The sequence below is a fragment of the Sceloporus occidentalis genome, unplaced genomic scaffold (genome assembly GCF_023333645.1).
Source record: "Sceloporus occidentalis isolate IW3139 unplaced genomic scaffold, rSceOcc1.0.p SCAF_79, whole genome shotgun sequence".
NCBI lineage: Eukaryota > Metazoa > Chordata > Lepidosauria > Squamata > Phrynosomatidae > Sceloporus > Sceloporus occidentalis.
The window spans coordinates 2167362-2237930 of record NW_028317059.1 but is presented as its reverse complement, the minus strand read 5'-3'; the positions used below and the strand labels follow the sequence as shown (position 1 = coordinate 2237930).

The window sequence follows — 70569 nt, the reverse complement described above, 5'->3', positions numbered from 1 at the left end:
GGACGTGTAAGCATCAGGATGGATGTTTATATGTTTGTGTGTGAGCATGGATGTGTGTGAGCACGAATGTGTATGTGGTAAGTTTGTAAGCTTGGATGTGTATGTGTAAGTGTGTGTGGGAGCATGAATGTGTGTGAGTTAGGGAATAAATGTTAACATAAGTGTGTAGAGTGTCTAAGTATGTCCGTGTGCATGTCCGGCGTGAGTGTGCAAGTCTTTGCGAATGTGAGCATGTGTGTAAAAATGTGTGCCAGTGTGTATGTGAGTTACTGTGGGGACAAGGGGGGTTCCAAAATATTGGATCCAGGAGGACATGGCCAAGAAGAAGACATAGAGAAAAGCTGACAAAGAAGACAGAAGCAAGAAGGCAGAAGAATAAGAAGAGGCAACCTAAGAAACAGAGCTGCAGGAAAGGAGACAGGGACACAGAAGCAGTCGGCAGAGCAGGTAGGAAGATATTGAGAGTGTGAGTATGAGAGAGCATGAGATAGTGAATGTATTAGTCATGATATAACATAATGGATGTGGGAGTGGTTTTGGTGGTTGGGGGGGTAGGATTTCATCTTTGCTCCCAGGCAGCCGGCCCTGATGTGCATCTTAACATTCCAGAAATGAATTGATTCTCTTGGCTTAGGGTTTGAAACATAAGAACTCCAGCAGTTGTTGGAGTATAAGCTTGATTATACACATTCACCAAGTGGATATTAAAACAAAAAAATGCTAATGGGGGGCTGGGGGAGTCTATATAAAATACCTGGTAATATGCCAGTCCTGAATTCACATATGTTACTTCAATACATTTACTCACCAATGCTGTCCACAATCACACTTTCCAAACTAGCATTTGTAGAATGCTCACAGAAGGACCCCATAGCCAATCACGAAATATCTACACTACAATTATGGTTACAAGTGTAATTTAGGTAAAGTATAGAGAAAAACAAACACCACCACCAGCGTCCCAAATACCGTATTTTTTATATCTGCTATAGCCATCCGGGAATGGATTCCGTAGATAGGACAGTATGGAATGCACCAACTGGGGAGCTGGTGTTTATGGGCACCATGCATGAGGGTTGGACAGATCGCTGATCCAGGGTCAGATCTGAGTGGCTGTGAATCCAGGAATAAATTCCCATCAGAACCTCAGTTATAGGCAGAATGGACAGTGGCTTTCATTGAGTTTTTTGGAATTCTTTGAGACACGTCTTTGTTCAAATGTCTCTCATCCATCCACCATCTTCTGTAGTTTACCCGGCTTTCAATAGATTCCTATCATCACCATAAGCTTAACCTAGATAACGCAACAGCAAACTTCCCATCATCTGAAGCCCTTGCACGCCTGCCTCCATCAGATCAACATGAGCAGCCATCTAATGATAACAGTGAGGCCTACAGTATTTCTTTTCCATGTATGTTTCTGATCGAATGACAGGTAATCATATCACACATATAATATGTTACAATGCCCTATAGCAACTAGCCCAGGAGGCTGGATACTGCAGTAGTACATTCTCTTCCACATATCCCACTTTGGGACCTTAGTCCTTCTGTCCCTCCTTCTTCCTCCGAGGTCCCTCTTATTTAGAAGCTTAAAATGTTTGATGGGTGTGAGAGCATCGCAATGTTCTTCAGCCATACACATCAACTAACATCAACTATATGTATAATATGTATATTATCTAAACTCCAATACTTCCGTTACATAAATAGTTAATAGAAACACGTGGCAAAATGTGTGCACAGCTAAGGGAAATATGCCAATTTGTTGTGTTATTGTCTGTAATATAGCTTACACTGCGGTCATTTTCAGCACCAAATATGGAAAAAAAAACAGTTTTCGTTTATATCTTTATTATTTTTTATGAATGAGAACATAAAGTTACGTGCACAAATGACATCAGGGACATTTTAGCCTATAATAGATGTTAAAACGCAATAAAAAGTTAGTAAACGTTACAGATATAGTAGGAAGGTACTTTATTAAATAATTTTTATTACAAGTTCCTTTAAGTCCTTTTAAGTCATGGAGCGGCAGGATATGATGTCATTTCCTGGCATTCTGCAGTGAGTACAGCGCCTGTGGAGGGGGCAGCTGACGTAACTACATCTCTGACGCCTGTGGCAAGACAGCCATGGTTGCGGTTACCCAACTTCTACAGAGCTACCCCGTGGCTTCTTCCGTTACACTGTATCCCTTCATTATTTAGCGCGCCCAACAACACCCACCACCCTTATGCTGCTTACAATATATAAGGTTGCTTAAAGCCTCCTTATCTCAGCCAATAAAAAAATCCCCCCAAAACAAGAAAATATGGGATCTGGTTACCTGAACACAATAAAGGTAACTTCTACTAATTTTATGCAAGAGAAAACAGCTAATTTTAGCACCATGTCTTACGCAAAAGAGACAGCATTTAACCCCCCCCATGCCAAATAACATCATATATGTATATATATATATATATATATTTATATATGTATATATATATATATATATATATATATATATACTGCATATATACACATACACAGACTGGAGTTAATTTAAACAAGGTCCCATCTGTACTCACATTGACTTTATTGATTAATGATGGGTGATGGGTTTTTAATTAACTGACACAGCTCAAGGATTTGTGAAAAAGACCTTTTGTTTCTGTAAAATAATAGCACCATTTATCTGTTATCTTTGTAAGTCTATATTTAGATTGCTTTTTATTTTCCTATACTGATATTTTCTTTTATGTGCGTATATAACATATCAACATTGTTAGGAATTTGCTTCTTGGTATGTGAGATATACTTTAGTATTGTTGTTAGCATTGTTGTTAAGTACAGTTGTTGGAGCATATTTTCGGTAAAGTAAAGATGGGGTGCGGTACAGCTGGAGGCAAAGGGTAGGGAGCAAAAAATCAAATACCCCTGCTGGCACATAAAGCTAATTATATATATATATATATATATATATATAAAATTATATAAATATATAAGTTTATATATATAATTGTATGTATGTATATATATATATATATATATATATCCAAAACAAAATTACCTAGAAACAAGAAAAATAAAGAAAAACACAAACTAAAATACAGATAGCTACAGGAATAAATTGTGTGAGGTGGGAAAAATAGAATGACACAGAAAGAAGTCTGTAGCTAGACACATCAGAATATAGACCCATTGTACATCGCTATGGAATGTGATGGTGCTATATAAAACAGTAAATACCGGTAATAATAATATAGTATATATATAAGCACATAGACAAGCCTCCATAGTTCATTTGACACCTAGTTGTCATCTGTCATTAAAAGGCAGAGCGCCAAGATATGACATCATATCTCAGAGTTTAGGGGTAAGGGGAGGAGAGGGTGGCTGGTGGCACTGCCCTGACTGTGGTCTCTGATCTCCCCAATACCCCATCGGCAGCAGCACAATGAGCACCCCAATATCCTTGGGTATTGAGGACCTGGCGGCACTCAAGAAGTGAATTAATGCCAGCATTCACGGGTTTTCAAGCTGTGTCAATGTGTATGTAAACAGGAAGACAGCACGTATGACACAGCGTATGATACAGGACACATTACATCAGATGCGATACGAGTCAAACCACATGATGCCATCCTGTGACAATACAAGAGGAAGATATACCCCTAATATAGACACAGTATTCTTCACCGGCTGCCGCCATTCAGAACGGGGGCATGAAGCGGGTTTGCATTTTAAATGATCCCCTTTGCATCAAAGGATTTTGGACACATTTCATCCAAACAAAACGGGCTCTTTTATTATGTGTTTGTTCAACAATGAATCCCCTCTTTCTTATTTAATGCATTCTATATGAATTATTTGTTTTCTAGAACAGACACAACTTTCTTCAGATGCTATATCAATATACTTGAGCTATCATTTAATATGGAAAATAGAAATAATAATAAAAAATAAATCATAATAAAAAAAATAATCACAATAAATTGCACAACAATATATAGCTACAATGTGTAGAAACTACACTAATCACACTGATTTACTGTGATTTACTGGGATCAAGTATCATTTTTGTGGCGGGATGTGTTTACACTTTAATGCATATGGTGGCTTTGTGGTCCCTTTATATTTTGGTTGTGTTCCTCTAGCAAATGCGTGGGCAGATTCTGCAGAATGCTCTTATATTCATTTGCCCTGCACGTGATACTCTTACCCCAAAGTCAGCTCCAGGGCTAGCTCGGGGCAAAGCTGCAGGAAAGGTCTGTTTAGACCCCTGTGAACATATGTGGCAAGCGGTCCCACTGATTGTACACACAGTCGAGGCTGTGCGTGTGTTTGTTTTCATGCCAAACGTTGTGATACACTCATTCTCGGAGGGGAATCTGGTAAAGGGAAGTAAAACAGGAAGATTTTGCTTCAGCATGTTCGTTGAGGGTGTTGTGATGTGCCAACACAACTACTGACTTCCACTATGGTAGCACAGTTGCCAGTTGCCAGCGGTCCGAGAGATCAGACATTGCCGGGGACAGAAGTCACAACCAAACTGGGAACAACACTCTGCTACTGACCCCCAGCCAGTACAGTTACTGGGAGTTTGGTAATCTAATAATTCTATGTTAGCAATCACACTGGGTGACACACATAATCCTACTGTATGTATGAGCGGTTACGTGTAGATTGTATGATTTTAGGAGTATGTTGGACTACACCAGAGGATTATGTGGAGTGCCCTGTAACACTTCTCTGAACGAAGAAGGAATTTCCAATAGGGGTTCCTCCAACCGACAAATCCTTAGACTCTCAATCCAAAACAATGCTTTCATTGATTTCCATATTTAACTAATCCCAAATGCATCTCAAACAGTTATTCATCCTCAAAGAGATGACAATTCTGGAATAAAAAAATCACCAAGTTATATTTTGCAATGGAAAGTTTATTGAAACCCACAAGGAAATCTTTGTGTTCCCTGACATCGAGGAGGAGAGGATTACATGAATCCGGTATACATCGGGAATGGTCAGCACGCCAAGGCAGAGAGCGATAACCCTTAGATCAGGATATATCATTTTCTATTAATTTTGCCAGTTTGTGCCGTTTTGGCAGAGAACTTCCACATTTACTGATTGCCAAAAGGTACTCGGCATGTCCCAAGCTCTTCCCCACATTCATCATTTTTATACTTTGTCCCTCAACAGCCCAATAATGAGCCTCCATCAATGTATATTGTTTTTTTTGTTTGTACATAAGAAAATATATTTATACTTTATAACTAGGTATTTAGAAATAGAAACAACCCAAAAAAAAAACAAAACATCACACCCTTCAGGTCAATGGATAAAGATAAGTTAAATTATTTTTATCAATACCATCCAATCTGAAACAAGGTCGGGGTAACCCTAAAGATATCAGAAAAGTACAAAATACACCAATTGGAGTCCTACTCTTTATTATTAAAGGTTTTATAGTAAGTATAAAACCTTTAATAATAAATTCCTCTAAAATAGTTAATTAAAACAAGCAAGCTATATATATGCCGAGTATTTTGTGCTTATAGTCAAAAACAAGCAGTTTGCTTTTTCAAGTTGTATCGGATTTTAAAAGGTTTTGTACTGGGTTGTACTTTGTTCCAACCCACTGTGGGTACACAGAAAGTGTTTTAGTGTGGAAAGTGTGTCGAGAGATTTAAAGGGCCAGTTATACCTTAGTTTTTATCCTTGGATTATTGTCCTGTGGTTGAGTGGACAATTTATGAAATATTTGTCACGCAAAAATCACGTTATATGCTTTAAGTTAACACATATGTTATATAAATATATATATATATACAGTATATAGTAACGTTACTAAAGTCCTTGCCTTCCCGTGATCCTCTGCTGTTTGAGAAGCTAGTTCTCGTAACCTTATTGAGCGCTTCTTGTAGATCGGAACACGGCACAGATTGCAGGGTGCAGGCGGTCAGACTGGCTACGTGGCACGGCAGCGGCTACCGGCTGGATGTGATCGTTTGCACCCTACATGGGCATAAAAACATAACATGTGGCCTTGTATATCTAGACACCTGCCACACATACTCATACCTGGGAACATCCCTGCTATGGAGCCCCCTTATCATAATAAAGGTTGGTGGTCCCACTAACATCGTTCTGCAATGCTGTGGTGCCCCGGAGAAGCGAAGTACCCAAGTATACGTCATCAGCCCCGCTGGCCTGTCAGGGCCGCCTCAATAACGCCAGTCCGGCCTTGGCAGGGTGCAGCATAGTCACATAAAAATGTATGCCATGAATGGTGTCAAACATGCTTACACAAGCCGCATGTCACAAAAATAGCAAAATATCTCTCAATTTGTGTGAATACAGTGGGAGTTCTCACCACCACCAGTTTTCACCACCTTCCGAGAAATGTGTTATTGTTTGTCATCAGAAAACATTATTAAACTTTTGTAAATTTGATTACAAAAACACAGGGTCATTACTAGTAATTAAATGCGCATTTAACTAACACACATATTCCGCAGGGGCCGGGTTATATTACTTGGGTTAACGTTTATTACAGGAGTCCGTGGGAAGTGGGATCATTTCATTACTAGAGATACATATATCACTGCTAATAGAATTTAGCTACAGATTTTCTCCAGAGACTCCAGGGATTAGACAGACACCGTTCTGGCGAGAGAGTTCCTATTGTCTTATATGTGCCAAGTGTCTGAGTGTTGTGCATTCAGTCATTTACAATTTGTACATCCTCTCCCTACCTACATATACAAATATATCTGTCATTCACAAATGTACGGCTGACCAAGTTCACTGCCGGTAAGTATGACACTTTATTCCATCACAGATCATACATTGGTCTCAATGTGAGTGTTTTCCTGCCGCTGAGTGGTTGCGTGAAGCAGCCAATAAATGGCATGAAACATTGGACTAACATAGAGATGTTCGACTGCAGCCCTGGAGCTGCAGCTTCTTCCAAATGGAAATAATGTAGTTTTTTTGGAGGGCAGGTTTAAAATATGCCTTATTTGTTGCTAAGGTTAACTGGGCGCTTTAATGAGTGTCCCAAGAAATGGCTTGGCAAAGGGTGACAACTTCCAGGCAGGACCTTAATTAATGAATTTGTTTTTGTACAGTTTAACACAGATCTCCACTTCTTTAAGGTACACTAATGCCTCTAAATAATGAAACGGATCGCCAAACTAGCAGCTGTGAAGACGACCGTTCCCCTTTACTTACTGAATGCTTCACTGTTGCACCATCCGTGGGTTAAGACTGTAATTAACAATTGTTCTATTGTTTGAATTAGATAATGTATTTATTGTACCGCAATGCCCTAGGCCAGGGATCTGGGGCATTTTAAGCACTTAAAAATGCCCCTAAGATCTCTAAAATTATTATTATTAAATACAGTTATTGAATTGTATTATATTATAATATAAATGATTTTATTATATAATACGATTGTATAAAATACATATTTGTTTTCAAATGTTTTTCATGAATCTTCAGCAGCTCATAAATTGGTCCTCAGGATGATAGAAAAAAGGGTAAATAAAGAGGGTATTCGGAAAAGATGTACACGCACCAGATAAATTCTGTGTTTTTCGTGCAGTGTATTACTTTTAAGCATGGCATACCTTTTTTATTTTGACTATTTATTCTCTCCCAGACTGCAGTTTTACCTGTCACTATCGATGCCGTGCCCTCATCCGATTAGACTGCAGCAGAAGAACAGACTTAGAGACTGGCAATGATTCTGGGCAAGAGACTGCATGGGAAAAAGACACTAATGTGGTAAGAAACACACTGATTTTATATATATATATATATACATACTGCAAGCTTTCTATGATTTAATAACTCATTATATTTTCATGGCAAAGGTTGAGCAGCTATTGAGATATTTTTATATTTTTAATAAACTGCCATGTAACTTAAGGGACGAGGCATGGGATATCTTTGTGACATTTTAGGCAACTCCCCTCCTGTTTTCGTTCTGGGTATAATGTATATTAAAATGAGTTCACAGTTGGCAACATTTAGGGAAATACATGATGCAAAATAAGTATCGAGGCACAAAAAATATGTAATTTAAATGCAAAGGTGTCATAAAAATAAGTGACAGTCTAGTCTCCCATTTTTTTATGCATTGTAATAATTCACATGGACGTTAATGCATTTTTCAGCGTGCACTGGATTTAGGCCTCTCTGTTTTCCGTCTCCTCTTTCCCGTCTCTAGTAAATGTAAGAAGTACGTAAGAGCATTCACTAGACTCGTGTTCAGAAAGCATACTTAGGAGCACTCCAGTGTCATGTTATGTTGATTCCAATGCGTTTTATTGCATGCACTCTGGAGTTGTTGAATTTAGAAAATCAGACTTCTGTGTCCTTTATCTCATCGCCCAGCTTCCCCCCCCTGAAATTGTTTAGTGCCCGTAGGAAGCATACTTAAGTACACTTTCCACACATGCTCAGTAGCACCACCATTCTAGTCAATAGATGATCTCCTATTAAATCAGTGGGGGTAGAGAGAGCCAATCACATATATGCCAGCTGAACATTGTGATTGGCTGTTGCTGTTCTCATTGATTTTGATGGCAGCACTACAGCACATGTGTAGGAAGCATACTTAAGTATGCTTTGAGCTCTCAGTGAACATTGGCAAGGAAAGGAGGAAAATGTCCAGAGTCTGCATTTAAAATAAAAACAAAACTAGAAACAGATTCCGGTACAGAAAGCATCATGATTAGATCTAAAAGCACTGAAAGGCAGAAAAAGTCTTACAAGATACCGCTGACAGCATTACCCCGTCCCAAAACAATATACCAACATTAAATAGTTACTATTATATTGCCCAGCAGCATAGAGAATGTTGTTTGTTAGAGGAAATCATTACCAGTAAGAGACAATCAGCATCCTACTGCATTTCTCTGATTGGCACAGATTTATTTTTATTTAATAATTCTTTTATTGACTTTTGATAAGCAAAAACATACGCCAGAATTAGAAACACATACATCACGAGGAGGTTGAATAAACCCAATCTATACATCTTCCCATAAACAGCAATGTGTATTTCAACCAATGCTTGGGCAGCGGAAGAATCCTGCCCGCATAGGGGGTATTATTCACCACTCCGGCCCCTTGAAGGTGCACCACCGGCCTCATACCCCCTGCATTCCAAGTGAATTAACATCAGTTACGTACATAACTGGTATGAGATAAGGGGGTTGATGAATCCTGCGGGGGGGATGACACAGGATCCTACAGGAGCAGAGAGGGTCTGAATGGGTCTCATGGGTTTTGTAAAGGCATCCTTTGAAAAAGACTCTCTACCATTCGGTTTCTGAATCACATTACATTCCTCAGTAAACTGAAATCCATTGATAAATACGTGCTGTTAATGTGATTTATGGGGTAATTTCCTGTTCAGTTTCATGGCTTAATCAAAGACGGTTGTCTTATCTGCAGCTATTGTTAAAGGGACTGTGAGAGCCCGTAATCTAAAACAGACGTGGTTTATTGCAAGGTACCCTTTATTCACATTACACGGTAACCGTGTAAATCCCATGTAAATGTACCGCGTAGCCTGATATCCCCTGGCATTAAAAGACATTGCTTGACTTTCATTTAAGGTTAAGTCATTGAGTCTGTAAGTTATGAATGTTAATTCCTGTTTTTGTACTGTTTTGTACCGTCAAACATTGGCGTGTTACGCTAATACATAGCACTAGATGGGGTAAATATTTCCATTAATGCTTATATTAGTAGAAAGAATGTCTCATTTTCTCACTAATTTTTTTCTTCAAATGCATGTGAATGTATGTAAACTGTATGCATGCATGTGTATGTAAACTGTATGCATGCATGTGTATGTAAACTGTATGCATGCATGTGTGGGAACACAAACACTGCCACCTAGTGGTAAAAATGTGTTTACCTTCGATATCTTATCAAGAAGCAAAACCATATAAATTATTTAGCTATCATTATTAAGATATTATTATCTTTTATTTATATAGCACCTACAATTTACGCAGCACTTCTTACAATACATATATTGACAAACCAATACATCAGGTGGAGAAAGCTTACAATCTTGAGGGAATGGGGTGAAAAAGGTGCAGAGAAATGTAGGATGGTGGGTATATCAGTGGCAAGTAAGTTCTAGCAACAAAGATGGAGCGGCTTCTCTGAAGAAGTAGGTTTTGAGATGTTTCCTGAATGCTGGGAGGGAGGGTGAAGGCCGAAGGTTCGGTGGAAATAGGTTCCAGAGATATGGGGCAGCCGAGTGAAGTCTCTAGGGAGTGAGTAGTAGCAAACTTGAAGAGCTACAATTCCTGTTACAACACCCATAATCCTTAGCTAGCTTATGGGGCATACCTTTGGGTCCCCCTCCCCACTTTAAAATGTAAAAACAGCTACAAAAATAATGTTTGCAAGAATAAATTTCCCTGCTTTATCCCAGTTCTTCTCCTCCCATTTGGCACCCCAGGACTTGCTTACTTATTCACTGGTGATCTAGTGGGGGGTTTCTACGAGGGGACACACAAGGACACTCTTCAGTCCAGCCAGCTAGCAGTGCAAATGAAGCCCCCAGGGCTCCCCAAATTTTCCAAGCAACATGTCTCACAGTGCCAGCTTTGCCTCCAAACACCTTCTGAATGCCAGCTTTGCCCCAAACAGCTTGTCAGTGCCCCCTAACAGATTGTCTGTGCTACCGTTGCCACTAAACAGCTTATGTGTGCCCCAAACACCTATCTGTGCCATCTTTTCCCCAAAACAGTCTGCCTGTACACCTTTTTCCCCCAAACAGCCTGTCTGTGTAATATTTGCTCCAATCAGCATGTCTGTGCCATCTTTGTCCCCAAATAGCTTGTCTGAGCCATCTTTGTCACAGTGTACAGGAGAGAGTGGGGGAAGGGCTGGCACGCAGGGTGGGGAGAGCAAAGGCACGGGGACCCATTGGCCTCTTGCAGCCCACTGGTATACATTTGATACACTCTCACGCATACATACACACTCCTTGATAATAAACATTTACTGCATTTTAAAAGGGGAACTCCTGCTGTTTTTTTTTCTTACTTATATTCTCAGGAGGAACAATGTGTGCTAAGGAGGTTTTTGTCACTTGAAGCAGAAAAGCAGGAAAACATATTTTAAATGGGTGTTCTTCAGTTACCGGTTTCCCAGTTACATGCAGTAAATCTATTGTTCTCTTTTCCAGCCAAACTTTGGACATTAAAGGGCCGTAGTCCCCTGAACTCAAGACCAAAGTGACATAACTTAAGCTAAAGTATTATAGCAAATTCTTTGGCTATTATACTTTGTCGCAAATGTTTTTGCGACAATATAGTACTTACATTAGTGAGGTGTGTTTATGGTAGGATGCAGTATCAGTGTGGTACATTAATGGCGGGATGCGGTGTCGATGTGTTAATGGCAGGATGCAGTGTTGGTGTGGTAATAGCGGGATGCAGTGTCGGTATGGTGTGGTAATAGTGGGTTGCAGTGTCGGTATGGTGTGGTAATAGCGGGATGCAGTGTCAGTGCCATAATAGCGGGACGCAGTGTCGGTGCGATAGTAGCGGGATGCAGTGTTGGTGTGGTGTTAGCGGGATGCAGTGGCAGTGTGGTAATAGCCGGATGCAGTGTTGGTGTGGTGTTAGCGGGATGCAGTGTCGGTGTGGTGTGATAGTGGAGGGATGCAGTGTCGGTATGGTGTGGTAATAGTGGGTTGCAGTGTCGGTGTGGTAATAGCGGGATGCAGTGTTGGTGTGGTGTTAGCGGGATGCAGTGGCAGTGTGGTAATAGCCGGATGCAGTGTTGGTGTGGTGTTAGCGGGATGAAGTGTCGGTGTGGTGCAGAGGCGTATATAGGGTATGGCAGCCATGGCACGTGCCATGGGCGCCATCTCAAGGGGGGCGCCGGTGAGGAGAGAGAGGGGCGCCTAGCAACCGCTCGGCGCCCCTCATTCTCCTCCACGAGCCCTCTACCCCTATCCCGGTGCTGGCATTTCATGAAATGCCGGCACCAGCGAGCGGCTTTTAAACACTGATGCGGAGGAGATAGAGGGGCGCCGAGCGGTTGCTAGGCGCCCCTCTATCTCCTCCGCATCAGTGTTTAAAAGCCGCTCGCTGGTGCCCGCTGCTTCACTGCTGGGCGCCGAAATATGACGTCATATTACGGCGCTCAGCAGTGAAGCAGCGGGCACCAGCGAGCGGTGCAGGAAGACAGCAACATCGTGCTCCCGTCGCTGGACTTCAAGGTGAGAGAGAGGGGAGAGGGGAGAGGGGTTACAAAGTGATGAGGGAGGGAGGGGGTTACAAAGTGATGAGGGAGGGAGGGAGGGAGGGAGGCAGGGAGGGGGTTAAAAAGTGATAAGGAAGGGAGGGGGTTAAAAAGTGATAAGGGAGGGAGGGAGTTAAAAAGTGATAAGGAAGGGAGGGAGTTAAAAAGTGATAAGGGAGGGAGGGGGTTAAAAAGTGATAAGGGAGGGAGGGGGTTAAAAAGTGATAAGGGAGGGAGGGAGTTAAAAAGTGATAAGGAAGGAAGGGAGGGGGTGGGTTAAAAAGTGATGAGGGAGGGGGTTAAAAAGTGATAAGGGAGGGAGGGCAGGGGCGGACTGGGCCGGGGGGCAGGGGGGCAATTGCCCCCCAGGCCGCCCTAAATCCGGGCCGGTGGGCCGGACTGACGAGCATTCAATGCGGCTGCGGCCGCAAAGTTAAAAACTAAGCGGCCGCGAGCAGGATTGAATGCGGCCGTCATGCGTACCTGGCGTGGGGGGGAGGGGGGCGGTCCGCCCCGGCTGCCGCTCATCTGAGGGGTGCCACCATGCCGGCACGCCTTCAGAAACGATGCGCGCGGCACAACATTGAAGCCACGCCCACCGTCTTCCGCGCTCAGTGCACCGGAAGGACAGGAAGAAGAAGAAGAGGAGGAGGAGGAAAAGTGAGAGTGAAAGAAGAAAAGGTAGGAAAGAGTGGATTAGTAAGTGTGTGAGAGTGATGGGTGTTATGCTGAATGTAAGTGTGTGAGAGTGATGGGTGTTATGCTGAATGTAAGTGTGTGAGAGTGATGGGTGTTATGCTGAATGTAAGTGTGTGAGAGTTATGGGTGTTATGCTGAATGTAAGTGTGTGAGAGTGATGGGTGTTATGCTGAATGTAAGTGTGTGAGAGTGATGGGTGTTATGCTGAATGTAAGTGTGTGAGAGTGATGGGTGTTATGCTGAATGTTTGTGAATGAGGGTTTCAGATAGCATGGATGTGTAAGTGTTGGGGGATAGCTTGGCATAGGGAGTCCGTAATCACATTCCTTTCATGCCCAGATTCCAGCATGTAGTGGCTGCCTAGGCATGATAGGAGTGTGATTGCTGTTATAAATTATTTTTTGGTCCAACTTCGGTGTGTTAACACTTTTATTGGACAGAATAATTCAATGACAGTATTAATATATATATATATATAATTGCAAACAGCAATCACACTCCTATCATGCTAAGTCAGCCAGCACATGCTAGAACCTGGGCATGATAGGATTGTGATTGTTGTTATATATATGTGTGTTTGTGTGTATATATATGTTAATATTGTTGTTGATTTTTTTGTCTAATTTTGGTGTTACTTTTAATAAAGTATTTTAAAGGGTTTTTTTTGTTTTTTTTTTCAGTTTTGGCCAAGTGAATGCTGAATTTTTAGTTTCAGTCCAGAATTTTCATTTCGTTGCATCCCTACTATATACTATGCCAGTCACTAAAGTGGTAAGCCTACACCACATCAATGTTTGGCTTAGTATATAGTGATAGGGGTTGTCAGTGTCTGGCTCAATGTATAGGCACACATTGACGGTGGTACCGCGTAATCCCTAAGCATATAATGATAACAAATATGCTGTACCCCTGTCAATGTTTGCCTAACCATAGAAACTATGCAGTTTTAAAGTGTGTGTGTGTGTGGGGGGGTGCCACATACAGGGTCTGCCACAGGTGCCAAATACTCTAGGTACCCCCCTGCATCATGCGGCTGTCAGACCCAATGGCCATGCCTCAGCTCCTCTTCCCACGTCTTAAAAGTGGTGGGATGAAGAGCTGAGGCATGCGGTGCGTGCACGCCGGCCACTTTAGGCGCTGGTGGAGTGACTGCCGCACGACGGCCGCTTTCAATGTCGCTCGCAGCCGCTTTGATGGTGCAACGGGCCAGTTGACTAGACTTGCCCCCCAGGCCTTAGGCTGCCAGCCCTCCCCTGAGGGAGGGGGTTAAAAAGTGATAAGGGAGGGAGGGGGTTAAAAAGTGATAAGGGAGGGAGGGGGTTAAAAAGTGATAAGGGAGGGAGGGAGGGAGTTAAAAAGTGATAAGGAAGGGAGGGGGTAGATATAAGTAAAGAGTGTGCATTAATGTGTGGATGCATTGAGTGAATGAGAGAGAGCATGAGTTAATGTGTGGATGAGTTGTCTGAATGAGGGCGAGCATGAGTTAATGTGTGGATGTATTGAGTGAATGAGGGAGAGCATGAGTTAATGTGTGGATGAGTTCTCTGAATTAAAGTGTGAATTAGTGAGTGACTGTAAAAGTGTTTGTGTATCAGAGATGTATAATTGTGGAAGGGCAAAGATGGCACTAGCGGGAGGTTTGAGCCTTGGGGACCGAGATGGCACAGGCAGGGTGTATATGGGACAAAGATGGCACTGGCCGGACTGTTTGGGGACAAAGTTGACTTGTGCTGGGCTATTTGGGGACAAAGATTGCAAATTTTGTGTGTGTAATCTGGGTGCTGGCCAGGTTCTATGTGGGCAGTGTGGACGCCAGGGCTGGCTTTGCGGTGTGCAACCTGTGATCTATGCCTGTAATTTAGGGGGTTTTAAATATACCTTTAATGCCGTGTTTTTATGTGAATTCCAATTGATCTTTACCTGCAAAGCTGGGTTTTTGTGTTATTCTGTAGATCCATATCTGCTATGCTATGTTTCCATACATTATTTATGTGTACCTGCAAATACAGGGTTAATATGTCTTATTCAGTTGATTAATACCTGCGATGCTACGTTTCATATATTATTATTGTATACCTGCAAATACAGGACTTGTATGTCTGATTCTGTTTATTTGATATATACCTTCAGTGCTGAGATCACAAGTGAATTTCAATTGATCTGGGTTTGCGTGTTGATCTATACCCGCTATCGGCAGCAGGGACTAATATATATATATATATATATATATATATATATATATATGCAGCAGGGGCTAGTAAATGGGTTTTTATTTGGACAGGGGCGCAATTTCAGTGCTTGCCATAGGCGCTATTTTCAGTAGATACGCCTCTGGTGTGGTGTGATAGTGGAGGGATGCAGTGTCGGTATGGTGTGGTAATAGTGGGTTGCAGTGTCGGTGTGGTAATAGCGGGATGCAGTGTCAGTGCGATAATAGCGGGATGCAGTGTCAGTTAGATAATAGCGGGATGCAGTGTCGGTGTGGTAATAGTGGGTTGCAGTGTCGGTGTGGTAATAGCGGGATGCAGTGTCAGTGCGATAATAGCGGGATGCAGTGTCAGTTAGATAATAGCGGGATGCAGTGTCAGTGCGATAATAGCGGGATGCAGTGTCAGTTAGATAATAGCGGGATGCAGTGTCGGTGTGGTAATAGTGGGTTGCAGTGTCGGTGTGGTAATAGCGGGATGCAGTGTCAGTGCAATAATAGCGGGATGCAGTGTCAGTTAGATAATAGCGGGATGCAGTGTCAGTTAGATAATAGCGGGATGCAGTGTCAGTGCGATAATAGCGGGATGCAGTGTCAGTTAGATAATAGCGGGATGCAGTGTCGGTGTGGTGTGATAGTGGCGGGATGCAGTGGTAATGGTGGGATGCAGTTTTAGCATGGTGAACTGTTATCACTGAATGATGAGGAAGGGCATTGTGTTAGCAAGGAATGTTTATAACAGGATGCATTGTTAAGAAAGGGTAACAGGGAGCAGTGTTTGCTTCCCTAGGCCGTGTCTCAGGTCAGTGCCCCAGCTGCCCCCTTCTTACTGCTGAGTACCGGGATATGATGTATATGGGCTAACGTGTACATGGGCTGGTTGGGAAGATCGGTGATTTCCATTGTAACTGACCCATTGAGCAGCAACACAACGGGGGAGGGGCTGACTGCATAAGAGGACAATCAAATACATCGTAATAGGTGAGAAACCCCTCGTGAAACACAGAAATACACCAGAAAGTTGCTACTTATAAGACTTTTTGCTCCAAAGTATCCCACATCGCAGGACAATAACTACAGTATATGAAAACTAAAGATAAAGATGATTAGATTTGTTTCTTTTTTATTTGTTTTTACATTTCCAAAAACGTATCCTGTACATATTACACAAACCTTACTGTTTACTGACCATCGGTTTCCCGACACCTTCATCCTCCATATAGCCTCTATAGAAAATAGACACGTACCCAGTCTGTGAAAGGTATTATCCTGATATCTGTATGTTTACGCCGACACGCTGGCGATTCTTGTAATTTGTGTAGTTCAAAGCCTCGTATCAGCGTGAGGTCGGGTTTCCATACATACACAGGGAGACCTCGGGGGGACGGGGGGGGACGGGTTCGGGGGCAATTGGACCCCCGGGGGGGGTTAAAGGAAGCCCAAAATCTATTAAAAGCAGGATGTTCTCACATCTGGCAGGAGACCACATCCCCGGGACTGAGAGACATGTGATTGAGTCACGACTATAATTCAATAGACCTTCTTTAACACGATGTCTAACAAATTAACTGATATGAATGTAAAATACACTATACAGGCTACACCCTTTCAGTGCCAGATCGGGGAATAAATAGACTATCTAGAATATTTAAAAGAATTAAGATGCAACCTCATACGTTGTGTGTTATTGGACTACCATGTTTTAACTAAAATATCCACAAATCCCCTATATCACATACTTGTATTGTGAGCTCACAACTGTTGAATGAACCGTTACCATTTATATTTAATTGTGGGGCTCTGTAACAATTGTATATTTGATGGTTAATAATATATGTAATAAATCAAGTATTGTCCGTATGCATTGTTCAAAGTAAAAAAAAAGGCCCTAGCTTAGGGAGAAGCTGCAGCTTGGATGGATTCTACAGAAGAGGGACGCTGTGTAAATTAAAAGGCATCTCTCAGCTCATCTCGGAGCGTCCCTTTCAAGAATATAGAACGGGTTTACTGCAGGGGATCTTAAAGTAATCGGATTAATCTTTTTGACTGGGGAAATAAAATAACAGATTGGAGGGGGGGGGGCAGTAGATACAGCCGGATTATCAACGAGGTCTTTCATACAGTCCCTCAGGGCCGGAGTCAGTGTTTGCAGGGAGCTATGGCTCAGCAGGGTTGTAAAGGATGGGTGAGGGCCAGAGTCAGTGTTTGCAGGGAGCGATGGCTCGGCAGGGTTGTGTAGGATGGGTGAGGGCCAGAGTCAGTGTTTGCAGGGAGCGATGGCTCGGCAGGGTTGTGTAGGATGGGTGAGGGCCAGAGTCAGTGTTTGCAGGGAGCGATGGCTCAGCAGGGTTGTGTAGGGTGGGTGATTTGTCACTGATATCATTAATGAAAAGTGTTAAGCGGAAAGGAGACATGACAGAATAGGAAGCAGTCGGCAGCACGCGGTAAACTCCCCCCCCCCCGTGATGATATCCCTGTGACAGGAAATGGGTGTGAGATAAGCCCAGAATGAAGTCATTGTTCCTCCTACACCCCCGTCTCCCCCCCAGCTCCTCCTCCAATCACAGGGAAGATCTCAGACTCTGTATACATTCAACTGGAAGGGCTGGACTGGGACATACTGGGAGAGGCTCTCACCGGCACTGGGAGAGATTTACCGAGACTGAGGAGTTTGTAGAGTAAATCAGAGAATTCGCACTGGGAGAGACACAGAGGTGCCGGATTACTGAGCGGAGGCAGAGTTATCGGGGTGCAGATTAGAGAGAGGAGGCAGAGTTATCGGGGTGCAGATTAGAGAGAGGAGGCAGAGTTATCGGGGTGCAGATTAGAGAGAGGAGGCAGAGTTATCGGGGTGCAGATTAGAGAGGGGCGGCAGAGTTATCGGGGTGCCGGGTTGGAGAGGAGGGTTCAGAGGGTGTAGAGACCCTTGGGCAGCGCAGCAGGCCTGTTGGGGGAGGGGAGAGATATTGAATAGAGCGCTAGTGCTGAGAGGTGTAATGGGAAAAGGCGACAAGGATACCCCGTCATTCGAGATGACCTGGAACAGCACAACCAGCAGCGGGTACTGCAGCCAGGAGGAGTCCGACCCCGAGCTGGAGCTCTTCTACACGGCACGGACATCGCTGTTCCCCCGGAGAACTCCCACCCGGAGCCAGGTTAGATACAGCGCGCCGCAATAGCGAGGACTCGGGGCGGAACGAGCAGATCCCACTGGGACAGGGGAGGAATAAGTGAATTAATACATTAGCAGAGATCGGGGCGGAAGATGAATGAAAGCGAACCATCCAGGATCCCAGATGGCCAAAAGGGGGCATGTCGTTTAACGGGGTGCGGTTACAGACGCCCGGGGATTACACGAGACTCTTACGGCTTCTTGAGCTAATCATCCGTCTTCATGTAATTAGTTTCGGCTTTTAGAACTTTGTACTTTAGTTAATTTATAAACATTTCCTGCTATTTATAAACACATCATTGTGACGTTTATGGCTGCAGAACACTGTGATACCAACTGACAGCACTCCCATTCACAAAGAGGGACTGTCTCTCTTAAACTGAGACACTTGGGAAGTATGGAGAGGTCACACAAGTAGCAGAAATAAACTCACATACAGTATGCAGGGCTAATGTGATCAGATCAGGTCCAGCAGAACAAGGCCGGCTCTAGGATTCTAAGATTAAGGGACCCATCTTTAATAAAATAAGTGAATGTAGCATCACAGTATGGGCACTCAGTGGTTAATGCATGACGTCAGATGAATAGTGTGATAGTTTTGTCTCTGGGGGGGACTAAATTATGGGGAAAAGGTCATTATTATGCAGAAATAGTGAATTCTGTACAGAAGCTTTCTGCAGGAATTATGAATGGGAAGTGAATCTGCTACAGGGGAAGCTGATGTAGTCAAATAGAGAGAGAATAAGTGAGAAGCAGCCGTTAATGGAGGGACTGTGTCTGAAATGCACGAGACAGCAGGGCTGGGTTAGTCTTGAGCAATGGCTTTAGTTTAATGAGCAGAGATGATTTGGCCATTTGTCACTAAATACAGGAATTAATCATCAAATTACTCACTAATACCTCTGTATGGGGGCCGCGGCACAGAAAATTTAACATCTGGATGTTTGCGTAAAGATGGTTATGAGTGTATACGTTGTACAGCGCAGCGGAATATGATGGCGCTATATAAACCAACTAATAATAATAATATAACCAAGGGAGCGGAAGGCATATTCTCAAACACTGGCGTAGGTTAATGTGCAGGATATATTCCACCCTGTGACATAAAGTGTATATTTTATTATAGATGATGGCTTATATTTAAGCCCCCCCCCCATATTATTAAATGGGGATCTTCTGGGGTTCGGAGAGAACAGGAATTAACTGATATCCGCCACAATGTGCGGAGTTGGTAAAATGAATAGCTGAATGCGCATACGTTATTAGTAGGGTTTCACTAAAGATATTATGTTGCCGCAAATCGTCCAAATATTTTATCTTCTGCGGTTACAGAAATTCATTATTCATGATCTCCCAGAAAGGATTCTTACAGAATAGAACGCAAAGGTTTGTCGCTCTTCGCACGTTCGTGTTCCGGATCGAGCTCTCCCACCTTTCCTTCCTGCCCTGCTTTCCTGTGGCTTCAGTTCCCAGGACAGCGACAGGGGGGTTAACTTCCCAAATACCGCCAACGTCTGGACAGAGATTTCCCTTTCCCACAAAGGCTGGACTTCCCCTCCTCCGTCTCCTTTCCACCCGCCGAGCTAAACCGCCAAGCGCACGATCTGATGCAACAGCTGAGCAAGAGAGAGGAGAGCGGGGGGGGGGAATTACAGACCACATCACCATGTCTGTGCGGGCATGAACAGAAACCTTCCATTCAAGATATACTATTGTGTAAAGCTATATATATATATATCTATTTATTTATATAAACACACAATAGTATGTTACTTTCTGTTTGTGTTAAAATAATAGCGAGCTGTATCAACATGCAGAAAATGTATAAACGCTTTACCCGGAGTCACGCAGTAAATCCTTAGAAAGTTAGACATCCCGGTATCGTAACAGGGTCCTCAACTAAATTCTTGGACAGGTACTTTGTCCAAAACCCCCCCAAAACGTTAAGAAAAGCGGAGCAGGCGTTTAAGTGTTAATTATATGCTCTATATATGTCCTATATGCAAGGACTGCATGGCCGGAGTTTATCTCGGTCATGTCTGCCGGTGAGACCGGACAGAGACCGTAACCGATCGATCCTCGGATGTTTCAAACTCATAGAATACTTAACGATGGTGGTGGAAAGGCGTGAAGGGGGTGAGGAGAAAATCTGGCTGAAAAAAATGGTTCCAAAAGCCTTTGTTATGTCATTTAAAAAAATATGTTCAAAATATTGTAGAAATGTATTTTTTTCCCTAAACTGTCCATTTGATGAGTTACACGCTTGTGACTCAATACAAAACCTGTCATTTTATTGGTTGAAGAAAGATTCCGCCAACCAACGTCATTAGAGCAGGTGTTGTTTCTCGGGTTCCCGTGGGGTAATCTTGTTGCCCAGTAAGTGTCTTTAATGCCCAGTAGATGCTGTTTGAATAATCGCATAAACCTCCTCCTAACGAGCATTTGATTTTTATTTTTTTTAAAGGACGAGAAGCCTGAAAAGGAACCGCCGGCCCTGAGCCAGAAAGAAATCGAACAGAAGATAAAGCATTATAACTCGCAGATAAAGAGTAACCTCTTCATGAGTCTGGTGAGTCCCGCGCGAGGAAAGACGCAGCCTTCGAAACTTCTCTGTGGTGAATGAATGATGAGACCAGAAACATATCCTGTCCCAAATCCCTATTTCCTGTTATTTATGATAAACGAGTAACTTCTACCAGCAATAAAATGGGGCTTTACTGCAGATCGGCCTGAGGTAGTTTAGTTGAACAGCAAAAGCAATTGTACATTTGACCCTCGGGAACCTTGTGGCCAGGGGGGCCCTGGTGCGAAAATTGCCCGAGGGCCCTCCAACTTCAACAGCTAGTCTGTGCCGTCATTGCACCCACACAAGTGGTCTGTGCATTCTTTGCTCCACTTCCAATAAACAACATATGTAAACACACACTTATTCACAAGTACACATCCATGCTCTCACACAAACACACACAAGTACACATCCATACACACACACACAAGTACACATCCATACACACACACACAAGTACACATCCATGCTCACACACAAGTACACATCCATGCTCACACAAGTACACATCCATGCTCACACACACATGTACACATACATACACACACACCCACACAAGTACACATCCAAGTATTGGTTTGTTTATAGGTTATGCAATGGACTCAATTGTAAAAAAAAAAAACTTAAAAAATATTTAAAATATACCATTTGATATTTAAAATATATTTGTTGTGATCTATTTTTACAACTGGAAAGATAGGTTTTAATATAATGCCTTCTGTATTAACACAACACTGTTTTAAATAAATTGAATAGCTGTTAACAATTGTGTTCCACCGACTAAAATAATGTTTAATGTAGAAAATTAGTCTATTTTAACACTTTTTTAAGTTAAAAAATACAGAAAATAACTGCGGTTTTGGTTTGTGCTTGTAGTCCGGAGCACAATCTGTTGTCTTTAGTCGGTTATCTGCGACACATAAAGTCCTGCGGCATCCCTGACTCCTGTCCTGACTCTTTCAGAACAAGGACGGATCCTACACTGGATTTATCAAAGTTCAGTTGAAACTTGTGCGGCCGGTTTCTGTCCCTGCCTCTAAAAAACCATCAACCGTGCACGACCGAAGAAGTGCCGGCAAGTCCCAGCCCGTGAAGCGCAGGACTTCTTTTTACCTCCCAAAGGACGCCTCCAAGCACCTGCATCTGAGCTCGCGCACGCCCGCCAGCGAAGTCATCCAGGCTCTCCTGCGCAAGTTCACCGTGCTTGACAACCCTCGGAAGTTTGCCCTGTTTCAGCGGACGGACAAGGATGGGCAGGGTAAGAAGGACGCCGGTGTCGTGGCAACAGCACAGGCCTCCCCGTCGTACTCCCCCCTTACACATACATGGCATAGACACAAGCAGACTGTTACAGGAGAAAAGTATGGGACAGATCGTTTGATCTCCTTCTGATTGTCTTGACCGGTTCCCTAAAACATTCTTTGCCACCCATAATGCAACACTTTCCTTAAACTGTATAACAAAAGGGCTGTTATTAGATACAGTCAGAGCATAGAATCTTTCAAATTAGACCTAGCCTTGGCTTTCCGAGTGTTAAGCTGCACCCGTAGGGAATATTTTAGGATTGTCCCATGCTTTGGCCGCATCTTACGCGTTTGAAAGACACTTTTGCATTATAACTCTGTAATGTTTGCGTTCTTGCAGTGTGCTTGAGAAAGTTATCTGATGACGAGGAGCCTTTGAGACTGCGGCTGCTCTCTGGACCTTGTGAGAAGACGCTAAGCTTTGTCCTGAAGGAGAATGAGACTGGAGAAGTTAATGTAAGTGATTACGAGACCACCGTGTCTTCTCACTGTGTATATGTATTGTAACTCCCGACATCCATACATTTTCTGTTCTCACCATTAATGTGTTTTCTTGCAGTGGGACGCTTTTAGCATGCCAGAGCTGCAGAATTTCCTGCGCATCCTCCAGCGGGAGGAAGAAGAACACGTGCGACAAATCATACAGCGTTACGACCGCTGTCGGCAGAAGATGCAGGAGACGCTGGCGCTGCATACACCTGGCTGAAGCTCAACGTACTCCGACAAGGAACAGCGAGCATGAAGCCAGCGAGACTGATCCCGAAGACGCGAGCATTGTATGACTGAAGACTGATTGTGGGTTGAAGAACACCCCCCGGAGTGCAGGGGCAGATCAACCCCCCTAGGAGAGATGTGAGTGAGCAGAAGAGTGCGTGTCTGCGTGGGACAGGAGGAGGTGCATCTATGGCTGAGTGAGATGCACGATGTGCGAGAGACCGGAAAGTGATACGACGTTATTAAGTGTCACTTAATGGAGGACTGACAGCTGTGAAGCTGATACAAGAAGAGCAATTATTTCTGTGTTTAGAGCTTTGTTTTGTTTGTTTCTATTTTCTATTTTTTTTCCTTTCCTTTTTGTTTGTGTCATCTTCTGGCTTTGATGAGCCTGTGGTAGACTTTGATAAGTACATCTAGAATTCTAATATCTGAAGTATGTCAGTGATAAAGAAGCACGTTGGAGGTGGTTGTATGTTGCTCAGAGATCTTTTTTTTGTGTTTTCATTGTATATGGTACACACATAAAGATTTTTGCTATGACATCACATCTTTATCCATGTTTTTCTGTTTCAAACACCGCCTTTCATTCATAAAGCAGGTACTGGCAGCGGCGTAACTAGAAACCACAGGGCCCTGGTGCGAAAATTGCCTTGGGTCCCCCCCAACAGCTGGTATGTGCCATCCATGCCCCCAAACAACTTGTCTGTGCCTTCTTTGCCCCTTGTCCCCCCTTCCAACATACACTCTGGCACACATAAACACACACTTACTCGTGCTAACACACATGTACACATTCATTGTAACACACTCCATCTAACCCCACATATGCATCCATGCTCACACACACACACTAATGACACAATTAGACATACTAATAATCATACATACATACATACATACAACCACCCCCGCTTACCTCTCACCGCTCCCGCAGCTTGTTATCAGCTGCTTGTGCACAGTGCGCGAGCAGCATCAGTTTCACTTTGGGGTCACGTGACCTCGATACGTTCCTGTGTCCCCGTGCCGGTTCAAAATAGTTTAGAAAGGGTCCTTCCGACCTGGATCTAAACTTTTTTTTGAATGGGCATGAGGAGGCAGGAACAAGGGTTCTCAGGAATTGCCCCCTAGAGGCACGCGCCCAGGTGCAACCGCTGTAATTACGCCCGTGGGTACCGGTATCATAGGCAGAGATTACCAAAGCGCCAATCACAGGCTCGTGGTAAAGTTATACAAGGAACATCCATCGATTACTCAAGTATTCTGGTCTTTTCGGATTGGATATATCTGATTTTCTCTAACATGGAGGATCATGGAAGCCCCAAACATCACGCAGAAGCATCTTCAAATCCAGCAAAGAAATGCACACACATACACGCATAAATCTATCCTATACACAAGACGAGGTAAACGACCCGGAACGTTACATGGCCAAATGGTTTTAATATACAATTCCACATAAAATGTTCCTTTCTTTTTTAATGCTAAGAGGTTTTGAATGTAGTATCTGGATATTGAATGGGTGAAAAGAAGTGATTTCTGTCTGTCTGGCTGGTTGGACAGCTGTCATTGACAGCTGCGGAGTTCTGTTGATGTCCGCTCGCATTGTGCCAGCATGTTATTCGCTATCGGACACTGTTTCTTTGTGAAGTGTATTAAATACTCCTCGATGGAACCTGTCCAAAATTTCAAAAAGCTCTAGAATGAGGTCATGGGAACCGTGCAGAGAGAAGACGATTATAACAATGATGTAATATTCTGCAGCACTTTAATACCATGTGCTCCAGCTTATATATGCCTTTGGTCCTGCACTTGGGGGCGACTATAGTGCCTCTTGTGTCCTAGAGGAACCAGGTCTCCAATACCCCCTCCTAAATGCACTCGCCTGCTAACATACGAGAGAATGAGCCATCTAAGTTGCCTGTATGGCAAGGCTGTCTTACCTTACTCATATGTGGACTGTTTCATCTCAAAGGGAGATCTTATCGTCTCTGACAGTCTCATGAAAGCAAGAATGCCTGTTGAAGTACTTTGCGAGTACCTTAAAATGCATTCTTCAAAAAGGGAGAATAAATAACTCATTTTAGGTAGAAGCTGCAGCTCCCCTCCATGGTTTAAGGATTCCCACCAGGCAGGTAGGAGCTGCATACACCATGCGTATGTATATATATATATATATATATATATATATAATTCTTTGCCTATGGTGGGAGCGAGAGAATTAAAAAGCATGCGTCCTATATGGTGCTACATATTATTCCAGTGCTTCCCAGCCCATCCCGTTCTCTAACCTTCTTGCATGTTTGCCGATTGCTGCGTTTTCTCAGTAGATAACACAAACACGCTTACATTATCGCACACAGACACATCCTTACATCAACTCTCATCCTTCCTTAATACTGACCCCCACACAAATCTCACCAATATGCAGGGGTACATTTAAGTGGCCGATTCGGCCACGCCAGGGCCGTCTTAACGCGGCGGTAAAACACGCTGGCCGCTTAAAAATCACTAAGCGGCCAGCGTGCCTGCACAGTGCCGCCCAGTGTCCTGTTCCGTGTGACTCCGCCCCCTTGAGCGGCAGGTCACATTGTCTATGTGATGGGCCGCTCAAGGGGGCGGAGTCACACGGAACAGCTCCTCGTGACAGCTAGAAGAGCACGTTGGAGGGCAGCAGCAGTGAAGGATGGCAGCAAAAACATAAGTATTAAAAAAAGTAAAAAAAATTGTTGGAGAAGGGGAGCCATATTCAAGTGGGGGGGCTGGATTGGGACACCACTTAAATGCAAAACGGGGGTGGCTAGGGGGTATAAGTACACAAGGGTGTTGGGCATAATGTACCAAGGGGGCTGGCTGGGGGCACAAATCCACATGGGGCAATACACAAGGGGCTTAATGTACAAAGGGGGCTGGCTGGGGGCACAAATCCACATGGGGCAATACATTAAAACCAAAGGGGGGGCTGGCTGGGGCATCAATACACAAGGGGAAAAAACAAACAAACAGCAAACCAGCGTGGAAAGCATTTTGGATGTGGGTGTCAGTGTTGCAGAGCCTGTCCTGGTGTGTGTGTGTTTGGTTGTAGGTGTGGTAGAGCCTGTCCTGGTTTGTATGTCTGTTTGGATATTGGTGTTGCAGAGCCTGTCCTGGTGTCTGTGTGTTTGGCTGTCTGTGCGGCAGAGCCTGTCCTGGTGTGTGTGTGTGTGTTTGGGTGTTGGTGTGGCAGAGCCTGTCCTGGTGTGTCTGTTTGGGTGTCTGTGCGGCAGAGCCTGTCCTGGTGTGTGTGTGTTTGGGTTTCGGTGTGGCAGAGCCTGTCCTGGTGTGTATGTGTTTGTGTGTTGATGTGGCAGAGCCTGTCCTGGTGTCTGTGTGTTTGGCTGTCTGTGTGGCAGGGCCTGTCCTGGTGTGTGTGTTTGGGTGTCGGTGTGGCAGAGCTTGTCCTGGTGTGTCTGTCTGGGTGTCTGTGCGGCAGAGCCTGTCCTGGTGTGTGTGTGTGTGTGTGTGTGTGTGTGTGTGTTTGGGTGTCGGTGTGGCAGAGCCTGTCCTGGAGTGTGTTTGGGTGTTGATGTGGCAGAGCCTGTCCTGGTGTCTGTGTGTTTGGCTGTCTGTGTGGCAGGGCCTTTTCTGGTGTGTGTGTGTTTGTCTTTCTGTGTGGCAGGGCCTGTCCTGGTGTGTGTGTTTGGGTGTCGGTGTGGCAGAGCCTGTCCTGGTGTGTATGTTTGGATGTCGGTGTGGCAGAGCCTGTACTGGTGTGTGTGTTTGGGTGTCGATGTGGCAGAGCCTGTCCTTGTGTGTGTGTTTGGGTGTCGGTGTGGCAGAGCTTGTACTGGTGTCAGGGCGGGCTGTTTGGGGATGAAATTGGCTCACGCTGGGCTGTTTGGGGACAAAGTTGACTCACTGTGGACTGTAATTTGTTAATGTTATTTTGGTGCTAGTCGGGTTCTCTGTGGGCAGTGTGGACACCAGGGCTGGCTTTGGGGGTGTGCATCCTGTGATCTATGCTTGTAATTTAGGGGTTTTTATCTATACCTTAAATGCTTAGTTGTTATGTGATTTCCGGTTGATCTGTATATGCAAAGCTGGGTTTGTGTGTTATTCTGTTGATCTGTATCTGCTATGTTATGTTTCCATACATTATTTATATATAACTGCAAATACTAGGTTTGTATTTCTTATTCAGTGCTGTTTGTTTACATGTGTTGTTTATTTGATTTAAACCTGAACTACAGGGAGTAAGAAAAACAGAGGTGTGGCTTAGTGAATGAGGGACAAAGGGACTCTGGGGATGATTACAGGCAGGGGCCCAAGGAAATGCCTAGGGTGCAATTTTTCCATATTTACATTTTATTTTGTAACAAAAATTAGCTGTTTTTTAATGTATTAAACATAATTTTTTTTACTCCCAGTCCCATCACATTACATCAATAAGCGTTAGAAAACCAGGAAAAGATGGGCATGGATGGTGTGCTGATTCGGTGGCGCAACGGGCCACTTAACTAGACTTGCCCCCCAGGCCAGCCCTCCCCTGCCAATATGGCCCCATTTTACTTTCACCCGCCACCTTCTTTTGTTAAATGATTTTTCAGACAACACATTAAATTAAATAAAACCACCAGCCGATGAATACAAATGTATGTAAATTTACTTTATTACATTACAAAGAGTCACTTGGCCAGTAGAATCTGTGGACTGGGCTAATGCCTGGTGGGCTTTTTATAAAGCCACAAAGATAACCAAAATAAGGGCTACCTCCGTACTCCAAGAGTCACCATCTGCACCAGCTGAGGGGGCGCCTCTGGGGGGCTATAGTTTGAAGTACTGCCCTCCCTCTGGGCTTTAAGAGGCAATACAGTCTTTCACTATATTAAACATCTGTATGAATGAGGGTCTGGATCAGAATCCCCTGCAAAGCACAGATTACCTCCCTTATCAGCCTGCTTTCATTCCATCCAAAAGCAGCATGCCCCAGAATATGCCCCGGGATATGCCCCGGAATATACCCCGGAAGATATGGGTAGGGTGGGCAGGTGCGCTCTCTTTCCTCTACCTGGAAGACTGTGTGACCCCGAGAATCTGCCCCCTCACCTGGGATTGGGGCAAAAGCCCTTAGACGCCGGGGCAAACCCTGAGAGTCCCTGCTATGCGCATGAGCGTTAGAGTTTGGCTCGCTAGCCAAGGAACTAGTGTGTGTGTGTGTAGGGGGGTGCAGTGAAACAGGGCAGATTCATAGAGGGGAGTCTGCTGGATATCTGCATAGATTGCAAGGCAGAAACAAAACCCTAGCCTAGTCTACCACTTCTGCTGGAGAACGCTTACACGTATCATCCACATTGTCAGTAAAATAAAACTGAAACCACAACACATAACAAATTATAGCTGGGGTAAATGGATGTCCTTATCATAGAAAGAGGCCTGATACGAATTGATTTTTTACGGTTAAATTGCCCGATTATTACCTTATTTTCCCAGCCGTTTTTTGGACCCAGCGGCAGATGCAGGCTCGGACATTGCTGCCCCCTAGTGGACAAAAAATACAATTAAAAGCGTTAATGAACTGTTAAGCAAACTGACACATTTTAAAAATAATATATAATTTATTATTTTACCTATAAATATATCCAGAGCCATTCCCATGAATGCATACAGTAATTATATTATATATATTATATTAAAATGTATATTTATATATTATAATTATTATTATATTATTTTATATAAGGATCTAGTGTATGTTGAACGTTTTGCTCTAATTGCAGAGATTATTTCATAAATTACTCGCCTTCCCGGTAATATTTTATAATAATCTGCAAAAAACAGTAACAATCAGCGTCTCTCATACTATGTAAAGAATATAAATCTCTCCACCAAATGTATCGGTTTGTCTTAGTCTGTCAATTCTTGTCTTGTCATATCCCTTGAATTTATGTATTGTATTAAGCGCTGCGTAAACTGTTGGCGCTATATAAATAAAGGATAATAATAATAATAATAATAAATGGTGCCTGATGTCTGCGGTCTCCGTCAGGATATATAGAAATGTTCATTAGGGCAAATAAAAAATAAAATTATAATAATAAATAACAATTTTGGGTTCCTGGCAGTGCCCTAATTCAGGGGCAGGCTGGTCGGGGGGAGAGGGGTGGCTAGTCAAGCAATTTCCTCCAGGGCCGGTCCGGAAACCATCAAAAAGGGTTAGTCCACATAGCGCAATGTGAATAGCATGGCTGCTCATAGATATATATATATCATATAGGAGTATATAATATACACAATAAATAAATGACAACAAATTATTTACAATAAATAATTATAATAAATGTGTGTTTATTATGATAGCGATTATCATGGATTTAAGTAAATGTGGAGACGTGACAATAATAGTATAAATTTTAGGTGGTTTAGCGGTTCCCACCATATTTAATAAATATAAATTTGAGTTTTATGCATATTCCAGCAGTATACACCTCAATGCACACATGTAGTTGTTGCCGTTGTGATATCATACAGCCATTGGAACAATGATGTCACATAGGCTGTAAAAGACCGTGACGGTCTAGTGTGAGCTTGTGCGTTGTTTGATAGCACAGAGATAGCTTCAGCGATGCATCCTATGCGACTTGCTATAATTTTTCTCCTCATCCCGCTGCCTGCTGCCGACTCAAACAGTAAGTACATCCATCGCTTCCAAAGAGGGGACAGCCCCGCAGCATGGTTACTGCCAAATCATCCTTTTCTTGTTGTCTCCATTGAAGCTCTGAGTCCTGTTTATGACGGCGGGGTATTATGTCCAATATACCATTGATTGGGGGCCACAGGCACGAGTATGAGTGATGAGTGGCAGGGACGGTGTAACTATGAGTATCTGGCTCTCAGACAGCAGTATCCCGTCTATCTGACGCGGTCACAACATCTGACTTTGTCGCTTTCTGTAACGTTGTGTCCCTTCTCTTTCAGCCTGCGGTCAGCGTCCGCTCGTCGCGGAATTTGGCAGCTCGAGGATTGTCGGAGGTGTCGATGCCCAGCCCGGCGCCTGGCCATGGCTGGTGAGCGTTCAAGTGCCTTCTGGCAAAGGTCATCGCCACTCTTGTGGAGGCACATTACTCGATAAGCAATGGGTCCTGACAGCGGCCCATTGCTTTAAAACCATGAAAAGGTAAGGATGGGTGGCGATGGGATAAGAATGAGGGCTGGGGGTCTACGTTATCTGATTGTGGGGGGCAGAAAAGTTACGGTTTATCATACGTTGTAAATGTTTGCCTGGGTACTATTGCGAGGTTACTGTTTATGTATCTATTATTATGTGTAAAATTATGTTTAGGAAATAGCAATTTTGGGACAAATTGCTGACATCCTAAAATGTATTTCTGTTCATTGAGATTTTTGCCCCAGAATTACTGTTTGTGAATAGGGCCCAATATACGAGCTGCATGTTCGCTAATGTCTGTCTCTTTATAATAACTCAGGCTTGTACCAAAATGGCAAATTGTCCTTGGTGGACACCAACTCTCGGATCCCTCGGCAAGCGACATCCAAATCAGATCCATCGGGTCTTACCTTCAACATGAGCATTACAACCCGCGTACTGAAAGGAACGACCTGGCGCTGATCCAGCTCAACGAGTCGGTCATATTCAGCGACTTCGTGCAGCCGGCCTGCCTGCCGAGCGCCGGCATGGAGATCAGCGCCTTGGATCCGTGTTACATCAGCGGCTGGGGGGTCACTCAGGACAAATGTGAGTAACCGGCTTTCTGGGAACAAACTACACTAAAACCTACACACCTCACTCAGCCGCAGACATTCCACACTCAGCCGCAGACACTCCGCACTCAGCCGCAGACACTCCACACTCAGCCGCAGACACTCCGCACTCAGCCGCAGACACTCCACACTCATTAACGGACTCCATGATCAGTTTATTTGAGCAAACCTTCTACCCATAGCTGGCGCCCGCGCGTCTCGCAGCCAGCGATATTCATTTGTTGAATCTTTGATGTCTCGACAGCCATCAAAACGGCAGACATCCTGCAAGAGGCCCGGGTGAACCAGATAGACCTGCAGAAGTGTAACGGCTCCATGTGGTATAACGGCAATGTCCACGATTATAACCTGTGTGCCGGTTACGAAGAAGGCGGAATTGATAGCTGCCAGGTAAGGAAACAAATCGAAATGTCCGAAACTGTATCCGCGCGTTAAGGTTGATTTTGAGCCGACGTCTTCTTCTCGGGAATAGGCGTCGCCGGGGCCGAAGGAGAACCTGTGCCATGAAGGCCATGAAAGCCATGTGTCTTTGAAGGAAGATGGGTTACGATGTATACAGCGGATGTCACAGTTCCTTATAAGCCAAGTAAAGACACCATTAACCTTCTTCTATTCTTTACCCCTGTAGGGTGACAGCGGAGGGCCACTGATGTGCATGAACCCCGAGAGCTCCAAGTACCATGTAATCGGAGTGACAAGCTGGGGCCAGGGCTGCGCCAAGTCAAAAAGGCCAGGGATCTATTCAAACACACAGCACTACCTGGAGTGGATCCTGAGTCACATTGGAACCTCGACTCCCAAGCAGACCAAAGCAGTCGTCACCCCAAGCTTTGTCCGTGTTTCTGCACCTACACCACCGCCAGCCACCGCTGCCTCTTTATTGCCTCCACTGCCCCGCCAAACACCACAGCCGGAGAAGCCGACATCCAAGGGGCAGCCGCCAAAGAAGGGGAGTAAGCTTAAAAATCTCATCTTTGAGCTTAAGGCGCTCTTTGCCAAGAAGACCTCCACCCAACGGCAGCCCACAAAAGCTCTCCGGAAGATATTTGGCAGCAAACGCCTTTCTTAAGATGGAAGCACCTGTTGAACTGATTGTTCGACAGCCAATAAGTTAGAAGATAGTTGTTAGTTATAAGATAGTAGTTAGATAAGTTACCAGCGTGACGCATCTACCAAAACCGTATTCCATCTCGGTAAATCATTGCGGCTCCTGTTCAATTAAATGGAATTAAACATCTTTCCGTTCACATTTTGCGTGGTCAGTGTGATTTTTGTTAAAAAAAAAAAAGCAAATGGAATCAAAAAGATCCAGAGAAGGGAAAATAAAATAAAAAACATGGAGTAGAAACTTCAACTTCAGAGAACATTTCCTGGTCGGGTTGGTTTGCTGGTTATCCAGGGAGCATGGATAGGTGTGTGAGTGTGAGTGTTAGTGGGAGAGTGAATGTGTATGTGTGTGTGTGATAACATCAGTGTGTATGTGTGTGTCTATATGTGTATGTGTGTGTAAGTCTGTGATAACATGAGTGTGTATGTGTAAGTGTTTGGGAGGGCAAGATGCCAGGGGTGATGCAAAATGTCCTCCCCACCTTTCCGCTCTCCCTTTGTTGGCTCAGGAAAGGGGTTTCCTGGCAGTGGCGTCGACAGGGGGGGGGGCAGAGGGGGCCATGGCCCCCCTACATCATGCTGTGCAATTGAAACGCCATCTTTTTTTTTAATGTAATAGACGCGGAGGAAAGAGGCGCCGAGCGGTCGCTGAGGAATAAGTTTTCAGAAACCGTTCAGCGCCTCTCACTCTTCTTTGTGAGGCCTCTGCCTTGGTCGCGGTGCCGACGTTTCAAGCTGAGTGCCAGAACAGCATCAGCAGTGAAGCCGCGCGCACCACGGCAGAACAGGGAGACAGAGGCCTCGCGATTCCACCACTGACCTTCTACAAGGTAAGTGAACTTCAAAGGGGGGAGAGTGTAGAAAGTGAGGAGGGGGTGCATAGGGAGGGAGAGGGGGGGCTAGATAGGGTAGATAGGGAGGGAGAGGGGATAGATAGGGTAGATAGGGAGGGAGAGGGGGTAGATAGGGAGGGAGAGGGGCTAGATAGGATAGATAGGGAGAGAGAGGGGGTAGATATGGTAGATAGGGAGGGAGAGGGGCTAGATAGGATAGATAGGGAGGGAGAGGGGGTACATGGGGTACATAGGGAGGGAGAGGGGGTAGATAGGGAGCGAGAGGGGTAGATAGGGTATATAGGGAGGGAGAGGGGGTAGATAGGGAGGGAGAGGGGCTAGATAGGATAGATAGGGAGAGGGGGTAGATAGTGTAGATAAGGAGGGAGAGGGGGTAGATAGGGAGGGAGAGGGAATAGATAGGGTATATAGGGAGGGAGAGGGGATAGAAAGGGTAGATAGGGAGGGAGAGGGGGTAGATAGGGAGGGAGAGGGGGTAGATAGGGAGAAAGCAGCGTGGCAAGAATATTGAACTAAAGAGTCAGAATGAGAGAGAGAATGAATGGATTAATGTGTGGATGCATTAATGAATATGTGTAAATAATTTGTGTGAAAGAATAAATGATTGTGTGAATGAAAGTGAATTAGTGAGTGACTGTAAAAGTGTTTGTGAATCATAGGTGTATTTTTGTCAAAAAAGCAAAGATGGTATAAGCTCCAAGAGTCACCATCTGCACCAGCTGAGGGGACGCCTCTGGGGGGCTATAGTTTGAAGTATTGCCCAACCGTTGGGCTTTAAGAGGCAATACAGTCTTTCACTATATTAAACATCTGTATGAATGAGGGTCTGGATCAGAATCCCCTGCAAAGCACAGATTACCTCCCTTATCAGCCTGCTTTCATTCCATCCAAAAGCAGCATGCCCCAGAATATGCCCCGGGATATGCCCCGGAAGATATGGGTAGGGTGGGCAGGTGCGCTCTCTTTCCTCTACCTGGAAGACTGTGTGACCCCGAGAATCTGCCCCCTCACCTGGGATTGGGGCAAAAGCCCTTAGACTCCGGGGCAAACCTTGAGAGTCCCCGCTATGCGCATGAGCGTTAGAGTTTGGCTCGCTAGCCAAGGAACTAGTGTGTGTGTGTGTGTGTAGGGGGGGTGCAGTGAAACAGGGCAGATTCATAGAGGGGAGTCTGCTGGATCTCTGCATACATTGCAAGGCAGAGACAATGATAATTTAAAGGGGACAGGATCCTCAATCTTCAAACCCTAGCCTAGACAAGGATACCCCGTCATTCGAGATGACCTGGAACAGCACAACCAGCAGCGGGTACTGCAGCCAGGAGGAGTCCGACCCCGAGCTGGAGCTCTTCTACACGGCACGGACATCGCTGTTCCCCCGGAGAACTCCCACCCGGAGCCAGGTTAGATACAGCGCGCCGCAATAGCGAGGACTCGGGGCGGAACGAGCAGATCCCACTGGGACAGGGGAGGAATAAGTGAATTAATACATTAGCAGAGATCGGGGCGGAAGATGAATGAAAGCGAACCATCCAGGATCCCAGATGGCCAAAAGGGGGCATGTCGTTTAACGGGGTGCGGTTACAGACGCCCGGGGATTACACGAGACTCTTACGGCTTCTTGAGCTAATCATCCGTCTTCATGTAATTAGTTTCGGCTTTTAGAACTTTGTACTTTAGTTAATTTATAAACATTTCCTGCTATTTATAAACACATCATTGTGACGTTTATGGCTGCAGAACACTGTGATACCAACTGACAGCACTCCCATTCACAAAGAGGGACTGTCTCTCTTAAACTGAGACACTTGGGAAGTATGGAGAGGTCACACAAGTAGCAGAAATAAACTCACATACAGTATGCAGGGCTAATGTGATCAGATCAGGTCCAGCAGAACAAGGCCGGCTCTAGGATTCTAAGATTAAGGGACCCATCTTTAATAAAATAAGTGAATGTAGCATCACAGTATGGGCACTCAGTGGTTAATGCATGACGTCAGATGAATAGTGTGATAGTTTTGTCTCTGGGGGGGACTAAATTATGGGGAAAAGGTCATTATTATGCAGAAATAGTGAATTCTGTACAGAAGCTTTCTGCAGGAATTATGAATGGGAAGTGAATCTGCTACAGGGGAAGCTGATGTAGTCAAATAGAGAGAGAATAAGTGAGAAGCAGCCGTTAATGGAGGGACTGTGTCTGAAATGCACGAGACAGCAGGGCTGGGTTAGTCTTGAGCAATGGCTTTAGTTTAATGAGCAGAGATGATTTGGCCATTTGTCACTAAATACAGGAATTAATCATCAAATTACTCACTAATACCTCTGTATGGGGGCCGCGGCACAGAAAATTTAACATCTGGATGTTTGCGTAAAGATGGTTATGAGTGTATACGTTGTACAGCGCAGCGGAATATGATGGCGCTATATAAACCAACTAATAATAATAATATAACCAAGGGAGCGGAAGGCATATTCTCAAACACTGGCGTAGGTTAATGTGCAGGATATATTCCACCCTGTGACATAAAGTGTATATTTTATTATAGATGATGGCTTATATTTAAGCCCCCCCCCCCCCCATATTATTAAATGGGGATCTTCTGGGGTTCGGAGAGAACAGGAATTAACTGATATCCGCCACAATGTGCGGAGTTGGTAAAATGAATAGCTGAATGCGCATACGTTATTAGTAGGGTTTCACTAAAGATATTATGTTGCCGCAAATCGTCCAAATATTTTATCTTCTGCGGTTACAGAAATTCATTATTCATGATCTCCCAGAAAGGATTCTTACAGAATAGAACGCAAAGGTTTGTCGCTCTTCGCACGTTCGTGTTCCGGATCGAGCTCTCCCACCTTTCCTTCCTGCCCTGCTTTCCTGTGGCTTCAGTTCCCAGGACAGCGACAGGGGGGTTAACTTCCCAAATACCGCCAACGTCTGGACAGAGATTTCCCTTTCCCACAAAGGCTGGACTTCCCCTCCTCCGTCTCCTTTCCACCCGCCGAGCTAAACCGCCAAGCGCACGATCTGATGCAACAGCTGAGCAAGAGAGAGGAGAGCGGGGGGGGGAATTACAGACCACATCACCATGTCTGTGCGGGCATGAACAGAAACCTTCCATTCAAGATATACTATTGTGTAAAGCTATATATATATATATCTATTTATTTATATAAACACACAATAGTATGTTACTTTCTGTTTGTGTTAAAATAATAGCGAGCTGTATCAACATGCAGAAAATGTATAAACGCTTTACCCGGAGTCACGCAGTAAATCCTTAGAAAGTTAGACATCCCGGTATCGTAACAGGGTCCTCAACTAAATTCTTGGACAGGTACTTTGTCCAAAACCCCCCCAAAACGTTAAGAAAAGCGGAGCAGGCGTTTAAGTGTTAATTATATGCTCTATATATGTCCTATATGCAAGGACTGCATGGCCGGAGTTTATCTCGGTCATGTCTGCCGGTGAGACCGGACAGAGACCGTAACCGATCGATCCTCGGATGTTTCAAACTCATAGAATACTTAACGATGGTGGTGGAAAGGCGTGAAGGGGGTGAGGAGAAAATCTGGCTGAAAAAAATGGTTCCAAAAGCCTTTGTTATGTCATTTAAAAAAATATGTTCAAAATATTGTAGAAATGTATTTTTTTCCCTAAACTGTCCATTTGATGAGTTACACGCTTGTGACTCAATACAAAACCTGTCATTTTATTGGTTGAAGAAAGATTCCGCCAACCAACGTCATTAGAGCAGGTGTTGTTTCTCGGGTTCCCGTGGGGTAATCTTGTTGCCCAGTAAGTGTCTTTAATGCCCAGTAGATGCTGTTTGAATAATCGCATAAACCTCCTCCTAACGAGCATTTGATTTTTATTTTTTTTAAAGGACGAGAAGCCTGAAAAGGAACCGCCGGCCCTGAGCCAGAAAGAAATCGAACAGAAGATAAAGCATTATAACTCGCAGATAAAGAGTAACCTCTTCATGAGTCTGGTGAGTCCCGCGCGAGGAAAGACGCAGCCTTCGAAACTTCTCTGTGGTGAATGAATGATGAGACCAGAAACATATCCTGTCCCAAATCCCTATTTCCTGTTATTTATGATAAACGAGTAACTTCTACCAGCAATAAAATGGGGCTTTACTGCAGATCGGCCTGAGGTAGTTTAGTTGAACAGCAAAAGCAATTGTACATTTGACCCTCGGGAACCTTGTGGCCAGGGGGGCCCTGGTGCGAAAATTGCCCGAGGGCCCTCCAACTTCAACAGCTAGTCTGTGCCGTCATTGCACCCACACAAGTGGTCTGTGCATTCTTTGCTCCACTTCCAATAAACAACATATGTAAACACACACTTATTCACAAGTACACATCCATGCTCTCACACAAACACACACAAGTACACATCCATACACACACACACAAGTACACATCCATACACACACACACAAGTACACATCCATGCTCACACACAAGTACACATCCATGCTCACACAAGTACACATCCATGCTCACACACACATGTACACATACATACACACACACCCACACAAGTACACATCCAAGTATTGGTTTGTTTATAGGTTATGCAATGGACTCAATTGTAAAAAAAAAAAAACTTAAAAAATATTTAAAATATACCATTTGATATTTAAAATATATTTGTTGTGATCTATTTTTACAACTGGAAAGATAGGTTTTAATATAATGCCTTCTGTATTAACACAACACTGTTTTAAATAAATTGAATAGCTGTTAACAATTGTGTTCCACCGACTAAAATAATGTTTAATGTAGAAAATTAGTCTATTTTAACACTTTTTTAAGTTAAAAAATACAGAAAATAACTGCGGTTTTGGTTTGTGCTTGTAGTCCGGAGCACAATCTGTTGTCTTTAGTCGGTTATCTGCGACACATAAAGTCCTGCGGCATCCCTGACTCCTGTCCTGACTCTTTCAGAACAAGGACGGATCCTACACTGGATTTATCAAAGTTCAGTTGAAACTTGTGCGGCCGGTTTCTGTCCCTGCCTCTAAAAAACCATCAACCGTGCACGACCGAAGAAGTGCCGGCAAGTCCCAGCCCGTGAAGCGCAGGACTTCTTTTTACCTCCCAAAGGACGCCTCCAAGCACCTGCATCTGAGCTCGCGCACGCCCGCCAGCGAAGTCATCCAGGCTCTCCTGCGCAAGTTCACCGTGCTTGACAACCCTCGGAAGTTTGCCCTGTTTCAGCGGACGGACAAGGATGGGCAGGGTAAGAAGGACGCCGGTGTCGTGGCAACAGCACAGGCCTCCCCATCGTACTCCCCCCTTACACATACATGGCATAGACACAAGCAGACTGTTACAGGAGAAAAGTATGGGACAGATCGTTTGATCTCCTTCTGATTGTCTTGACCGGTTCCCTAAAACATTCTTTGCCACCCATAATGCAACACTTTCCTTAAACTGTATAACAAAAGGGCTGTTATTAGATACAGTCAGAGCATAGAATCTTTCAAATTAGACCTAGCCTTGGCTTTCCGAGTGTTAAGCTGCACCCGTAGGGAATATTTTAGGATTGTCCCATGCTTTGGCCGCATCTTACGCGTTTGAAAGACACTTTTGCATTATAACTCTGTAATGTTTGCGTTCTTGCAGTGTGCTTGAGAAAGTTATCTGATGACGAGGAGCCTTTGAGACTGCGGCTGCTCTCTGGACCTTGTGAGAAGACGCTAAGCTTTGTCCTGAAGGAGAATGAGACTGGAGAAGTTAATGTAAGTGATTACGAGACCACCGTGTCTTCTCACTGTGTATATGTATTGTAACTCCCGACATCCATACATTTTCTGTTCTCACCATTAATGTGTTTTCTTGCAGTGGGACGCTTTTAGCATGCCAGAGCTGCAGAATTTCCTGCGCATCCTCCAGCGGGAGGAAGAAGAACACGTGCGACAAATCATACAGCGTTACGACCGCTGTCGGCAGAAGATGCAGGAGACGCTGGCGCTGCATACACCTGGCTGAAGCTCAACGTACTCCGACAAGGAACAGCGAGCATGAAGCCAGCGAGACTGATCCCGAAGACGCGAGCATTGTATGACTGAAGACTGATTGTGGGTTGAAGAACACCCCCCGGAGTGCAGGGGCAGATCAACCCCCCTAGGAGAGATGTGAGTGAGCAGAAGAGTGCGTGTCTGCGTGGGACAGGAGGAGGTGCATCTATGGCTGAGTGAGATGCACGATGTGCGAGAGACCGGAAAGTGATACGACGTTATTAAGTGTCACTTAATGGAGGACTGACAGCTGTGAAGCTGATACAAGAAGAGCAATTATTTCTGTGTTTAGAGCTTTGTTTTGTTTGTTTCTATTTTCTATTTTTTTTCCTTTCCTTTTTGTTTGTGTCATCTTCTGGCTTTGATGAGCCTGTGGTAGACTTTGATAAGTACATCTAGAATTCTAATATCTGAAGTATGTCAGTGATAAAGAAGCACGTTGGAGGTGGTTGTATGTTGCTCAGAGATCTTTTTTTTGTGTTTTCATTGTATATGGTACACACATAAAGATTTTTGCTATGACATCACATCTTTATCCATGTTTTTCTGTTTCAAACACCGCCTTTCATTCATAAAGCAGGTACTGGCAGCGGCGTAACTAGAAACCACAGGGCCCTGGTGCGAAAATTGCCTTGGGTCCCCCCCAACAGCTGGTATGTGCCATCCATGCCCCCAAACAACTTGTCTGTGCCTTCTTTGCCCCTTGTCCCCCCTTCCAACATACACTCTGGCACACATAAACACACACTTACTCGTGCTAACACACATGTACACATTCATTGTAACACACTCCATCTAACCCCACATATGCATCCATGCTCACACACACACACTAATGACACAATTAGACATACTAATAATCATACATACATACATACATACAACCACCCCCGCTTACCTCTCACCGCTCCCGCAGCTTGTTATCAGCTGCTTGTGCACAGTGCGCGAGCAGCATCAGTTTCACTTTGGGGTCACGTGACCTCGATACGTTCCTGTGTCCCCGTGCCGGTTCAAAATAGTTTAGAAAGGGTCCTTCCGACCTGGATCTAAACTTTTTTTTGAATGGGCATGAGGAGGCAGGAACAAGGGTTCTCAGGAATTGCCCCCTAGAGGCACGCGCCCAGGTGCAACCGCTGTAATTACGCCCGTGGGTACCGGTATCATAGGCAGAGATTACCAAAGCGCCAATCACAGGCTCGTGGTAAAGTTATACAAGGAACATCCATCGATTACTCAAGTATTCTGGTCTTTTCGGATTGGATATATCTGATTTTCTCTAACATGGAGGATCATGGAAGCCCCAAACATCACGCAGAAGCATCTTCAAATCCAGCAAAGAAATGCACACACATACACGCATAAATCTATCCTATACACAAGACGAGGTAAACGACCCGGAACGTTACATGGCCAAATGGTTTTAATATACAATTCCACATAAAATGTTCCTTTCTTTTTTAATGCTAAGAGGTTTTGAATGTAGTATCTGGATATTGAATGGGTGAAAAGAAGTGATTTCTGTCTGTCTGGCTGGTTGGACAGCTGTCATTGACAGCTGCGGAGTTCTGTTGATGTCCGCTCGCATTGTGCCAGCATGTTATTCGCTATCGGACACTGTTTCTTTGTGAAGTGTATTAAATACTCCTCGATGGAACCTGTCCAAAATTTCAAAAAGCTCTAGAATGAGGTCATGGGAACCGTGCAGAGAGAAGACGATTATAACAATGATGTAATATTCTGCAGCACTTTAATACCATGTGCTCCAGCTTATATATGCCTTTGGTCCTGCACTTGGGGGCGACTATAGTGCCTCTTGTGTCCTAGAGGAACCAGGTCTCCAATACCCCCTCCTAAATGCACTCGCCTGCTAACATACGAGAGAATGAGCCATCTAAGTTGCCTGTATGGCAAGGCTGTCTTACCTTACTCATATGTGGACTGTTTCATCTCAAAGGGAGATCTTATCGTCTCTGACAGTCTCATGAAAGCAAGAATGCCTGTTGAAGTACTTTGCGAGTACCTTAAAATGCATTCTTCAAAAAGGGAGAATAAATAACTCATTTTAGGTAGAAGCTGCAGCTCCCCTCCATGGTTTAAGGATTCCCACCAGGCAGGTAGGAGCTGCATACACCATGCGTATGTATATATATATATATATATATATATAATTCTTTGCCTATGGTGGGAGCGAGAGAATTAAAAAGCATGCGTCCTATATGGTGCTACATATTATTCCAGTGCTTCCCAGCCCATCCCGTTCTCTAACCTTCTTGCATGTTTGCCGATTGCTGCGTTTTCTCAGTAGATAACACAAACACGCTTACATTATCGCACACAGACACATCCTTACATCAACTCTCATCCTTCCTTAATACTGACCCCCACACAAGTACATTTAAGTGGCCGATTCGGCCACGCCAGGGCCGTCTTAACGCGGCGGTAAAACACGCTGGCCGCTTAAAAATCACTAAGCGGCCAGCGTGCCTGCACAGTGCCGCCCAGTGTCCTGTTCCGTGTGACTCCGCCCCCTTGAGCGGCAGGTCACATTGTCTATGTGATGGGCCGCTCAAGGGGGCGGAGTCACACGGAACAGCTCCTCGTGACAGCTAGAAGAGCACGTTGGAGGGCAGCAGCAGTGAAGGATGGCAGCAAAAACATAAGTATTAAAAAAAGTAAAAAAAATTGTTGGAGAAGGGGAGCCATATTCAAGTGGGGGGGCTGGATTGGGACACCACTTAAATGCAAAACGGGGGTGGCTAGGGGGTATAAGTACACAAGGGTGTTGGGCATAATGTACCAAGGGGGCTGGCTGGGGGCACAAATCCACATGGGGCAATACACAAGGGGCTTAATGTACAAAGGGGGCTGGCTGGGGGCACAAATCCACATGGGGCAATACATTAAAACCAAAGGGGGGGCTGGCTGGGGCATCAATACACAAGGGGAAAAAACAAACAAACAGCAAACCAGCGTGGAAAGCATTTTGGATGTGGGTGTCAGTGTTGCAGAGCCTGTCCTGGTGTGTGTGTGTTTGGTTGTAGGTGTGGTAGAGCCTGTCCTGGTTTGTATGTCTGTTTGGATATTGGTGTTGCAGAGCCTGTCCTGGTGTCTGTGTGTTTGGCTGTCTGTGCGGCAGAGCCTGTCCTGGTGTGTGTGTGTGTGTTTGGGTGTTGGTGTGGCAGAGCCTGTCCTGGTGTGTCTGTTTGGGTGTCTGTGCGGCAGAGCCTGTCCTGGTGTGTGTGTGTTTGGGTTTCGGTGTGGCAGAGCCTGTCCTGGTGTGTATGTGTTTGTGTGTTGATGTGGCAGAGCCTGTCCTGGTGTCTGTGTGTTTGGCTGTCTGTGTGGCAGGGCCTGTCCTGGTGTGTGTGTTTGGGTGTCGGTGTGGCAGAGCTTGTCCTGGTGTGTCTGTCTGGGTGTCTGTGCGGCAGAGCCTGTCCTGGTGTGTGTGTGTGTGTGTGTGTGTGTGTGTGTGTTTGGGTGTCGGTGTGGCAGAGCCTGTCCTGGAGTGTGTTTGGGTGTTGATGTGGCAGAGCCTGTCCTGGTGTCTGTGTGTTTGGCTGTCTGTGTGGCAGGGCCTTTTCTGGTGTGTGTGTGTTTGTCTTTCTGTGTGGCAGGGCCTGTCCTGGTGTGTGTGTTTGGGTGTCGGTGTGGCAGAGCCTGTCCTGGTGTGTATGTTTGGATGTCGGTGTGGCAGAGCCTGTACTGGTGTGTGTGTTTGGGTGTCGATGTGGCAGAGCCTGTCCTTGTGTGTGTGTTTGGGTGTCGGTGTGGCAGAGCTTGTACTGGTGTCAGGGCGGGCTGTTTGGGGATGAAATTGGCTCACGCTGGGCTGTTTGGGGACAAAGTTGACTCACTGTGGACTGTAATTTGTTAATGTTATTTTGGTGCTAGTCGGGTTCTCTGTGGGCAGTGTGGACACCAGGGCTGGCTTTGGGGGTGTGCATCCTGTGATCTATGCTTGTAATTTAGGGGTTTTTATCTATACCTTAAATGCTTAGTTGTTATGTGATTTCCGGTTGATCTGTATATGCAAAGCTGGGTTTGTGTGTTATTCTGTTGATCTGTATCTGCTATGTTATGTTTCCATACATTATTTATATATAACTGCAAATACTAGGTTTGTATTTCTTATTCAGTGCTGTTTGTTTACATGTGTTGTTTATTTGATTTAAACCTGAACTACAGGGAGTAAGAAAAACAGAGGTGTGGCTTAGTGAATGAGGGACAAAGGGACTCTGGGGATGATTACAGGCAGGGGCCCAAGGAAATGCCTAGGGTGCAATTTTTCCATATTTACATTTTATTTTGTAACAAAAATTAGCTGTTTTTTAATGTATTAAACATAATTTTTTTTACTCCCAGTCCCATCACATTACATCAATAAGCGTTAGAAAACCAGGAAAAGATGGGCATGGATGGTGTGCTGATTCGGTGGCGCAACGGGCCACTTAACTAGACTTGCCCCCCAGGCCAGCCCTCCCCTGCCAATATGGCCCCATTTTACTTTCACCCGCCACCTTCTTTTGTTAAATGATTTTTCAGACAACACATTAAATTAAATAAAACCACCAGCCGATGAATACAAATGTATGTAAATTTACTTTATTACATTACAAAGAGTCACTTGGCCAGTAGAATCTGTGGACTGGGCTAATGCCTGGTGGGCTTTTTATAAAGCCACAAAGATAACCAAAATAAGGGCTACCTCCGTACTCCAAGAGTCACCATCTGCACCAGCTGAGGGGGCGCCTCTGGGGGGCTATAGTTTGAAGTACTGCCCTCCCTCTGGGCTTTAAGAGGCAATACAGTCTTTCACTATATTAAACATCTGTATGAATGAGGGTCTGGATCAGAATCCCCTGCAAAGCACAGATTACCTCCCTTATCAGCCTGCTTTCATTCCATCCAAAAGCAGCATGCCCCAGAATATGCCCCGGGATATGCCCCGGAATATACCCCGGAAGATATGGGTAGGGTGGGCAGGTGCGCTCTCTTTCCTCTACCTGGAAGACTGTGTGACCCCGAGAATCTGCCCCCTCACCTGGGATTGGGGCAAAAGCCCTTAGACGCCGGGGCAAACCCTGAGAGTCCCTGCTATGCGCATGAGCGTTAGAGTTTGGCTCGCTAGCCAAGGAACTAGTGTGTGTGTGTGTAGGGGGGTGCAGTGAAACAGGGCAGATTCATAGAGGGGAGTCTGCTGGATATCTGCATAGATTGCAAGGCAGAAACAAAACCCTAGCCTAGTCTACCACTTCTGCTGGAGAACGCTTACACGTATCATCCACATTGTCAGTAAAATAAAACTGAAACCACAACACATAACAAATTATAGCTGGGGTAAATGGATGTCCTTATCATAGAAAGAGGCCTGATACGAATTGATTTTTTACGGTTAAATTGCCCGATTATTACCTTATTTTCCCAGCCGTTTTTTGGACCCAGCGGCAGATGCAGGCTCGGACATTGCTGCCCCCTAGTGGACAAAAAATACAATTAAAAGCGTTAATGAACTGTTAAGCAAACTGACACATTTTAAAAATAATATATAATTTATTATTTTACCTATAAATATATCCAGAGCCATTCCCATGAATGCATACAGTAATTATATTATATATATTATATTAAAATGTATATTTATATATTATAATTATTATTATATTATTTTATATAAGGATCTAGTGTATGTTGAACGTTTTGCTCTAATTGCAGAGATTATTTCATAAATTACTCGCCTTCCCGGTAATATTTTATAATAATCTGCAAAAAACAGTAACAATCAGCGTCTCTCATACTATGTAAAGAATATAAATCTCTCCACCAAATGTATCGGTTTGTCTTAGTCTGTCAATTCTTGTCTTGTCATATCCCTTGAATTTATGTATTGTATTAAGCGCTGCGTAAACTGTTGGCGCTATATAAATAAAGGATAATAATAATAATAAATGGTGCCTGATGTCTGCGGTCTCCGTCAGGATATATAGAAATGTTCATTAGGGCAAATAAAAAATAAAATTATAATAATAAATAACAATTTTGGGTTCCTGGCAGTGCCCTAATTCAGGGGCAGGCTGGTCGGGGGGAGAGGGGTGGCTAGTCAAGCAATTTCCTCCAGGGCCGGTCCGGAAACCATCAAAAAGGGTTAGTCCACATAGCGCAATGTGAATAGCATGGCTGCTCATAGATATATATATATCATATAGGAGTATATAATATACACAATAAATAAATGACAACAAATTATTTACAATAAATAATTATAATAAATGTGTGTTTATTATGATAGCGATTATCATGGATTTAAGTAAATGTGGAGACGTGACAATAATAGTATAAATTTTAGGTGGTTTAGCGGTTCCCACCATATTTAATAAATATAAATTTGAGTTTTATGCATATTCCAGCAGTATACACCTCAATGCACACATGTAGTTGTTGCCGTTGTGATGTCATACAGCCATTGGAACAATGATGTCACATAGGCTGTAAAAGACCGTGACGGTCTAGTGTGAGCTTGTGCGTTGTTTGATAGCACAGAGATAGCTTCAGCGATGCATCCTATGCGACTTGCTATAATTTTTCTCCTCATCCCGCTGCCTGCTGCCGACTCAAACAGTAAGTACATCCATCGCTTCCAAAGAGGGGACAGCCCCGCAGCATGGTTACTGCCAAATCATCCTTTTCTTGTTGTCTCCATTGAAGCTCTGAGTCCTGTTTATGACGGCGGGGTATTATGTCCAATATACCATTGATTGGGGGCCACAGGCACGAGTATGAGTGATGAGTGGCAGGGACGGTGTAACTATGAGTATCTGGCTCTCAGACAGCAGTATCCCGTCTATCTGACGCGGTCACAACATCTGACTTTGTCGCTTTCTGTAACGTTGTGTCCCTTCTCTTTCAGCCTGCGGTCAGCGTCCGCTCGTCGCGGAATTTGGCAGCTCGAGGATTGTCGGAGGTGTCGATGCCCAGCCCGGCGCCTGGCCATGGCTGGTGAGCGTTCAAGTGCCTTCTGGCAAAGGTCATCGCCACTCTTGTGGAGGCACATTACTCGATAAGCAATGGGTCCTGACAGCGGCCCATTGCTTTAAAACCATGAAAAGGTAAGGATGGGTGGCGATGGGGTAAGAATGAGGGCTGGGGGTCTACGTTATCTGATTGTGGGGGGCAGAAAAGTTACGGTTTATCATACGTTGTAAATGTTTGCCTGGGTACTATTGCGAGGTTACTGTTTATGTATCTATTATTATGTGTAAAATTATGTTTAGGAAATAGCAATTTTGGGACAAATTGCTGACATCCTAAAATGTATTTCTGTTCATTGAGATTTTTGCCCCAGAATTACTGTTTGTGAATAGGGCCCAATATACGAGCTGCATGTTCGCTAATGTCTGTCTCTTTATAATAACTCAGGCTTGTACCAAAATGGCAAATTGTCCTTGGTGGACACCAACTCTCGGATCCCTCGGCAAGCGACATCCAAATCAGATCCATCGGGTCTTACCTTCAACATGAGCATTACAACCCGCGTACTGAAAGGAACGACCTGGCGCTGATCCAGCTCAACGAGTCGGTCATATTCAGCGACTTCGTGCAGCCGGCCTGCCTGCCGAGCGCCGGCATGGAGATCAGCGCATTGGATCCGTGTTACATCAGCGGCTGGGGGGTCACTCAGGACAAATGTGAGTAACCGGCTTTCTGGGAACAAACTACACTAAAACCTACACACCTCACTCAGCCGCAGACATTCCACACTCAGCCGCAGACACTCCGCACTCAGCCGCAGACACTCCACACTCATTAACGGACTCCATGATCAGTTTATTTGAGCAAACCTTCTACCCATAGCTGGCGCCCGCGCGTCTCGCAGCCAGCGATATTCATTTGTTGAATCTTTGATGTCTCGACAGCCATCAAAACGGCAGACATCCTGCAAGAGGCCCGGGTGAACCAGATAGACCTGCAGAAGTGTAACGGCTCCATGTGGTATAACGGCAATGTCCACGATTATAACCTGTGTGCCGGTTACGAAGAAGGCGGAATTGATAGCTGCCAGGTAAGGAAACAAATCGAAATGTCCGAAACTGTATCCGCGCGTTAAGGTTGATTTTGAGCCGACGTCTTCTTCTCGGGAATAGGCGTCGCCGGGGCCGAAGGAGAACCTGTGCCATGAAGGCCATGAAAGCCATGTGTCTTTGAAGGAAGATGGGTTACGATGTATACAGCGGATGTCACAGTTCCTTATAAGCCAAGTAAAGACACCATTAACCTTCTTCTATTCTTTACCCCTGTAGGGTGACAGCGGAGGGCCACTGATGTGCATGAACCCCGAGAGCTCCAAGTACCATGTAATCGGAGTGACAAGCTGGGGCCAGGGCTGCGCCAAGTCAAAAAGGCCAGGGATCTATTCAAACACACAGCACTACCTGGAGTGGATCCTGAGTCACATTGGAACCTCGACTCCCAAGCAGACCAAAGCAGTCGTCACCCCAAGCTTTGTCCGTGTTTCTGCACCTACACCACCGCCAGCCACCGCTGCCTCTTTATTGCCTCCACTGCCCCGCCAAACACCACAGCCGGAGAAGCCGACATCCAAGGGGCAGCCGCCAAAGAAGGGGAGTAAGCTTAAAAATCTCATCTTTGAGTTTAAGGCGCTCTTTGCCAAGAAGACCTCCACCCAACGGCAGCCCACAAAAGCTCTCCGGAAGATATTTGGCAGCAAACGCCTTTCTTAAGATGGAAGCACCTGTTGAACTGATTGTTCGACAGCCAATAAGTTAGAAGATAGTTGTTAGTTATAAGATAGTAGTTAGATAAGTTCCCAGCGTGACGCATCTACCAAAACCGTATTCCATCTCGGTAAATCATTGCGGCTCCTGTTCAATTAAATGGAATTAAACATCTTTCCGTTCACATTTTGCGTGGTCAGTGTGATTTTTGTTAAAAAAAAAAAAGCAAATGGGATCAAAAAGATCCAGAGAAGAGAAAATAAAATAAAAAACATGGAGTAGAAACTTCAACTTCAGAGAACATTTCCTGGTCGGGTTGGTTTGCTGGTTATCCAGGGAGCATGGATAGGTGTGTGAGTGTGAGTGTTAGTGGGAGAGTGAATGTGTATGTGTGTGTGTGATAACATCAGTGTGTATGTGTGTGTCTATATGTGTATGTGTGTGTAAGTCTGTGATAACATGAGTGTGTATGTGTAAGTGTTTGGGAGGGCAAGATGCCAGGGGTGATGCAAAATGTCCTCCCCACCTTTCCGCTCTCCCTTTGTTGGCTCAGGAAAGGGGTTTCCTGGCAGTGGCGTCGACAGGGGGGGGGCAGAGGGGGCCATGGCCCCCCTACATCATGCTGTGCAATTGAAACGCCATCTTTTTTTTTAATGTAATAGACGCGGAGGAAAGAGGCGCCGAGCGGTCGCTGAGGAATAAGTTTTCAGAAACCGTTCAGCGCCTCTCACTCTTCTTTGTGAGGCCTCTGCCTTGGTCGCGGTGCCGACGTTTCAAGCTGAGTGCCAGAACAGCATCAGCAGTGAAGCCGCGCGCACCACGGCAGAACAGGGAGACAGAGGCCTCGCGATTCCACCACTGACCTTCTACAAGGTAAGTGAACTTCAAAGGGGGGAGAGTGTAGAAAGTGAGGAGGGGGTGCATAGGGAGGGAGAGGGGGGGCTAGATAGGGTAGATAGGGAGGGAGAGGGGATAGATAGGGTAGATAGGGAGGGAGAGGGGGTAGATAGGGAGGGAGAGGGGCTAGATAGGATAGATAGGGAGAGAGAGGGGGTAGATATGGTAGATAGGGAGGGAGAGGGGCTAGATAGGATAGATAGGGAGGGAGAGGGGGTACATGGGGTACATAGGGAGGGAGAGGGGGTAGATAGGGAGCGAGAGGGGTAGATAGGGTATATAGGGAGGGAGAGGGGGTAGATAGGGAGGGAGAGGGGCTAGATAGGATAGATAGGGAGAGGGGGTAGATAGTGTAGATAAGGAGGGAGAGGGGGTAGATAGGGAGGGAGAGGGAATAGATAGGGTATATAGGGAGGGAGAGGGGATAGAAAGGGTAGATAGGGAGGGAGAGGGGGTAGATAGGGAGGGAGAGGGGGTAGATAGGGAGAAAGCAGCGTGGCAAGAATATTGAACTAAAGAGTCAGAATGAGAGAGAGAATGAATGGATTAATGTGTGGATGCATTAATGAATATGTGTAAATAATTTGTGTGAAAGAATAAATGATTGTGTGAATGAAAGTGAATTAGTGAGTGACTGTAAAAGTGTTTGTGAATCATAGGTGTATTTTTGTCAAAAAAGCAAAGATGGTATAAGCTCCAAGAGTCACCATCTGCACCAGCTGAGGGGACGCCTCTGGGGGGCTATAGTTTGAAGTATTGCCCAACCGTTGGGCTTTAAGAGGCAATACAGTCTTTCACTATATTAAACATCTGTATGAATGAGGGTCTGGATCAGAATCCCCTGCAAAGCACAGATTACCTCCCTTATCAGCCTGCTTTCATTCCATCCAAAAGCAGCATGCCCCAGAATATGCCCCGGGATATGCCCCGGAAGATATGGGTAGGGTGGGCAGGTGCGCTCTCTTTCCTCTACCTGGAAGACTGTGTGACCCCGAGAATCTGCCCCCTCACCTGGGATTGGGGCAAAAGCCCTTAGACTCCGGGGCAAACCTTGAGAGTCCCCGCTATGCGCATGAGCGTTAGAGTTTGGCTCGCTAGCCAAGGAACTAGTGTGTGTGTGTGTGTGTAGGGGGGGTGCAGTGAAACAGGGCAGATTCATAGAGGGGAGTCTGCTGGATCTCTGCATACATTGCAAGGCAGAGACAATGATAATTTAAAGGGGACAGGATCCTCAATCTTCAAACCCTAGCCTTGTCTACCACTTCTGCTGGAGAACGCTTCCACGTATCATCCACATTGTCAGTAAAATAAAACTGAAACCACAACACATAACAAATTATAGCTGGGGTAAATGGATGTCCTTATCATAGAAAGAGGCCTGATACGAATTGATTTTTTACGGTTAAATTGCCCGATTATTACCTTATTTTCCCAGCCGTTTTTTGGACCCAGCGGCAGATGCAGGCTCGGACATTGCTGCCCCCTAGTGGACAAAAAATACAATTAAAAGCGTTAATGAACTGTTAAGCAAACTGACACATTTTAAAAATAATATATAATTTATTATTTTACCTATAAATATATCCAGAGCCATTCCCATGAATGCATACAGTAATTATATTATATATATTATATTAAAATGTATATTTATATATTATAATTATTATTATATTATTTTATATAAGGATCTAGTGTATGTTGAACGTTTTGCTCTAATTGCAGAGATTATTTCATAAATTACTCGCCTTCCCGGTAATATTTTATAATAATCTGCAAAAAACAGTAACAATCAGCGTCTCTCATACTATGTAAAGAATATAAATGGTGCCTGATGTCTGCGGTCTCCGTCAGGATATATAGAAATGTTCATTAGGGCAAATAAAAAATAAAATTAAAATAATAAATAACATTTTTGGGTTCCTGGCAGTGCCCTAATTCAGGGGCAGGCTGGTCGGGGGGAGAGGGGTGGCTAGTCAAGCAATTTCCTCCAGGGCCGGTCCGGAAACCATCAAAAAGGGTTAGTCCACATAGCGCAATGTGAATAGCATGGCTGCTCATAGATATATATATCATATAGGAGTATATCATATATACAATAAATAAATGACAACAAATTATTTACAATAAATAATTATAATAAATGTGTGTTTATTATGATAGCGATTATCATGGATTTAAGTAAATGTGGAGACGTGACAATAATAGTATAAATTTTAGGTGGTTTAGCGGTTCCCACCATATTTAATAAATATAAATTTGAGTTTTATGCATATTCTAGCAGTATACACCTCAATGCACACATGTAGTTGTTGCCGTTGTGATGTCATACAGCCATTGGAACAATGATGTCACATAGGCTGTAAAAGACCGTGACGGTCTAGTGTGAGCTTGTGCGTTGTTTGATAGCACAGAGATAGCTTCAGCGATGCATCCTATGCGACTTGCTATAATTTTTCTCCTCATCCCGCTGCCTGCTGCCGACTCAAACAGTAAGTACATCCATCGCTTCCAAAGAGGGGACAGCCCCGCAGCATGGTTACTGCCAAATCATCCTTTTCTTGTTGTCTCCATTGAAGCTCTGAGTCCTGTTTATGACGGCGGGGTATTATGTCCAATATACCATTGATTGGGGGCCACAGGCACGAGTATGAGTGATGAGTGGCAGGGACGGTGTAACTATGAGTATCAGGCTCTCAGACAGCAGTATCCCGTCTATCTGACGCGGTCACAACATCTGACTTTGTCGCTTTCTGTAACGTTGTGTCCCTTCTCTTTCAGCCTGCGGTCAGCGTCCGCTCGTCGCGGAATTTGGCAGCTCGAGGATTGTCGGAGGTGTCGATGCCCAGCCCGGCGCCTGGCCATGGCTGGTGAGCGTTCAAGTGCCTTCTGGCAAAGGTCATCGCCACTCTTGTGGAGGCACATTACTCGATAAGCAATGGGTCCTGACAGCGGCCCATTGCTTTAAAACCATGAAAAGGTAAGGATGGGTGGCGATGGGGTAAGAATGAGGGCCGGGGGTCTACGTTATCTGATTGTGGGGGGCAGAAAAGTTACGGTTTATCATACGTTGCAAATGTTTGCCTGGGTACTATTGCGAGGTTACTGTTTATGTATCTATTATTATGTGTAAAATTATGTTTAGGAAATAGCAATTTTGGGACAAATTGCTGACATCCTCAAATGTATTTCTGTTCATTGAGATTTTTGCCCCAGAATTACTGTTTGTGAATAGGGCCCAATATACGAGCTGCATGTTCGCTAATGTCTGTCTCTTTATAATAACTCAGGCTTGTACCAAAATGGCAAATTGTCCTTGGTGGACACCAACTCTCGGATCCCTCGGCAAGCGACATCCAAATCAGATCCATCGGGTCTTACCTTCAACATGAGCATTACAACCCGCGTACTGAAAGGAACGACCTGGCGCTGATCCAGCTCAACGAGTCGGTCATATTCAGCGACTTCGTGCAGCCGGCCTGCCTGCCGAGCGCCGGCATGGAGATCAGCGCCTTGGATCCGTGTTACATCAGCGGCTGGGGGGTCACTCAGGACAAATGTGAGTAACCGGCTTTCTGGGAACAAACTACACTAAAACCTACACACCTCACTCAGCCGCAGACATTCCACACTCAGCCGCAGACACTCCGCACTCAGCCGCAGACACTCCACACTCAGCCGCAGACACTCCGCACTCAGCCGCAGACACTCCACACTCATTAACGGACTCCATGATCAGTTTATTTGAGCAAACCTTCTACCCATAGCTGGCGCCCGCGCGTCTCGCAGCCAGCGATATTCATTTGTTGAATCTTTGATGTCTCGACAGCCATCAAAACGGCAGACATCCTGCAAGAGGCCCGGGTGAACCAGATAGACCTGCAGAAGTGTAACGGCTCCATGTGGTATAACGGCAATGTCCACGATTATAACCTGTGTGCCGGTTACGAAGAAGGCGGAATTGATAGCTGCCAGGTAAGGAAACAAATCGAAATGTCCGAAACTGTATCCGCGCGTTAAGGTTGATTTTGAGCCGACGTCTTCTTCTCGGGAATAGGCGTCGCCGGGGCCGAAGGAGAACCTGTGCCATGAAGGCCATGAAAGCCATGTGTCTTTGAAGGAAGATGGGTTACGATGTATACAGCGGATGTCACAGTTCCTTATAAGCCAAGTAAAGACACCATTAACCTTCTTCTATTCTTTACCCCTGTAGGGTGACAGCGGAGGGCCACTGATGTGCATGAACCCCGAGAGCTCCAAGTACCATGTAATCGGAGTGACAAGCTGGGGCCAGGGCTGCGCCAAGTCAAAAAGGCCAGGGATCTATTCAAACACACAGCACTACCTGGAGTGGATCCTGAGTCACATTGGAACCTCGACTCCCAAGCAGACCAAAGCAGTCGTCACCCCAAGCTTTGTCCGTGTTTCTGCACCTACACCACCGCCAGCCACCGCTGCCTCTTTATTGCCTCCACTGCCCCGCCAAACACCACAGCCAGAGAAGCCGACATCCAAGGGGCAGCCGCCAAAGAAGGGGAGTAAGCTTAAAAATCTCATCTTTGAGCTTAAGGCGCTCTTTGCCAAGAAGACCTCCACCCAACGGCAGCCCACAAAAGCTCTCCGGAAGATATTTGGCAGCAAACGCCTTTCTTAAGATGGAAGCACCTGTTGAACTGATTGTTCGACAGCCAATAAGTTAGAAGATAGTTGTTAGTTATAAGATAGTAGTTAGATAAGTTACCAGCGTGACGCATCTACCAAAACCGTATTCCATCTCGGTAAATCATTGCGGCTCCTGTTCAATTAAATGGAATTAAACATCTTTCCGTTCACATTTTGCGTGGTCAGTGTGATTTTTGTTAAAAAAAAAAAAGCAAATGGGATCAAAAAGATCCAGAGAAGAGAAAATAAAATAAAAAACATGGAGTAGAAACTTCAACTTCAGAGAACATTTCCTGGTCGGGTTGGTTTGCTGGTTATCCAGGGAGCATGGATAGGTGTGTGAGTGTGAGTGTTAGTGGGAGAGTGAATGTGTATGTGTGTGTGTGATAACATCAGTGTGTATGTGTGTGTCTATATGTGTATGTGTGTGTAAGTCTGTGATAACATGAGTGTGTATGTGTAAGTGTTTGGGAGGGCAAGATGCCAGGGGTGATGCAAAATGTCCTCCCCACCTTTCCGCTCTCCCTTTGTTGGCTCAGGAAAGGGGTTTCCTGGCAGTGGCGTCGACAGGGGGGGGGCAGAGGGGGCCATGGCCCCCCTACATCATGCTGTGCAATTGAAACGCCATCTTTTTTTTTAATGTAATAGACGCGGAGGAAAGAGGCGCCGAGCGGTCGCTGAGGAATAAGTTTTCAGAAACCGTTCAGCGCCTCTCACTCTTCTTTGTGAGGCCTCTGCCTTGGTCGCGGTGCCGACGTTTCAAGCTGAGCGCCAGAACAGCATCAGCAGTGAAGCCGCGCGCACCACGGCAGAACAGGGAGACAGAGGCCTCGCGATTCCACCACTGACCTTCTACAAGGTAAGTGAACTTCAAAGGGGGGAGAGTGTAGAAAGTGAGGAGGGGGTGCATAGGGAGGGAGAGGGGGGGCTAGATAGGGTAGATAGGGAGGGAGAGGGGATAGATAGGGTAGATAGGGAGGGAGAGGGGGTAGATAGGGAGGGAGAGGGGCTAGATAGGATAGATAGGGAGAGAGAGGGGGTAGATATGGTAGATAGGGAGGGAGAGGGGCTAGATAGGATAGATAGGGAGGGAGAGGGGGTACATGGGGTACATAGGGAGGGAGAGGGGGTAGATAGGGAGCGAGAGGGGTAGATAGGGTATATAGGGAGGGAGAGGGGGTAGATAGGGAGGGAGAGGGGCTAGATAGGATAGATAGGGAGAGGGGGTAGATAGTGTAGATAAGGAGGGAGAGGGGGTAGATAGGGAGGGAGAGGGAATAGATAGGGTATATAGGGAGGGAGAGGGGATAGAAAGGGTAGATAGGGAGGGAGAGGGGGTAGATAGGGAGGGAGAGGGGGTAGATAGGGAGAAAGCAGCGTGGCAAGAATATTGAACTAAAGAGTCAGAATGAGAGAGAGAATGAATGGATTAATGTGTGGATGCATTAATGAATATGTGTAAATAATTTGTGTGAAAGAATAAATGATTGTGTGAATGAAAGTGAATTAGTGAGTGACTGTAAAAGTGTTTGTGAATCATAGGTGTATTTTTGTCAAAAAAGCAAAGATGGTATAAGCTCCAAGAGTCACCATCTGCACCAGCTGAGGGGACGCCTCTGGGGGGCTATAGTTTGAAGTATTGCCCAACCGTTGGGCTTTAAGAGGCAATACAGTCTTTCACTATATTAAACATCTGTATGAATGAGGGTCTGGATCAGAATCCCCTGCAAAGCACAGATTACCTCCCTTATCAGCCTGCTTTCATTCCATCCAAAAGCAGCATGCCCCAGAATATGCCCCGGGATATGCCCCGGAAGATATGGGTAGGGTGGGCAGGTGCGCTCTCTTTCCTCTACCTGGAAGACTGTGTGACCCCGAGAATCTGCCCCCTCACCTGGGATTGGGGCAAAAGCCCTTAGACTCCGGGGCAAACCTTGAGAGTCCCCGCTATGCGCATGAGCGTTAGAGTTTGGCTCGCTAGCCAAGGAACTAGTGTGTGTGTGTGTGTGTAGGGGGGGTGCAGTGAAACAGGGCAGATTCATAGAGGGGAGTCTGCTGGATCTCTGCATACATTGCAAGGCAGAGACAATGATAATTTAAAGGGGACAGGATCCTCAATCTTCAAACCCTAGCCTTGTCTACCACTTCTGCTGGAGAACGCTTCCACGTATCATCCACATTGTCAGTAAAATAAAACTGAAACCACAACATATAACAAATTATAGCTGGGGTAAATGGATGTCCTTATCATAGAAAGAGGCCTGATACGAATTGATTTTTTACGGTTAAATTGCCCGATTATTACCTTATTTTCCCAGCCGTTTTTTGGACCCAGCGGCAGATGCAGGCTCGGACATTGCTGCCCCCTAGTGGACAAAAAATACAATTAAAAGCGTTAATGAACTGTTAAGCAAACTGACACATTTTAAAAATAGTATATAATTTATTATTTTACCTATAAATATATCCAGAGCCATTCCCATGAATGCATACAGTAATTATATTATATATATTATATTAAAATGTATATTTATATATTATAATTATTATTATATTATTTTATATAAGGATCTAGTGTATGTTGAACGTTTTGCTCTAATTGCAGAGATTATTTCATAAATTACTCGCCTTCCCGGTAATATTTTATAATAATCTGCAAAAAACAGTAACAATCAGCGTCTCTCATACTATGTAAAGAATATAAATGGTGCCTGATGTCTGCGGTCTCCGTCAGGATATATAGAAATGTTCATTAGGGCAAATAAAAAATAAAATTAAAATAATAAATAACATTTTTGGGTTCCTGGCAGTGCCCTAATTCAGGGGCAGGCTGGTCGGGGGGAGAGGGGTGGCTAGTCAAGCAATTTCCTCCAGGGCCGGTCCGGAAACCATCAAAAAGGGTTAGTCCACATTGCGCAATGTGAATAGCATGGCTGCTCATAGATATATATATATCATATAGGAGTATATCATATATACAATAAATAAATGACAACAAATTATTTACAATAAATAATTATAATAAATGTGTGTTTATTATGATAGCGATTATCATGGATTTAAGTAAATGTGGAGACGTGACAATAATAGTATAAATTTTAGGTGGTTTAGCGGTTCCCACCATATTTAATAAATATAAATTTGAGTTTTATGCATATTCCAGCAGTATACACCTCAATGCACACATGTAGTTGTTGCCGTTGTGATGTCATACAGCCATTGGAACAATGATGTCACATAGGCTGTAAAAGACCGTGACGGTCTAGTGTGAGCTTGTGCGTTGTTTGATAGCACAGAGATAGCTTCAGCGATGCATCCTATGCGACTTGCTATAATTTTTCTCCTCATCCCGCTGCCTGTGGCCGACTCAAACAGTAAGTACATCCATCGCTTCCAAAGAGGGGACAGCCCCGCAGCATGGTTACTGCCAAATCATCCTTTTCTTGTTGTCTCCATTGAAGCTCTGAGTCCTGTTTATGACGGCGGGGTATTATGTCCAATATACCATTGATTGGGGGCCACAGGCACGAGTATGAGTGATGAGTGGCAGGGACGGTGTAACTATGAGTATCAGGCTCTCAGACAGCAGTATCCCGTCTATCTGACGCGGTCACAACATCTGACTTTGTCGCTTTCTGTAACGTTGTGCCCCTTCTCTTTCAGCCTGCGGTCAGCGTCCGCTCGTCGCGGAATTTGGCAGCTCGAGGATTGTCGGAGGTGTCGATGCCCAGCCCGGCGCCTGGCCATGGCTGGTGAGCGTTCAAGTGCCTTCTGGCAAAGGTCATCGCCACTCTTGTGGAGGCACATTACTCGATAAGCAATGGGTCCTGACAGCGGCCCATTGCTTTAAAACCATGAAAAGGTAAGGATGGGTGGCGATGGGGTAAGAATGAGGGCTGGGGGTCTACATTATCTGATTGTGGGGGGCAGAAAAGTTACGGTTTATCATACGTTGTAAATGTTTGCCTGGGTACTATTGCGAGGTTACTGTTTATGTATCTATTATTATGTGTAAAATTATGTTTAGGAAATAGCAATTTTGGGACAAATTGCTGACATCCTAAAATGTATTTCTGTTCATTGAGATTTTTGCCCCAGAATTACTGTTTGTGAATAGGGCCCAATATACGAGCTGCATGTTCGCTAATGTCTGTCTCTTTATAATAACTCAGGCTTGTACCAAAATGGCAAATTGTCCTTGGTGGACACCAACTCTCGGATCCCTCGGCAAGCGACATCCAAATCAGATCCATCGGGTCTTACCTTCAACATGAGCATTACAACCCGCGTACTGAAAGGAACGACCTGGCGCTGATCCAGCTCAACGAGTCGGTCATATTCAGCGACTTCGTGCAGCCGGCCTGCCTGCCGAGCGCCGGCATGGAGATCAGTGCCTTGGATCCGTGTTACATCAGCGGCTGGGGGGTCACTCAGGACAAATGTGAGTAACCGGCTTTCTGGGAACAAACTACACTAAAACCTACACACCTCACTCAGCCGCACACATTCCACACTCAGCCGCAGACACTCCGCACTCAGCCGCAGACACTCCACACTCAGCCGCAGACACTCCGCACTCAGCCGCAGACACTACACACTCATTAACGGACTCCATGATCAGTTTATTTGAGCAAACCTTCTACCCATAGCTGGCGCCCGCGCGTCTCGCAGCCAGCGATATTCATTTGTTGAATCTTTGATGTCTCGACAGCCATCAAAACGGCAGACATCCTGCAAGAGGCCCGGGTGAACCAGATAGACCTGCAGAAGTGTAACGGCTCCATGTGGTATAACGGCAATGTCCACGATTATAACCTGTGTGCCGGTTACGAAGAAGGCGGAATTGATAGCTGCCAGGTAAGGAAACAAATCGAAATGTCCGAAACTGTATCCGCGCGTTAAGGTTGATTTTGAGCCGACGTCTTCTTCTAGGGAATAGGCGTCGCCGGGGCCGAAGGAGAACCTGTGCCATGAAGGCCATGAAAGCCATGTGTCTTTGAAGGAAGATGGGTTACGATGTATACAGCGGATGTCACAGTTCCTTATAAGCCAAGTAAAGACACCATTAACCTTCTTCTATTCTTTACCCCTGTAGGGTGACAGCGGAGGGCCACTGATGTGCATGAACCCCGAGAGCTCCAAGTACCATGTAATCGGAGTGACAAGCTGGGGCCAGGGCTGCGCCAAGTCAAAAAGGCCAGGGATCTATTCAAACACACAGCACTACCTGGAGTGGATCCTGAGTCACATTGGAACCTCGACTCCCAAGCAGACCAAAGCAGTCGTCACCCCAAGCTTTGTCCGTGTTTCTGCACCTACACCACCGCCAGCCACCGCTGCCTCTTTATTGCCTCCACTGCCCCGCCAAACACCACAGCCGGAGAAGCCGACATCCAAGGGGCAGCCGCCAAAGAAGGGGAGTAAGCTTAAAAATCTCATCTTTGAGCTTAAGGCGCTCTTTGCCAAGAAGACCTCCACCCAACGGCAGCCCACAAAAGCTCTCCGGAAGATATTTGGCAGCAAACGCCTTTCTTAAGATGGAAGCACCTGTTGAACTGATTGTTCGACAGCCAATAAGTTAGAAGATAGTTGTTAGTTATAAGATAGTAGTTAGATAAGTTACCAGCGTGACGCATCTACCAAAACCGTATTCCATCTCGGTAAATCATTGCGGCTCCTGTTCAATTAAATGGAATTAAACATCTTTCCGTTCACATTTTGCGTGGTCAGTGTGATTTTTGTTAAAAAAAAAAAAAGCAAATGGAATCAAAAAGATCCAGAGAAGGGAAAAAAAACAAAAAACCATGGAGTAGAAACTTCAACTTCAGAGAACATTTCCTGGTCGGGTTGGTTTGCTGGTTATCCAGGGAGCATGGATAGGTGTGTGAGTGTGAGTGTTAGTGGGAGAGTGAATGTGTATGTGTGTGTGTGATAACATCAGTGTGTATGTGTGTGTCTATATGTGTATGTGTGTGTGTCACGATCCCGGCCGGAGTACGGTCCGGGGGGACTCACCGCGTCGCGCTCCCGTGCGGAGTGCGTCGCCCGAGTACCCGCGGCGTCACAGCCCCGTCCGGGAGGCGTCGCCCGGGTGCTCGTGGCGTCGCGCTCCGGTGCGGAGTGCATCTCCCGAGTACCCCCGAGTGGCGGGTACTCGGTACTTACCCCTCCCGGGACAATCCAGCCACACAGGGTCCTCTTCCGCGGCGGTTCACAAGAATGAACCGCCGCACAGTGATGGACACCCACGGTGTCACAGGACACGCCCCCCTGCCGATCTCTTACCCCTATGGAGGAGAAACACGTCCATTGGACGTCATCATAGTTGGGGGCGGGATCTGGAAGGGCGGCAGGTTTAAAAGCAGAGCACTGATGCCAGTTCAGTGCTCAGTTGTTTTTACAACTAGCTGCCGTCCTTACCTGGTACTTACCTGTTTATGTTGATTCCTGTTACCGACCTTGGCTTGATTCCTGACCACGTTAACCTCTCAGCTCCTGACCCGGATTGTTTGACCATTCTCTGCCTGCTGCCTGTTACCGACCTTGGCTTGATTCCTGACCACGTTAACCTCTCAGCTCCTGACCCGGATTGTTTGACCATTCTCTGCCTGCTGCCTGTTACCGACCTTGGCTTGATTCCTGACCACGTTAACCTCTCAGCTCCTGACCCGGATTGTTTGACTATTCTCTGCCTGCTGCCTGTAACCGACCTTGGCTTGATTTCTGACCACGTTAACCTCTCGGCTCCTGACCCGGCTTGTTTTGACCATTCTCTGCCTGATATCTGGTACTGACCTCGGCTTGATTCCTGACCTCGTTAACTTCTCTGCTCCTGACCTGGACTATCTGACCAATAAGAGACTGGTCCATTTGTTTCCTGCATCCTGGTTTCCACACCTTTGCAAACGTAACATAACAACTGAGCCAACATGGAAACCGCAGGATTAGCCGATGCTGTCGCTGCTCCAAACTGGACAAAATCAACAGCAACAACAGATTGTACAAATTCAAGGTGCTCTCCAGGTACCCGGCAACCCGCCTCCAGCACCAGTCGAGGTGCCTGAACCACCAGTACTGCAAGGAGCAACAGCGCTGGAACCACAAGTGCCCTTGCCAGACAAGTACACCGGAGACCGTACAAAATACCAGACCTTTATAACCTCATGCCAAATATTGTTCGGTCTCAAACCGAGAACTTATGCTAATGACTACATCAAGATTCACACGGTCATAGCCCTCCTGTCTGAAGAACCCCAACTCTGGGCCCATCATCTGATCCGTAACAATAGTCCGGTGCTTGGCACATAGAACACCTTCCGGCAGGCCATGGATGCGCTATACGCCGATCCGTTCCAGACCACGTCCGCCACCAGTGCCTTAAGAGCCCTTCGTCAAGGGAAACGTCCAGTAGAGAACTACATAGCCGAATTCCGACGTGTCTCCCTCGAGACAACATGGAATGAGTCGGCTTTACATGACCAGTTCCGGCTGGGCCTGTCTGATCCGATACGAGATGAACTTGCTCGCTCCGCTATCCCGTCCTCTTTGGAAGACTTTGCCGCATTGTGTATACAAATCGACCGGAGGTTAAGGGAAAGAAAGGCCGAACGCTTAGCCTCTCCTTCTCACACCTGGTCCACCGCCAGACCACCACCGAAAACCACACCCAAAGAGACCCCAGAGGAACCTATGCAGTTGGGACTCATCCGAGTTCCATTGTCGGGTGCCGAGAAGGACCGACGTCGGTCTCTTGATCTCTGTCTATATTGTGGTACCCAAGGCCACTACGCCAACGAGTGCCAAAATAAGAGACGACCATCCCGGGGTAAGCTACCCTCATTATCTATTCCAGCCACCCATGGTGTTTCTCCACATTTACCACATCATTTGTCCCTCTCCATTACATTACAGTGGAAGGGGAATACCGTCGCTCTCGCAGCTATGATTGACTCGGGTGCCAGCAGTAACATACTCGACACAGACGTGATCCGTCAACACGGCATACCTGTCCAGAAGAAGACAACACCTCTACTGCTCCAGTTAGTGGACGGACGTCCTCTACAGTCCGGTCCCATCACCACAGAGACATCACCCTTGCACATGCACGTCGATCCTGATCACACGGAGTACATATCGTTCGATGTTATACCCTCTCCTGTGTTTCCGGTCATCTTGGGACTCCCCTGGTTACGGACTCAAAACCCTCACATTGACTGGACATTCAACTCCGTGTCGTTTCGTATCAATAAAGACCCTTCTTCACACAAACCGCCTCCGTCCATCAATGTAGCACACGACTACAGCTCCCTTCCGATACCCACGATTCCGAGTCATTACAGCCGATTTGCTGATGTGTTCGAGAAAAAAGCAGCCAACAGGTTGCCACCCCACAGGGAGTACGATTGTCCGATCGACTTGTTCCCAGGAGCCCCTATTCCGTTCGGCCGTTTGTATCCTATGTCCGAACCTGAACTCGTCGCCCTCAAGGCCTACATCGACGAGAATCTAGCCAAAGGTTTTATCCGACCATCCACCTCCCCTGCTGGAGAACGGATTTTCTTCGTTCCCAAGAAGGACGGGGGATTACGTCCTTGTGTCGACTATCGGGAACTGAACAAAGTGACAGTAAAGAATCGATATCCTCTGCCGTTGATCCCAGAACTTATGGAACGAGTTGGCACTGCCTCCTACTTCACCAAGATTGACCTGAGAGGCGCATACAATCTGGTGAGGATAAAAGAGGAGCATGAGTGGAAGACAGCATTCAGATCCCGGTATGGACATTTCGAGTACCTAGTAATGCCTTACGGGCTATGCAACGCCCCAGCCACGTTCCAGCATTTCATGAACGACGTGTTCAGAGACATGTTAGATCGTTTTGTTGTGGTCTATCTCGATGATATACTGATCTACTCACCATCGCTGGTTGAACACAGAGAACATGTTTCCAGGGTACTGGAACGTCTCCGAGAAAATGAACTATACGCAAAACCCGAGAAGTGCGTGTTTGAAACACAGACCGTGGAATTCTTGGGCTTCATATTGACACCTACACGAGTGGAGATGGACCCAAAGAAGGTACAGGCCATCCTACAGTGGCCTGCCCCGAGGGACCGAAAGAGTGTTCAAAGGTTTGTCGGCTTTGCGAACTTTTATCGGAAGTTTACCCGCAACTTCTCTAAAGTCATACAGCCCATCACCGCTCTCACGTCCGTCAACCGAAAATTCCACTGGTCTGAAGACGCACAGAGAGCCTTTCTTTTTCTGAAGGAACGATTCACGTCAGCCCCCCCCATATTGATTCATCCGTTGCAACAAAAGCCATATACGTTGGAGGTTGATGCCTCTGACATGGCGGTTGGTGCTGTTCTCTCGCAAAGGGCCGATGTCGACAACCAACTCCACCCGGTGGCCTTCTTCTCGCGTACTATGACTCCTGCAGAACGGAATTACGGGGTCGGAGAAAAAGAAATGTGTTACCTCGCCGGCGGATCCACGGTGTCCTCGTGCAGGGGAACCGAGACGCAGCTCGCGCCAGCAGCTCCCGGCTCGTCTCGCTCGCGGGAAACGCGGCGAGGTCCGTCCTGCTGCGGGACGCGCGCCCCCGTGTGGATCGAGTGATCTAGACGGGACGCGCGCCGAGACATCATGAGAGCCGTTCGCGCATGCGCGAACGGCTATCTCATGAATATTCATTAGGGGAATTAAAGGGACCTTTTATCTTTTTTCCTCCTCCCCCTTAATTAGGTGGGTAGGAGGATCTAGGGATGGAGGGATATTTAAACCCTCAGTTTAGAGCTATACCTTGCCTGTGATAGAGCCTTTATTGCCTACACTAGCGTTCCTGTACCTGATTTGACTTATTGTTGCCTGAACTCTGCTTGTACCTGACCACCCATTGTTTGCCGCCTGCCTTTACCTGAACTCAGCTTGTACCTGACTATCCGTTGTTTGCTGCCTGCCCTGACCTCTGCTCGTGACCCCGACTATCCGTGTTTGCTGCCAGTCCTGATCTCTGCTCGTGACCCCGACTATCCGATTGTCTGCTCCTATACCATCTGCTCCTGCATTACTCGTCATCACCGCTTGGGGCGCCTTTCCTTGTACTGCAGCGAGGATCCACAGCCTGAACCACCGTTAGTGACAAAATGTTAGCCATGAAATTAGCACTAGAAGAGTGGAGACATCTGTTGGAGGGGACGCAACACCCCATTACCATTTTCACCGACCACAAAAATATGGAGTATTACAGGACCGCCAAACGGCTGAAACCTAGACTCGCAAGATGGTCCTTGTTCTTCACCAGGTTCCAACTTCATATAACCTATAGACCAGGCTCGAAGAACACCAAGGCGGACTCACTGTCCCGCATGTGTGACGTATCCTCGTCTCGTCAACAAGACGAGGAGACCGTGTTAAGGCCCGGGCATTTTTTGGCTGGTACCCACTCTTTCTGGGACTTGTTCCACTTCCAAGCATCTGACACCGTCCCTCCAGAGAACCTCCAATTACGCAAGAAGAACGGGTACTACTACCGTGGAGACTTGCTTTATGTACCTCCTGCCGCACGTCTCCAGGTTCTACAATACTGCCATGACACACCAGCAGCAGGACATGGTGGTATGACCCAGACCATGGACCTGATTAACAGGTCGTTTTGGTGGCCCACACTACGCAACGACGTCCTTCGATTCGTTCGATCCTGTACTGTTTGCGCCAGGGCCAAAGGCACTCGGAACAAGCCGGCTGGTCTTCTGTGCCCACTCCCGGTCCCCGCGACACCCTGGACAGACCTGTCAATTGACTTCATCACAGACCTACCAGTATCGCACCATCACACCACCCTCATGGTGGTAGTTGACAGGTTCACGAAAATGGGCCACTTCATACCAGCCAAACGCTTACCCTCAGCTGCTGAAACAGCCTCTCTTTTTATACGCAACATATTTCGTTTACATGGATTACCAGTGACTATCGTGTCAGATAGGGGAACTCAATTTACGTCAAAAGTGTGGAAGGCCTTCTGTGACACACTCCACATCCACCGCTCCATGTCTACATCATTCCATCCACAAAGCAACGGCCAAACGGAGCGGACTAATCAAACGCTAGAGCAATACCTCCGCTGCTTTACCACCCATCTCCAAGATGACTGGTATGAGATGCTCCCCATCGCCGAATTTGCGTACAACAATCATATCCACTCCTCCACACGTTTGTCTCCTTTCTTTTCGATGTACGGACTACATCCATCCATGCTTCCTGGTTCTCCGATCTGTAGTGTGGTCAAACCTCGACCTCGGTACTTACCCCTCCCGGGACAATCCAGCCACACAGGGTCATCTTCCGCGGCGGTTCACAAGAATGAACCGCCGCACAGTGATGGACACCCACGGTGTCACAGGACACGCCCCCCTGCCGATCTCTTACCCCTATGGAGGAGAAACACGTCCATTGGACGTCATCATAGTTGGGGGCGGGATCTGGAAGGGCGGCAGGTTTAAAAGCAGAGCACTGATGCCAGTTCAGTGCTCAGTTGTTTTTACAACTAGCTGCCGTCCTTACCTGGTGCTTACCTGTTTATGTTGATTCCTGTTACCGACCTTGGCTTGATTCCTGACCACGTTAACCTCTCAGCTCCTGACCCGGATTGTTTGACCATTCTCTGCCTGCTGCCTGTTACCGACCTTGGCTTGATTCCTGACCACGTTAACCTCTCAGCTCCTGACCCGGATTGTTTGACTATTCTCTGCCTGCTGCCTGTTACTGACCTTGGCTTGATTTCTGACCACGTTAACCTCTCAGCTCCTGACCCGGATTGTTTGACTATTCTCTGCCTGCTGCCTGTAACCGACCTTGGCTTGATTTCTGACCACGTTAACCTCTCGGCTCCTGACCCGGCTTGTTTTGACCATTCTCTGCCTGATACCTGGTACCGACCTGGGCTTGATTCCTGACCTCGTTAACTTCTCTGCTCCTGACCTGGACTATCTGACCAATAAGAGACTGGTCCATTTGTTTCCTGCATCCTGGTTTCCACACCTTTGCAAACGTAACAGTGTGTGTGTAAGTCTGTGATAACATGAGTGTGTATGTGTAGGGCTGAAACAACGAATCGATAAAATCGATAATAATCGATAACGGAAATCGTTGTTGACGATTTCCGTTATCGATTAATCGAGTGATCGATTCGTTGTTGGCTCCTTTTACTTACCTCCGCGAGCGTTCCCTGCTTCCGCTACACGCTCTGCACTGCGTGACGGATGTGACGCGTTCCGGAGGTAAGTATTCTTCATGTCTGTGCGAATCGCTCTGTGCGAGTGGCTCCGTTCGCACAGAGCGGTTCGCTCTGTGCGAGTGGCTCCATTCGCACAGAGCGATTCGCGGGGGTGGGGTTTCAGGGGATGCAGGGCAGAGTGGGGGTGGGGGGGCAGGCCAGGGTAGGAGACTGAGTGCAGGGCAGAGTGGGGGTGGGGATGCAGGGCAGGGTGTGAGTGTGGGGGCAGGGCAGGAGACTGGGTGCAGGGCAGAGTGGGGGTGGGGGTGCAGGGCAGAGTGGGAGACTGGGTGCAGGGCAGAGTGGGGGTGTGGGTGCAGGGTGTGAGTGTGGGGGCAGGGCAGAATGTGGGGGCAGGGCTGGGTGCAGGGCAGAGTTGGAGACTGGGTGCAGGGGCACAGTGCAAAGTGCTGGGTGCAAAGTGCCAGGGCTGGGTGCAAAGTGCCAGGGCTGGGTGCAAAGTTCTGGGTGCAAAGTGCCAGGCCTGGGTGCAAAGTGCTGAGTGCTGGGTGCAAAGTGCCGGGTGCAAAGTCCTGGGTGCAAAGTGCCAGGGGTGGGGCAAAGTGCTGGGTGCAAAGTGCCAGGGCTGGGTGCAAAGTGCTGGGTGCAAAGTGCTGGGTGCAAAGTACCAGGGCTGGGGCAAAGTTTCTTGAACAGTAATAGTCCACCTCTTTTCAGAATGTTTGGGGTTATTTTGTTTCATAAATATTGTGTTTGGGTTTTTGTACTTTTAAAATATTGTTTTTTTATTACATCATAACAAAATAGGAATGTTAATGTAAATTTTAAGTTGTTTTTTAACATCCAGTTCATTAAATTATTTTAAATAAACTAAAAATTTGCATATTGTTTTTTTTTATCCGATTAATCGATTAATCGAAAAAATAATCGGCCAACTAATCTATTATTAAAATAATCGTTAGTTGCAGCCCTATGTATGTGTAAGTGTTTGGGAGGGCAAGATACCAGGGGTGATGCAAAATGTCCTCCCCACCTTTCCGCTCTCCCTTTGTTGGCTCAGGAATGGGGTTTCCTGGCAGTGGCGTCGACAGGGGGGGCAGAGGGGGCCATGGCCCCCCTACATCATGCTGTGCCCCCCCAATTGAAACGCCGTCTTTTTTTTTAATGTAATAGACGCGGAGGAAAGAGGCGCCGAGCGGTCGCTGAGGAATAAGTTTTCAGAAACCGTTCAGCGCCTCTCACTCTTCTTTGTGAGGCCTCTGCCTTGGTCGCGGTGCCGACGTTTCAAGCTGAGCGCCAGAACAGCATCAGCAGTGAAGCCGCGCGCACCACGGCAGAACAGGGAGACAGAGGCCTCGCGATTCCACCACTGACCTTCTACAAGGTAAGTGAACTTCAAAGGGGGGAGAGTGTAGAAAGTGAGGAGGGGGTGCATAGGGAGGGAGAGGGGGGGCTAGATAGGGTAGATAGGGAGGGAGAGGGGATAGATAGGGTAGATAGGGAGGGAGAGGGGGTAGATAGGGAGGGAGAGGGGCTAGATAGGATAGATAGGGAGAGGGGGTAGATAGTGTAGATAAGCAGGGAGAGGGGGTAGATAGGGAGGGAGAGGGGGTAGATAGGGAGGGAGAGGGAATATATAGGGTATATAGGGAGGGAGAGGGGATAGAAAGGGTAGATAGGGAGGGAGAGGGGCTAGATAGGATAGATAGGGAGAGGGGGTAGATAGTGTAGATAAGCAGGGAGAGGGGGTAGATAGGGAGGGAGAGGGGGTAGATAGGGAGGGAGAGGGAATAGATAGGGTATATAGGGAGGGAGAGGGGATAGAAAGGGTAGATAGGGAGGGAGAGGGGGTAGATAGGGAGAAAGCAGCGTGGCAAGAATATTGAACTAAAGAGTCAGAATGAGAGAGAGAATGAATGGATTAATGTGTGGATGCATTAATGAATATGTGTAAATAATTTGTGTGAAAGAATAAATGATTGTGTGAATGAAAGTGAATTAGTGAGTGACTGTAAAAGTGTTTGTGAATCATAGGTGTATTTTTGTCAAAAAAGCAAAGATGGTATAAGCTCCAAGAGTCACCATCTGCACCAGCTGAGGGGACGCCTCTGGGGGGCTATAGTTTGAAGTATTGCCCAACCGTTGGGCTTTAAGAGGCAATACAGTCTTTCACTATATTAAACATCTGTATGAATGAGGGTCTGGATCAGAATCCCCTGCAAAGCACAGATTACCTCCCTTATCAGCCTGCTTTCATTCCATCCAAAAGCAGCATGCCCCAGAATATGCCCCGGGATATGCCCCGGAATATACCCCGGAAGATATGGGTAGGGTGGGCAGGTGCGCTCTCTTTCCTCTACCTGGAAGACTGTGTGACCCCGAGAATCTGCCCCCTCACCTGGGATTGGGGCAAAAGCCCTTAGACTCCGGGGCAAACCTTGAGAGTCCCCGCTATGCGCATGAGCGTTAGAGTTTGGCTCGCTAGCCAAGGAACTAGTGTGTGTGTGTGTGTAGGGGGGGTGCAGTGAAACAGGGCAGATTCATAGAGGGGAGTCTGCTGGATCTCTGCATACATTGCAAGGCAGAGACAATGATAATTTAAAGGGGACAGGATCCTCAATCTTCAAACCCTAGCCTTGTCTACCACTTCTGCTGGAGAACGCTTCCACGTATCATCCACATTGTCAGTAAAATAAAACTGAAACCACAACACATAACAAATTATAGCTGGGGTAAATGGATGTCCTTATCATAGAAAGAGGCCTGATACGAATTGATTTTTTACGGTTAAATTGCCCGATTATTACCTTATTTTCCCAGCCGTTTTTTGGACCCAGCGGCAGATGCAGGCTCGGACATTGCTGCCCCCTAGTGGACAAAAAATACAATTAAAAGCGTTAATGAACTGTTAAGCAAACTGACACATTTTAAAAATAATATATAATTTATTATTTTACCTATAAATATATCCAGAGCCATTCCCATGAATGCATACAGTAATTATATTATATATATTATATTAAAATGTATATTTATATATTATAATTATTATTATATTATTTTATATAAGGATCTAGTGTATGTTGAACGTTTTGCTCTAATTGCAGAGATTATTTCATAAATTACTCGCCTTCCCGGTAATATTTTATAATAATCTGCAAAAAACAGTAACAATCAGCGTCTCTCATACTATGTAAAGAATATAAATGGTGCCTGATGTCTGCGGTCTCCGTCAGGATATATAGAAATGTTCATTAGGGCAAATAAAAAATAAAATTAAAATAATAAATAACATTTTTGGGTTCCTGGCAGTGCCCTAATTCAGGGGCAGGCTGGTCGGGGGGAGAGGGGTGGCTAGTCAAGCAATTTCCTCCAGGGCCGGTCCGGAAAAAAGGGTTAGTCCACATAGCGCAATGTGAATAGCATGGCTGCTCATAGATATATATATATATCATATAGGAGTATATCATATATACAATAAATAAATGACAACAAATTATTTACAATAAATAATTATAATAAATGTGTGTTTATTTTGATAGCGATTATCATGGATTTAAGTAAATGTGGAGACATGTGACAATAATAGTATAAATTTTAGGTGGTTTAGCGGTTCCCACCATATTTAATAAATATAAATTTGAGTTTTATGCATATTCCAGCAGTATACACCTCAATGCACACATGTAGTTGTTGCCGTTGTGATGTCATACAGCCATTGGAACAATGATGTCACATAGGCTGTAAAAGACCGTGACGGTCTAGTGTGAGCTTGCGCGTTGTTTGATAGCACAGAGATAGCTTCAGCGATGCATCCTATGCGACTTGCTATAATTTTTCTCCTCATCCCGCTGCCTGCTGCCGACTCAAACAGTAAGTACATCCATCGCTTCCAAAGAGGGGACAGCCCCGCAGCATGGTTACTGCCAAATCATCCTTTTCTTGTTGTCTCCATTGAAGCTCTGAGTCCTGTTTATGACGGCGGGGTATTATGTCCAATATACCATTGATTGGGGGCCACAGGCACGAGTATGAGTGATGAGTGGCAGGGACGGTGTAACTATGAGTATCTGGCTCTCAGACAGCAGTATCCCGTCTATCTGACGCGGTCACAACATCTGACTTTGTCGCTTTCTGTAACGTTGTGTCCCTTCTCTTTCAGCCTGCGGTCAGCGTCCGCTCGTCGCGGAATTTGGCAGCTCGAGGATTGTCGGAGGTGTCGATGCCCAGCCCGGCGCCTGGCCATGGCTGGTGAGCGTTCAAGTGCCTTCTGGCAAAGGTCATCGCCACTCTTGTGGAGGCACATTACTCGATAAGCAATGGGTCCTGACAGCGGCCCATTGCTTTAAAACCATGAAAAGGTAAGGATGGGTGGCGATGGGGTAAGAATGAGGGCTGGGGGTCTACGTTATCTGATTGTGGGGGGCAGAAAAGTTACGGTTTATCATACGTTGCAAATGTTTGCCTGGGTACTATTGCGAGGTTACTGTTTATGTATCTATTATTATGTGTAAAATTATGTTTAGGAAATAGCAATTTTGGGACAAATTGCTGACATCCTAAAATGTATTTCTGTTCATTGAGATTTTTGCCCCAGAATTACTGTTTGTGAATAGGGCCCAATATACGAGCTGCATGTTCGCTAATGTCTGTCTCTTTATAATAACTCAGGCTTGTACCAAAATGGCAAATTGTCCTTGGTGGACACCAACTCTCGGATCCCTCGGCAAGCGACATCCAAATCAGATCCATCGGGTCTTACCTTCAACATGAGCATTACAACCCGCGTACTGAAAGGAACGACCTGGCGCTGATCCAGCTCAACGAGTCGGTCATATTCAGCGACTTCGTGCAGCCGGCCTGCCTGCCGAGCGCCGGCATGGAGATCAGCGCCTTGGATCCGTGTTACATCAGCGGCTGGGGGGTCACTCAGGACAAATGTGAGTAACCGGCTTTCTGGGAACAAACTACACTAAAACCTACACACCTCACTCAGCCGCAGACATTCCACACTCAGCCGCAGACACTCCGCACTCAGCCGCAGACACTCCACACTCAGCCGCAGACACTCCGCACTCAGCCGCAGACACTCCACACTCATTAACGGACTCCATGATCAGTTTATTTGAGCAAACCTTCTACCCATAGCTGGCGCCCGCGCGTCTCGCAGCCAGCGATATTCATTTGTTGAATCTTTGATGTCTCGACAGCCATCAAAACGGCAGACATCCTGCAAGAGGCCCGGGTGAACCAGATAGACCTGCAGAAGTGTAACGGCTCCATGTGGTATAACGGCAATGTCCACGATTATAACCTGTGTGCCGGTTACGAAGAAGGCGGAATTGATAGCTGCCAGGTAAG

General features: G+C 45.7%; 6 protein-coding genes across 6 annotated transcripts; all 6 read left to right on the top strand.

Moving 5' to 3' along the window:
* Nucleotides 1-18180: 18180 nt before the first annotated feature.
* Nucleotides 18181-22932, top strand: LOC149285400 (ras association domain-containing protein 1-like). Its single transcript, XM_089495391.1, has 5 exons — nucleotides 18181-18339; nucleotides 20821-20925; nucleotides 21886-22180; nucleotides 22567-22682; nucleotides 22786-22932. Exons 1-5 carry the CDS (start codon nucleotides 18181-18183, stop codon nucleotides 22930-22932), a joined length of 822 nt encoding a protein of 273 aa, XP_089351517.1.
* A 4968-nt stretch (nucleotides 22933-27900) lies between these two features.
* Nucleotides 27901-31767, top strand: LOC149285399 (acrosin-like). The gene is made up of 5 exons (XM_089495349.1): nucleotides 27901-27954; nucleotides 29895-29983; nucleotides 30404-30672; nucleotides 30943-31088; nucleotides 31327-31767. Exons 1-5 carry the CDS (start codon nucleotides 27901-27903, stop codon nucleotides 31765-31767), a joined length of 999 nt encoding a protein of 332 aa, XP_089351475.1.
* Nucleotides 31768-32102: 335 nt separating this feature from the next.
* On the top strand, nucleotides 32103-38656 carry LOC149285398 (ras association domain-containing protein 1-like). The gene is made up of 6 exons (XM_089495348.1): nucleotides 32103-32110; nucleotides 33909-34059; nucleotides 36544-36648; nucleotides 37610-37904; nucleotides 38291-38406; nucleotides 38510-38656. The coding sequence occupies exons 1-6, from the start codon at nucleotides 32103-32105 to the stop codon at nucleotides 38654-38656; spliced, it is 822 nt and encodes a 273-aa protein (XP_089351474.1).
* A 4945-nt stretch (nucleotides 38657-43601) lies between these two features.
* Nucleotides 43602-47420, top strand: LOC149285397 (acrosin-like). Its single transcript, XM_089495347.1, has 5 exons — nucleotides 43602-43655; nucleotides 45590-45678; nucleotides 46099-46367; nucleotides 46596-46741; nucleotides 46980-47420. The coding sequence occupies exons 1-5, from the start codon at nucleotides 43602-43604 to the stop codon at nucleotides 47418-47420; spliced, it is 999 nt and encodes a 332-aa protein (XP_089351473.1).
* Nucleotides 47421-49209: 1789 nt separating this feature from the next.
* Nucleotides 49210-52962, top strand: LOC149285396 (acrosin-like). The gene is made up of 5 exons (XM_089495346.1): nucleotides 49210-49251; nucleotides 51090-51178; nucleotides 51599-51867; nucleotides 52138-52283; nucleotides 52522-52962. The coding sequence occupies exons 1-5, from the start codon at nucleotides 49210-49212 to the stop codon at nucleotides 52960-52962; spliced, it is 987 nt and encodes a 328-aa protein (XP_089351472.1).
* Nucleotides 52963-53297: 335 nt separating this feature from the next.
* On the top strand, nucleotides 53298-58506 carry LOC149285395 (acrosin-like). Its single transcript, XM_089495345.1, has 6 exons — nucleotides 53298-53315; nucleotides 53701-53829; nucleotides 56634-56722; nucleotides 57143-57411; nucleotides 57682-57827; nucleotides 58066-58506. Exons 1-6 carry the CDS (start codon nucleotides 53298-53300, stop codon nucleotides 58504-58506), a joined length of 1092 nt encoding a protein of 363 aa, XP_089351471.1.
* Nucleotides 58507-70569: the final 12063 nt, after the last annotated feature.

Bases quoted from the DNA above. Each gene is read 5' to 3' on its own strand.
- LOC149285400 (XM_089495391.1), top strand. From the start codon at position 18,181: ATGGGAAAAGGCGACAAGGATACCCCGTCATTCGAGATGACCTGGAAC. The intron at 22,181-22,566 runs GTAAGAAGGACG...GCGTTCTTGCAG, and splicing joins GACGGACAAGGATGGGCAGG to TGTGCTTGAGAAAGTTATCT. The intron at 22,683-22,785 runs GTAAGTGATTAC...GTTTTCTTGCAG, and splicing joins ATGAGACTGGAGAAGTTAAT to TGGGACGCTTTTAGCATGCC.
- LOC149285399 (XM_089495349.1), top strand. From the start codon at position 27,901: ATGCCCCAGAATATGCCCCGGGATATGCCCCGGAATATACCCCGGAAG. The intron at 29,984-30,403 runs GTGAGCGTTCAA...ATAATAACTCAG, and splicing joins CCGGCGCCTGGCCATGGCTG to GCTTGTACCAAAATGGCAAA. The intron at 30,673-30,942 runs GTGAGTAACCGG...ATGTCTCGACAG, and splicing joins GGGGGTCACTCAGGACAAAT to CCATCAAAACGGCAGACATC.
- LOC149285398 (XM_089495348.1), top strand. The intron at 36,649-37,609 runs GTGAGTCCCGCG...TGACTCTTTCAG, and splicing joins GTAACCTCTTCATGAGTCTG to AACAAGGACGGATCCTACAC. The intron at 38,407-38,509 runs GTAAGTGATTAC...GTTTTCTTGCAG, and splicing joins ATGAGACTGGAGAAGTTAAT to TGGGACGCTTTTAGCATGCC.
- LOC149285397 (XM_089495347.1), top strand. From the start codon at position 43,602: ATGCCCCAGAATATGCCCCGGGATATGCCCCGGAATATACCCCGGAAG. The intron at 46,368-46,595 runs GTGAGTAACCGG...ATGTCTCGACAG, and splicing joins GGGGGTCACTCAGGACAAAT to CCATCAAAACGGCAGACATC. The intron at 46,742-46,979 runs GTAAGGAAACAA...TTACCCCTGTAG, and splicing joins GCGGAATTGATAGCTGCCAG to GGTGACAGCGGAGGGCCACT.
- LOC149285396 (XM_089495346.1), top strand. From the start codon at position 49,210: ATGCCCCAGAATATGCCCCGGGATATGCCCCGGAAGATATGG. The intron at 51,868-52,137 runs GTGAGTAACCGG...ATGTCTCGACAG, and splicing joins GGGGGTCACTCAGGACAAAT to CCATCAAAACGGCAGACATC. The intron at 52,284-52,521 runs GTAAGGAAACAA...TTACCCCTGTAG, and splicing joins GCGGAATTGATAGCTGCCAG to GGTGACAGCGGAGGGCCACT.
- LOC149285395 (XM_089495345.1), top strand. The intron at 56,723-57,142 runs GTGAGCGTTCAA...ATAATAACTCAG, and splicing joins CCGGCGCCTGGCCATGGCTG to GCTTGTACCAAAATGGCAAA. The intron at 57,828-58,065 runs GTAAGGAAACAA...TTACCCCTGTAG, and splicing joins GCGGAATTGATAGCTGCCAG to GGTGACAGCGGAGGGCCACT.